This window comes from Coenobita brevimanus, chromosome 61 (genome assembly GCF_032717465.1).
Source record: "Coenobita brevimanus isolate Jiangsu-jjx chromosome 61, ASM3271746v2, whole genome shotgun sequence".
Classification (NCBI taxonomy): domain Eukaryota; kingdom Metazoa; phylum Arthropoda; class Malacostraca; order Decapoda; family Coenobitidae; genus Coenobita; species Coenobita brevimanus.
The window spans coordinates 6703795-6775883 of NC_137014.1; the positions used below are offsets into that span (position 1 = coordinate 6703795).

At 40.5% G+C, this 72089-nt stretch overlaps 1 protein-coding gene across 1 annotated transcript; it reads right to left on the bottom strand.

Annotated features, from left to right (window-relative positions):
- Positions 1-9849: 9849 nt before the first annotated feature.
- On the bottom strand, positions 9850-20400 carry LOC145403588 (uncharacterized). Its single transcript, XM_080275264.1, has 6 exons — positions 20311-20400; positions 19773-19834; positions 15054-15755; positions 14397-14909; positions 11319-11447; positions 9850-10330 (listed from the first exon to the last, which is right to left on the bottom strand). The coding sequence occupies exons 1-6, from the start codon at positions 20398-20400 to the stop codon at positions 9850-9852; spliced, it is 1977 nt and encodes a 658-aa protein (XP_080131390.1).
- Between the last annotated feature and the right edge of the window lie 51689 nt (positions 20401-72089).

A 72089-nucleotide genomic window follows, 5' to 3' on the forward strand; every position in this document is an offset into this window, starting at 1 on the left:
TGCTGTTGTCGATGGCTGTTGGGAAAGCATGTCTAGCTATCTATTGTATGGTTTTGACGTAGATTTTTCGGTCAGGAATTCATACTCTTTTGGGATTCATTTACACCCTCATAATTATACCCTCGTAACCACACATACAACCATTAGTGCTGAGTTAGGTAAAGGATGAATGATTGGAGTTTAAACACGAAGATAAACAACGATCTAAGAATGTTGTCTGGTGATCATGGTTGCAGCCACGGCGGGGGGGGGGGGTGTTATTGCCGCTCCCGCTCCCCTTTTCAACAGAAGAAACTGAACAGGAAGGTAGTTATTTAGTCATTTATATACATCTATAGATATTCATTCAGATATTAATTACTGTTTCCTAGGTTGCTTTTTCTATTACTTAACACTAGATATATTTATTGTTAATCTAGCTTACTTGTGTAGTGTTTCTTAGGTAACTGGTCTAAAAAATATGACAGGCTAAATTCCCCCTCCCCTCTGTAAGAAAATCTACCCCTTCCAGTGATGAATATCGTGGGATTAAGCTTATTTACTGTTTTCAATAACCCTTTGACCTACTCTTACCCTCCCTTCTCGTTTTAGGCCTCCATACATTCTCTCTCTCTCTCTCTCTCTCTCTCTCTCTCTCTCTCTCTCTCTCTCTCTTATATCAAGCGGGTATGCTCACGTGCCGGCATTTGTTTGATCTCTTCTTGTCGTTTATGGCAGAATCGAAGTATTTTTCCTCCCCAGTCTATAGATTTCAAGCAATATATATCGCATGGTGTTCAGACTTAAGCTATAGTTTAACCCATTAGGTCCCAGGATTCCTGTGTGGGGAATTGTCCTGGAAGGGTACTATGCGCACCGCCCTCTGTCTATCAGCTCAGTCGCGAAGCTCATAGGGTCTCATCCAGGGATTCTCCCGTTTATTATCTCTAGAAAATGCCCAGTTCCGTCCAAAGAATGAGGACACTGGGCGCAAATATGTTAATATTTTAAGTGAAGGCAAAGCAACAATGATACACGGAAGGAACGAGGAAACTTTTATTTACATTGATATGATCTATGTACAATATATCAGACCAAACTCTCAGTAAACTTCCACACCCAACCCTTATAACCCATATTCATCTGATAGTTTTAAAGCTGATTTGATCATGTATGTGTTAAACCCGAATATATGTAATAAAAATAACGTTTATTCATTTATTATTTGTGTGTGTGTGTGTGTGTGTGTGTGTGTGTGTGTGTGTGTGTGTGTGTGTGTGTGTGTGTGTGTGTGACGAAATTTAAAGCTGTTTTGATCGTGTATGATTTTCGCACTAGAACATATGATAAAAATAAAGGTTTCTAAAGTAATAAAACCCGTATTAATTAATTTTCTAACTGTAATATAGCTAAGTACAATGGAATATAGCTAATATTAACTCTCATGCCGGACAATGTTAAAGACATAGATAATTATCTGTGGTCCTTTTACTATAAAGATAATCCTGAGAGAGTCCATTTTTAATTTAATGTAAGATACTGCCGCAGACACCGTGTAATAACTGTCATTCACTAATGTAATATTATATGTTTGCCTAAATATGTTTGCTGAATAGTTGCTTTAATTAATATTGCCGCAGACTGTGGATAATTTGTATCATTCACTCATTCAACATTAATCAAGTTTGCCCACCTGTGTTTATTGAAGAGTTAATTCATTTACATCTTTGAAGTTTTTTTTTTTTTTTTGGCACTGTATTAAATATATTTCTTCCCATTCCAAATAGTTGACAGACATGACGTAAGAAATCGACCAAATGGTTACAGAGAGTAATGCCTGAACACGCTCATTCAAAAAGTTCCGTTACCTGTATTACCGTGACTGTAGCAGCACGATGCACGCCATCCTTCTTAATTGTACAATAGTTGTAAATCCCGCCTATCTATTTGTAGTCATCTAATTCCAGACTTTATTCAGGATGTCCAAGACACAAATGCCTCCCAGATTCTACTCATATATATATATATATATATATATATATATATATATATATATATATGCAAACTAACCACAGGAGAAATGAAAGGAGCGACAGTGAGTACTTTCGTATATTACATCTTCAGACAGGGTGAGACAGAAACGTAAGGGGTAGAGGTCTTTTATGCACACCCGCAGCAGGTAGTGGCACAGAACAATGGATGACCTGAATTTTCACCTGCGGCTTAACTTAGGGTCACCTGCAGTAGGGAGTGGAACACAACAAAGGATGACCTGAATCTAAGAAATGCATTTCTCCTGTGGTTAGTTTGCATACATATCTTCACGGTGAAGTGAAGTCTCTGCATATATATATATATATATATATATATATATATATATATATATATATATATATATATATATATATATATATCACGACTCTCCTTCGCAACCCGTTATTTCGCGCGGCTGTAACTGTGATAGGGTAGATGTTACCAGTTAGGCTTGAGTTTTTAGCATATATATATATATATATATATATATATATATATATATATATATATATATATATATATATATATATATATATATATATATATATTGTGTGTGTGTGTGTGTGTGGCTTTTATTACACGAGTGAAATTAAAGGAATCGCAAGGTCTAGGAAGCCTACTACAGCTCTCCATTTAAAGAATAATTGATAATTTTTCTCTCATATAGGGAAACGGAACACCGGTAATTCATTTTTAGACAAATTAGGGATAATTTATTGTCAGGGTGGGTAGGTTATGGATGAAAATCCATCAATGGACCCTTAAATTTCTGGTGGTATCATTATAGGTGTACAAATGCCGTCAAATACACCTATTTCTCATATCACTATTTTTTATGTAATACCAATGTATGCATATACCTACGTCGATTTGCTAAGCATATCAGTAAATTTTGTAGCCTGAACTTAGTATTTCATATATTTGGTGGGAAAGTACATAGACCATGAATTTACCACAAAATGAAGAGTTAATGACCAAGCAGATGTGAATACACTGCATTAAACTGCTTTTGCAGTTTGGTAGGCAACTTACATTATTCTTATGCTTCTTTCCTCGGATTCTAAGATGAACACGTGATGCATGACTCCACAACATATCATTCACCTCCTACAGTGTCTTGCATTCAGCTGCACCATAGGTTTACTTTTGGCATTATAGAAAAACATCAGTATTTCAGTTTCAGGTCTCCCATTTCAGTATATGGGACACACACCACAACTCATGTTTCCGAAGGAACGGACCTGGGCTCATAAGCCAACAGTCCATATGGGCTCAATAATAAGTTCCTGGGAAGGTTAACTGAGGTGCTTCTCACGCATGAGACAGTACGTTACTTGGGCTGACATGAAGCAACCAGCCCAAGGAGGCAGTGTTGAATTCAGTACCACAAGCTCTGCCCTAAGAACTTGCTGCAGTACTATTCTCGTGTTTACCTTGTTTCTAAATTTATTCCTTTGTAACGAAGTAAACGGCGAATCGTAACAGATGACCGTTGTTAAAAGGGTACACTAATTTCTAGTACAACATTTTCCATCTTAAAATACTGACGTTTCCAAGGCAGAATCTTGCGTCTTAGGGTTTGCTAAATTATTCAAGGGAAATCATTACAGTGAGAATCAAAAGCTTGCAATAATTCTGTCAGCATAACATTTACTGTGCAGGACTACTAGGACACTTGCATTAATATCTAGTTGTCAAAAACATAAAACAACAATTAAGTATTTAACTACCTGACACCTGAATTTTGCATCAGAGAGCCATTTGGCTGGTCTTTTCCACACACGCACAAGCCTCAGTAAGCACCAGTTAGGGAAGCCTTATGATTCACACAAGAAAGGAAGGTGGTGGTAGCAGAGCTTCTCCTCGAGTCTTACACCATAGTGGTTACCTGCCTTAATTACACTTGTGCACCCAATTTTCATAGGTATAATTTATATTAAAAGATAAAGTAAGAGATGGAGATGGAGCCTCCCTGTCTTTGCGTAAACTACCCATTGTGCTAATGATAACCAGGAATATATTTCAACTAGGTTGGCAAATATGATTTCGGTGTGTGTGTGTGTGTGTGTGTGTGTGTGTACCAAATACAATAAAATCTATTCAATATGAACTGTTGGTACTGTCTATCTATTTATTGCCAGACGCCACAATCCCGCAAGGGGTGGCCATTGTGATACACATTATTATTATGTTATCTTCTGGTTTGTATTAACAGAAATGGTCTGTCCACACCTGTTAGGGAAGTTAAATTGTTTTAAGCCTGTCGAGTTCCACAGAGGTCATTATGGCACATACAATATGGTTTTAAAGTGTGAGAAAAAGGAGTTTGGCTACTCCCACCTCCCTTCCTGTATACTTCTGACACGAAGTTTGTAATAATACTGACAGTTACTGGATATGTGTTTGTGGATCTAGTAGGATGGGAATGACGAGTAGGTGGTAATGATAGTGTGTTGCATCAGGGGATTTGTCCACTGAGCTCTGTAATATGGAGAGGCTATATCCGGAGCGAGCGTGTAACTTTGGCCGCCACATTGAAACACCACCACTCGTCGCCTCCGTCACTGTTCTTAGCCTGCTGTTTCTGTTTCGCTGTTGCTTACATAAGCTAAGCAGTGGGCCATGGCACTATATTTTCCGAATTCATCGGCTGATTTCAAAAGACGAGGACGTCGGTGGTGTAGATAAACAACATCAGCGCCTCTCTGGGCCCCTGGCGGCGCTTACGCAAACTATGTGGTGCAGAAAGCCTCTCCATACCATAGAGCTCAGTGGATTTGTCCCTAGTGGATGAAAAATTTAGAAGGAAGTCCGGAATATAGGATCTGTTGGTGGGTGTGGATGGGTAGATGTGTGTGTGTGTGTGTGTGTGTGTGTGTGTGTGTGTGTGTGAGAGAGAGAGAGGGGGGGAGAGAGAGCGAGAGATAGGTTGTTTAAAGAATTGTGTGTTTTCCTTTGTTGATTGAATTGTGTATGTTCGATTTTAGTGGATATGAAAGGTTTTGGTGAATCCAAGGGATATCGATTTGTATGTGTGCAGTTAAAATTATGTGTTCACAGTTCTCAGAGCATAAATCTCTCTAAACACATAATAGCACATGAGTATTTCAAAATCATTTCTACCATCGACTAAGTTACACTACGATATCGATTGCCAAAACGTGGACTTCTATATCTGACAAAGTGTATCATCGCTTTGAGTATCACAATATGAGACGAGCAAACACTGCAAACAATAGCGGCACAAATACTAGGGATAGCTTTGCAATTAAGATGAAATAGGTTGCGCGATATAGCACGGTCACTGGGAAAAAATTCCAATGCGTGGTTGATTCAGAATTAATACATTAATATTTTATTATTTTTTTATCAGTTCAATCATTCTTTTTTCAAATTCTGATGCACATATTACTTTTAGAAGATTGTCTTTTTCTTTTTTTACCTAGCTGTTGCTTGAAGCCAACCACTTCTGAAATTAAAGGAAGAAAACGTTGCCGTAGATTTATATATACATTTATTTATTTATTTACCTATTTATTTATTTATTCAACTATTTATTTATTTATTCATCGGTACTTGTTACAGGCCTTGAAAGTTCCTTCCTCAGTAGTTCGGTGGTATGGAAGTAAACATGACGAATGCTAATATCGCAGTGATTTGTATAACTATAGTCAGTGAAATTGCTGTAAAAGTACGTTTCTCCAAATATGATACATAATTCATTTTACATCCGTCTGTAGGCATGTCATTATTCTATAAACTTTGGTCTTTATTCGATCATTCCTACTTTATATTGTGATATTTACCTGATAGTTGAATTCGCCACACATTTTTTTAATGCCTCCCATGACAGTATTATATCAGGTTATACCCTCCAGATTTCAGTAAGTTTAATAATCTTGTCAGGAGCAGAAAAAGAGTATAAGGTGAAGCGGGATCCTTTTACCCGTGGAACAAAATAGATTTCAAGCATAACATCAGGACACAGAAGTGGATTGACATTGTAATGGCAACTGAGAAAGGACGGTGCACTAAAATAATACAGAGGCTGAAATTCGTCAACACTCACGTACAAATCACAATAATAAAGTTGATAAGCGTAGAAGCGTAGAGGAAGACTTGCTATCGCCTTATGATATGCCATCTATCTTAATCTAGAGATGCCAACGGTCGGGAGAGGAAAGAGAGAGAGAGAGAGAGAGAGAGAGCACTCAGAATGGAAATCAACAGTAATTTCTAGTACGAAGAAAAGGAATAAAACTGAATACAAAATATACTACATATAACGAATAAACTGGGGAAGAACGAATAACAAACACATTCGGAGCGACAGGAAAATTTCACATAGCAAATGAGAACAGTTGGCCTCCCATATAGCAGTTAAGATCATATTTTGATAACTATTATGTACGTAAACTAAGAATATACTCTCTATGAACTAAATGGATACGAATGTACTATTTCAGGTCTAATTTGGGCTACCGAATCTGTAAGTTAAGCTAACCCCATGAAAGTATCCCTATACCACTAAACATTTGGCACAATTTTAACTAAGATCCTCCAAGATATGCAGGAGATTGCGATTGAATACAGAAGTAAAGTCCGTTAGCTCTATAAATCATACCAAACTCAATGAAATCTGACCAACATGAACGGCTGGTATTGTGATGCACAGTATTTTAGTACAGTTTGCTATTGTAACTTACAAACAATTTAAGGCCAAAGTAGCTGGCACCTGTGAGATTTAACTAACTTTAAAATAATTCAGAACTTCAAAGTAAATTGTCCGTAACACCTAGCGCTGCTATGGACAAGCTTATCTGCAACGGTAGATATAAATAAGCATTTAAGCTGAAAATTAAGAGGGCTTCGAATAATTCAGGTCTTTGAATGCAAGTGACATCTGCCAACCGCGTGTTATTCTAGTGTTGATTTTATTTTCTTAACATAGAATTAAAATCATTATATTCTACTGTCGCAGAACTTCATCAAATTAGACTGGGTGATTATAAAAAACACAGAACATAAATTTCTAGTGCTTTAGATTTACTTTCTATAAGCATAATCTTTACGTCACTGCTATTTTTGCCATCTAAGTTGTTTGGCATTGCATCATATGAAAACGATTAGTGCTCGGTAAATCCTGAGACACTGTAAAATACATTGACTTATGTACTTGCACATGTATAATATATGACTTGCTATATATAACTGAAAGGCTCTGCTGATTATAATCTTTAAGTGATTAAAGGTAACACGCAATGAAACAAAACTAATGGCATCAAAAGGTGATCACTTTTCTGACAAAAGACCCATGGCAATGTCAAAAAAAAAAAAAAAAAAAAATACTCATATGAAAAAAAATGCATTACATGTTTTGATTTATGACTGAATGGCATAATAGCTTTCTGTGACAAACAGAGTATTCATTATACTTTTTGCATCATAAAACAATGTACCATAGAGTAAATATATTGTTAGACGCTATGTCTACTGCAGAACAGCAAACTGAGAAAAAGAAGTGCTGTATTAAAAGCATCAATCGCATGCGCCATGATAGGTGCACTGACAGAGGAAAGTTCCTCCCTATTTACACCCACCTTCATTAACAGACGTCCATTACAGCTCGAATCACGGTCTGTTTACTCACCAGAAACGAAAATGTGAGTTTGACCTCGACGAACTACTCAGGTATGAACAGGGAGGAAGTGTTGAGTGTGAGTGTAGAATAATAACGAATGTTCTAAGCAACAGCTTTATCAATAGTGCTGTGTTGTCTAGGCTGCTAAGAGATACTGTCTCATGTTATGAGCATTATCTACTCCCACTGAAAGCTGCAAGAACAGACCAAGCAATGAGAACAAACAGGAGGTTTCTACACGATAAAGGCGTCTGCATAAAGTAATGAAGTTTAGTGGAGGCTAGCAACCAATTATGGTTTAGAAATCTGGATTCGTAAGGCCATAACAAATGAACATCCAAGCTGATAGAGTTCAGTGTTATGAAAGGAGGAATTCTCCCAATCAGATAGTGAAAAAATGCAGAAACTACGAAACACTTTACTGAACGAGCGATTGCGTAGGCCTGGCTAGTTTACAGGATACAGTAATTTATGTTGATACTGACACCATTGATTTTCGTACGATGGAATGGTCAGAGAACAAGGATTTTTTTTTTTTTTCAAATTTACTTTTTAGGTATCCCGGAAAGATAAAAGTAGCCTAAGGTATCACAATCGCAACAACAGGTAACTACCAACAAGAAACTAAGTAATTATCAAAACTACAATTATGTAACACCACAGTTGTGACGCCTGACACACATGAGCATTATTCGGTACACCCTATAGGCTAAATGACTGATTACTGACTAGACTCCATAGCACATTTGTAACTTGACTGGACTTAGTCTACGGAAAAAATAGTAGAGAGCATAATAAGGTCATGTGATAAATTTATAAACTCTGGGATTTTATATAGCCTAGGTGACTGTAAGATAATATCCGATGACAGCAATCGAAACACTTAGCATTTAGCGCTACAGCTCGTGATATTTTCACATTTACAGCTAAGCGTTAACCCTTAAACTCACGCCAGCATTATAAATAGTCAAATTTCTCTGAAGAAAAAAAATATCCAACTTCATTGTGGAAGCACAGTTGTAAACGTTGTTAATACATATACTTTCGGACCTGTTAAGAATTCCTTTTAAAAAGATATATTGCAAATATATTGGATCCTAAGTTAACATCATTATATAAACTCTTGGTGGGGAAAAAAAAAATGGTAAAAGCCAGTCCCATACGATCCGCTTGGATTTGCAAGAGTCTGGTGTACACTTCTGGTGACACTGTATGGACGAAAATTGACATCCATCTCTTGGAAAATTTGTACCGGCGCGTATCATACGACCATCACCCCCGGCGTAAAGGTTAAGGGTTAAATGTGTTGTATAAGTTTCTTCGTGAACATAATGGCCAGAAGGACGGAAGTGAAGAAGACCTACGGCGTGAACAGCGAAGGTGGTGTGGGTGGCTTACAAGCTCTAGTGTATAAAATACGGTAGTGCTGAGTTGCTGTGTTTATCGAGCAAAGGTGAGAATAATAGCTTTAGTATGTTTTACTAAAGTAACTGTAGAAAATATGTTGCTATAATATATATATTGGACATACCTATATATAATGATTCTGGGATGGTGAATATTATAGAAGAATTGGAATGATGCAAAACTGTTACAGTGCTCATTTAAGCGTTATACAAAATGCTGAAAATATCAATTACAGTCTATGCCATCAAGCACTCAGTGAGATAAAAATTGAAATTTATAAGATTATAAACATTTAACCGTGTTTATTTAGTAACGATACCTCGTTTACCAAGTATTAAAATTATTTGACATCAGATTCCTTTATACTCTACGAAGTGTTTCCCGTGGCTTCAGAAAGAAAAACAAAATGTTTAAGTACAAGGGCGTAATTCTGAACTGCTTTTTTGCCAACATCAGAAGATTCAACTGAATTCATTAGAGTTTTCTGGTGATAAAGGGCCTAGAAGACTTCCTAAACCCCTTGACTACGAGAGATTCCCGTAAGTTTACAAAAATTGTCCTGCTGTGGCAAGACCAAACACAAAAGACATCTGCATACAGAGCGTTAACTTCAAAATAGCCTAAGCAATCCATCTAGTGAAGCCCTGCAACATAAGGAAGCGATAATGACTTTAGAGAAGTAAATTAAAAGCGATAAGATGCCACACGGGAAGGAAGACAATCAACATCAACTAAACTACATCACTGGCATTACATCCACCCGAGAGAAGAGGACGCTTTTTGACACATCATCTGTCATAACATGGATTCTCCACGCTCAGCCCCGCCCCGCCCCGCGCCGCTTCTTTACCCCGCCTCCCTCCCCGCCCCTTCTCTTGCCCCAGCACCGCCTTTACGATTCCCTTGGACGAGGAGACCGCCCTCAGACGCCTGGTTTGCTTTGAATCATTTAATTCCTCTTCCAATATAACCACCTCGTCATCTTGTAGGTTGACCTTCCTTTTCCGTCTTCTTTTCCTCGTCTCCTCTTCATTGTCCTCCTCCTCCTCCTCGTCATCCTCCTCCTCCTCCTCTTCTTCCTCGTCCTCCTCATCGATTTCTTCCTCCTCCTCCACCAGCTCCTCCTCAAGTATGACCTCCTGGCCTGGGATGTGCTGAACCCGTTTCCTTGAGGGTGCGACCAGACAGCGACGGTCATGGTAAATGTCATCGTGTACGTTTCCGTCTATCATCCCTCCAGCAACAGCCATCACCGCTTCGCTGTCGTACCTGGTCGAGCGGAAATAAAGCGAAGTGTAAGAAAAAGAAGAAAAAAAAGCGATTACACACACACACACACACACACACACACACACACACACACACGCACACACACACACACACACACACACACACACACACACGCACGCACGCACGCACGCGCGCGCGAGCAAGGTAATTAACTACTCTGAGGCCCCAGATTAACATCAATATATATCCATTATTAATCGACGGATTTAAATAAAACACCGTACCAGGTACTTTCAACTTCATTTTGTGTCAGTCATGCACTGCAAAGAGAAGATCATTAACATTTGAACTTAAAGAATTATATGCCGGAAATTAAATACTGCCCTCTGACACAGTGCGGTGCTGACTGGGCATCAGTTGGTCAACTACACTGATCCAGTGAACATACCCTGCCCGATACCTGACAGCGAATGCCTATATTATCTTAAATTACCTTAAGAATTTTTCCTACATGTAGGAACAGCTTCAGGAAAAAGAATCTGAAAACATGCCTCGCACACTGATTAGCTAAAAGGAAGACATTATGAGGGACAATGCAGTCTTCCTCGGTGAATAAAAATTGCACCGAATATCCGCTATTGTAGAACACAACATTTAATTATTCTTAATCACCGAATGAGACAGTTTCAAAAACTCGCTGCGAATGTTGATAAATAGTGGTATAATAAAATAAGTAGCAAATTCCATTTCAGTCGATTCATTAATAACGGAAACATTTTACTTACTCTGGAGCCTCAGAGTGGTGAATCACCAGGCAGTGAATCAGTACGATTATATATTTTTCTCAAATGAGGAATGTAAGTAATGTTGGTAATAAAGTAACATGAAACACGTTATGTCCCACGGCTATACATCACAAACATTGCCCTCGTCCTTTTCTCACCAAATAAATGCTCTAGGTAGAATCCAAAAAGAGAAAAAGAACATAAAAAAAAAAGTATGAACACAGTGTTCAGTAACTACCAACCTAAGGAATGTGCCACCACGTCCCCCACCGGTGACTGTCACCGCCGCCACCACGCCGTTGCTGCCACCACTCTCCTCGCCCCCGTTCCCTCGCCGCCCGCATTTACCAGGTGCCAGCGCCTGTGTGAACCTGGGACATAAAACAGATGGTTCATGAAGCGCCACCTAGTATACTGCTTCTATTCATGACAGTTTCCTTACTGTATTACAGTATAAGGATTGTCTGTAGATTAGACTAGTAATTGCAACTCTTGTACCACACTGAGAAAACAAACGAACTCCTCAAAAGAATATACATTTGATAGGAGAGGTGCTTCGGGCCTTTGTGCTAGGACCAGTTACATGACCTTGTCTTAAATTACCGGTACTTAAAACTGACGCCCAACCTAACTTCTCCTAACCCTACTCGATTTCAACTGAAATATTCTTCAATATGTTGTTGTGTTTCCAGCTCATCTAGACATGAACCCGGTGCAGAGCAGGCTACAACTGTCCTTCTGCAGCCCATCATTCTTCTTTTAAAAGATACGAAGAGACTTGACGAACTTTTATTCTGGTATAACTAGATAGTAGAGCCTCCCAGGTTTATCGGTACCATGACAAAAACGCGTCACTCGGGCACCTTGGATGTGTAAAGGGTAATAAATATAAACATAGGCAACGCTACGCTGTTGCAACCTTCCACATGACCAAGAACATAATCCTACTTCCCTGCTCACCTAACCAAGCGCATAACGCCCTCACTCCTCCCCCATCTTTTATTTTAAAGGTGGGCGTAAGGAGAACGCCTTGAAGACCTATAACACTTCAGATTCCTTGTGTAGGTCGCATTGAAATCTCTGGGAAAATTATTTTTTTTAATATTTCATTATTTTCAAAGACACTACTTAAGACACAGCATTCTACCTATAAAAGGCACCAGTTCACTGTAAAACACATAACTATGTTGAATTTCATTATTCTGTAGTGATTACTTTCTGAGTTCTGGCCCGGAAACGAAATCTCTTTGCCCGGCCAGCCGCCATGCCACCCTGACGCCCTGCCTTCCAGCTTTACAAACGGACACCTGTTGATCACAGTGATAACAACACCCTCCACTAACTTTGTCAAGTATAGGGTAAAAATGATAAATTTAATAACAGATTTTTTTTCTCTCTATGAAACTTCACCTAACTACTACGATAATTTGTTTAGTCTATTCTTGCACGCTTATCGGCTTAATGACTTCTCGAGTGGAGGGTGTAAAGCTTTTAATAATCTCAGTCCATACAAGATCCTACTCAAAGGTGAGTCAAACTTTCGGGATAAACAAAAAATAAAGTACGATATCACCATAGCGAAAGATTAAGTTATTATAATGTTGTTTGAAGGTAGGTATGGAGGAACGCGGTGATTAAAAGGGTAGGCAACTCCTGGTGTAGACTAATACAAACATTTACCCTGTATGTAATATATTCTTACCAATTTCTGTGTCCATAGTCCTGCTTTGTCACGGCCCTGCTTTATTCAGTAAAACAGAATAAGGCATATAGACAATAATGCATATACAAAGATAAGTCATTAAAACAGATCCACAATAGGAGCAGAGGTTCGGAGACTTCCTCCTAGCTTCCTTTGAATCATTTCGTTTCGTTTTGTTTCGTTTTTAAAGACTCCAACACACCTGCATGCATCGGCCTTGGTCACCTAATGGCGGCCCTCCATGCTACGCGATCTCTGGCTGCTTCCCTCTTCAGTCCCTTATCCTTGAGGTCACGCTCAATGACTTCATCAAAGGTCTTTTTCGGTCTACCTCTCGCAACCCTACCCCTAACGTTAACACTTCTCACTTTCTGTACCCAGTTATCATCGCCCATCCTCTCCACATACCCAAACCATCTCAATCTACCTCTTCTCATCACAACACCAAAACACTTCAGCCCCATCCTACCTTAACTCTTCCATCGTAAACCTAGTCCCCCAGGCCTCGCACTCAGGAACGCATTGCACATCCATTTAATCATTGACAGTTCTGAACGTTTGAGCCTGGGAATATCCTCTTCCTTTGCTGCCCAGGTCTCACTACCATACAGCATGACACTCCTAACACGTGCCACATACAAAGATCCTTCAGCGCGCGAGAGAGAGCCCTCTTAATGTCAGGAGAGGCAACAGCTCCCTGAACTTCTTCCAACAACTCCTCAGTCTAGCCACAGAGCTAGCTCCAGCCCCATCTCCAGCACATAACCACATAACATGTCTCCCAAATAACAAAACTCTTCCACTCACACAAGATAGGCCTACTCTCCAGCAATATCAATCCTTTTACGCCTGACAAAATCCACATGCTCGCCCCGACACATCGCACACATGAAATCAGCATAATCTCGCAGTCTACCTTTAATACCACTACATCTCTTATGCATCCACTTATCACAAACACTGCACAAGATGGAATTACTTCTCACGCCATTGTGGCAAACTGCACATGGCCACTCTCCCTCATCTTTGACAGTACCGCCACCAGCCCTAGATACGATCACTTTTGTTTTATCTGCCTTTACTCTTCAGTCCTTGTACTCCATACCATCTCCCCACTTCCTAAGTCTTTCCTCCACCTCCCTTTCATTCTCTGCAGTCAACACCAAAACATCAGCATACAACATCTCCCACAGGAGTCCATATCTGAATCCTCGTGAGAGGGCCTCAAGTACCACGACAAACAATAAGGGGCTCAAGGCTGACACTGATGCACACCAAAATTCACGGAAAACTCATCACTCAAATCTCCATTCACCTGTACCAGGGTACGAGTACCCACATACATAGCCATAACAACCTTAACCAGCCACTCCTCAATCCCAAGCTTTCTCATTGTCCACTTCACCCTCTCTCTAGGGACTTATGTGTCGCTGGCTCTAAAAATGTTACAGTAATAACAATATTACAATTGGAAACAGCGGTTAAAAAGTATAAATTTAAAAGTAGTACTGAAAAGGAAACTAGAGTTAACAGTTGCATCGAATACAATTTGGCATTGTTTCTCAGACTTGCTACCTATAAATTCTGAAGGATAGATGGGAAGGGACAAAAAAATCACCTGTGAGAGTAGATGACGCTGGGTCGCCTGGACGGGAGGTGGTGTGGGCGAGCATGGCGCAGAGGCGTTGGGTGTGCGTTGCGGCAGAGTCTGACCAGTAGCAGCAATAGCAGCGACAGAAGGATGAACACACACATGCACGCCACCCCTAAATACACTACTACACCCACGTCACCACCCCGTCCACCCATTGGACCCCTCGCATGCCCACTCCTCTGCGTCAGTACCTTCTCAAGGTAGAATATTTCCCGAGAGATCTCCAGTAACGTGGTGTTAGCTCGGGCTAGGGCCCGCAACCGTGATTCAGCTTGTGGGTTTCTAGCGACATCTAGGCTAACATTAACCATGAAAGCAGTGTCACAAAAGACAGCAGGCACCGATACATCTTCGTAACCAACTGACAGACGCGCTGACAGTGATGCCTTCAGGAAGGTGACGAAGGCTGCCATACGTTGTTTAATCACTGAACAATTGCCGTCCAGCACCAACACAAACCATCGGTATCGAGGGGGACTGAGAGGGGGCTCGATCCCTCCAGGTGTTGGACCCTCCCCATCATGTTCTTCACTTTCACTCACAATTTCCTCCTCCTGGTCTTCCCACTCTGTCCCCCCATCCTCCTCTTCCTCCCCTCCTTCAGCCTGGGCCGCCACATGCATAATTTCAACGGTGTAGCTGGGGCTGGGGGGTGGGGTGGGGACTGTAATAGTAGAGCTGTGGGGTGGCGTTGTGTGTGAATCAGCCTGGTGGTGCTGCAGGATGGAGATGGCCAGCAGTAGATCACCTGCTTCTTCGCCCCGCCTAGCCAGTTCCTCTTCTAAGGCTCCTAAATCCACCCCAGGCCCCCTCATAACCGAGCTGGAGGGCTTTTCATTCGGGTTGGTGCTTGGATCATGACTCCCCGTAATCTGTACATGTTCCCCAGTTCCCTGCCCCACTCCCTGCCATTCTCTAGGTGTGGTCAGAGATGGGTCCTGAGGCCAAAGGGAGAGGGACTCCGTAGTGGTCGCATGCATGATTTGCCCTGGAGGTCGTAGGGTTCCACCAGAGTCTCTTGGTGGTGTCCCTCGTAGCGCTAGATCCTTGTGATTGGTAGGTGGGACCTGAGTCGATGTCATGGCAGCTGGGGATGGATGGGCAAGGGGAGCCGATGTAGGAGCCGTGACGGGACTAAGGGGTACGGGTGGTGGCGAGGCCTGTAGGGGCGGAGCAGCAGAGGGGTGTGGGGGCACTGGACCACTGCTCTCCTCGCCACTATCTGGTACACGAGGGCCCCAGTATCGGACGGGGTGTGATGTGCGGTGTAACAGGCGAGGGGCCTCCATCAACATCGTAGTAACAGCTGCCGCTTCCACCCACCTGCCTGCAGGTCATAACAACTCGTCAATATCATATCACATTTTAGTAAGATTAATGCCCACTCTCTCTCTCTCTCTCTCTCTCTCTCTCTCTCTCTCTCCAATATCTCATGACAAAATATGAATTACCATCACGTGAGCAACGTTTATGCATGTTGACATAGTCGGACTTTTTTTTAAGTATACTGTACTGCGTTAACTTAAATCATACAGTTATGGAGTAACTTTAGAGACAATGTAACTCATCACTGAGATTCCCTTTTTACTCCAGTCTCTGATCGTAGCAATATACTGCTATGATATAGGCTACTCATAACTGACACTGAGAGAAGATTCATTCCGTCTTCAATAAAAGCGGAATATTGCATCACATACGGTGGCTGGCGTGTCTCATTCATCATATGTGAGCTGAATTAAAGGGAATAAATCGTCACCCGAGCCGCGTCTTCCATGGCCAAGCAGTTTTCCATCCGTCCCAAGATTTATTACGCCGTAAATTTTTACTTGAAAAGGAGATATTACTGAAAATCTTAAATCTGACACCATCCACTCCAATTTCCCACAGCTTGCTCTGGCTCAACCACTTCCGGCCGAATATCTTGCTGCAAATATTACTACCTGAGTAAAATAAGGGTTTGGATGTCAAAGGGATTAGGATTTAAAATGAGTATATTTTCAGACTGTGGGCTCGGCTAGCACGTCCTCAAAACTTACCTAAAACGAAAATGCAAATAGGAAGAATGGCGAAAAGGAAATATATGTAGATGAACTTATATAAATGAGGAGACGTGGTAGGGCAAGAGGTAATTGGACGGATGCGATACACAAGTGTGCGAGAAAGCAGAGTATGTAAATAAAGGAAGATGAAGAAAGGGAACTGGATCTAAGTAGATGGATGACATATACGTTGCACTGAGTACATGGCAAGGACTGGCATCTCTTCAACATTGCAATCGAGCGAAGGACTCGATCGTATTGGTGCGTTGTACAGGAAACAAATCTTTAGACAAACTTATAGACTGATTTGCTTTTGAAGTTGAGCTACGGTTTCGAAACCACGAATGAGTTGTGCATGATCCTGAGCCTGATTTAACTGGGTATACTGCATGGTAGTTCTTCTACTGTTGTGTTTTTGGTACCTAGTGGATCCTACGTAATTCCCATGTAGTGTGCGATGATGATGATGATGATGATATACTCGTAATAGCCTATACACAATTGTGTAAGTCCTCTTAACTAACAGGTTTTTAAAAGAATAGAGAAATAAATCAAGTAAGTACCACACAGTAGGCTACATGGACTCTTATTACTACCTGAGTAAAATAAGGGTTTGAATGTCAAAGGGATTAGGATTTAAAATGAGTATATTTTCAGACTGTGGGCTCGGCTAGCACGTCCTCAAAACTTACCTAAAACGAAAATGCAAATAGAAAGAATGGCGAAAAGGAAATATATGTAGATGAACTTATATAAATGAGGAGACGTGGTAGGGCAAGAGGTAATTGGACGGATGCGATACACAAGTGTGCGAGAAAGCAGAGTATGTAAATAAAGGAAGATGAAGAAAGGGAACTGGATCTAAGTAGATGGATGACATATACGTTGCACTGAGTACATGGCAAGGACTGGCATCTCTTCAACATTGCAATCGAGCGAAGGACTCGATCGTATTGGTGTGTTGTACAGGAAACAAATCTTTAGACAAACTTATAGACTGATTTGCTTTTGAAGTTGAGCTACGGTTTCGAAACCACGAATGAGTTGTGCATGATCCTGAGCCTGATTTAACTGGGTATACTGCATGGTAGTTCTTCTACTGTTGTGTTTTTGGTACCTAGTGGATCCTACGTAATTCCCATGTAGTGTGCGATGATGATGATGATGATGATATACTCGTAATAGCCTATACACAATTGTGTAAGTCCTCTTAACTAACAGGTTTTTAAAAGAATAGAGAAATAAATCAAGTAAGTACCACACAGTAGGCTACATGGACTCTTATCTCTTTCTGAGAAAATACAAGTATTATATGACACCTGAAACATCTGCCACTGAAACGAGTGTCAAAGGTCATGTGGTATTTATATATTGTCAGAGCAGTAGCGTAGCTAATGCAGGGAGGGAGAATTTAGTGGACCAATTTTACAGTAAGCAGTGAATTCAGGTGTAGTCAGACCGTCGGGTTAAGCCATGTTTATGATGACAGGTCATGTCAGGAATGAGATGAGGCAGAAGATTGTAGTGAGGTGTGATCACTAATGTGTTGTGACGTTCTGTATGGCAGAAATCATTGGCTACATCACAGAGTGAGGAGGGAGTTCGTTTAATGAGACACTTGTAATGCAGCAGCGATCATCATTAAGAAATATGACCTCTCCATATCAAGTGACGTTGTAAACAAAGAAATGACTAGGATAATTGTGATATATATATATATATATATATATATATATATATATATATATATATATATATATTCTTTCCTTGTCCTTCTGCCTATGGGTAACTTTACACTCCCTCTTCCGCCTTTCTTTCCTTCATTCTTTCCTCTTCCTTCTGCCTGTGGATGACTCTACACTTGAGTGACAAGCCAAATGGTTTCCTGTACACCAGGAAACCATTTACTACGCTGGGTGGTGACTATATAACCAAATTTTGGCGCCTGGTGGTTTAGTGGGTAATTATTGCGCTCCAATCGGATTGAGCCGGTGAAGGTTTATATCCAAAGGGTGGTTGGGGTTGATTGCTCATATAATGCCACTCAGGGATGAATGAGGCTGGTCACTCTCATCTTAAATGTGAGGACCAAATGCCTAGCCCCGGGCTCCTACGCTCCTCATGGGGCAATGTAGGACTGGATGATGGATGGATATATATATACATATATATATATATATATATATATATATATATATATATATATATATATATATATATATATATATATATATATATATATAAGCTAGCTAGAAAAATGAAAAGGGGAATACCAAGGGTTCATCTGTTTTTCAAGACATCTTCCGGTATTCTCTTAAAATGTCTTAAAAGAAAATCGGTATTCCACTTTTCCTTTTTCGTAGCAGCTTATGCTCCATATTTTATAGCACACAAGTTTGTGATTTATTCTTCATGCATATATATGACCTTCTCTTTAAAAAAAATTCTGGCTGCGCCCCTGATTAAGACTGACAGAGAAACAATAACAGCTTCTAATATTCAAAGGACACAAAAACTGTTACATAATTAAAATTCTTCTTCTTCTTCCACAACTTTGCCAATATTTTAATGGGATTGCTGTTTCTGACTAGTCGTCACCGTTCTCTGTGTCACAGTGCATCCCCCGCTATATTCTCCCTTATATCTCGCTGTATACAGTCCACCACCGTCTCCTCGGCCGACCCCTTCTCCGTCTACCCTCCACTTCCGTGCCCATCATAGTCCTCATTCCTTCTCATTATATGTTACATAATAAAAGAACAGATTTAATTATACCATATAGATCAACAGGGCGACAATACGGGTAAGAGCTAAAGTAGTGTTTGGATGTAAAAAAATGAATGACTGAGGAGCCAGTACTGGTAATGTGCTGAACCAACTTTGCTCATTTAGGGGCATGACTTTTTTCTGTATCTATCAAAACCTTCAGCAAGGGGAATCTAGTTTTTATTTTAGTCATACTAAGATCAAGCGACCTTATTCGGCTTTGGACAGTCTTTTCATGTTGGCGAAGACAGATAGAACCTTACTTAGCCCCTTTAATACAGAGGCCTTTCCCACCTTTGGTTCCTTCTTCCTCACATAAAAAAAAATAAAAAAAAAATAAAGATATCTCTAAGAAATAAGAAAACCCAAAAATATGGTATTTAATTCATGTGTTAAAATAAATTTAAATTACATAGGCATGCCAGACACTTATTTCCGCCAGAATGTAGTGGTGGTTGTGATAAACTGAGGAGAAATTATTTTATTGCGAGGAAAGGACTTTCTGGTGACCTAGATGCTAAATGGCTGGGCTTACCAAGGGACACAGTGGAGGCAGCAACTAGGAGGACGGCAGGCAGGGTTGGCATACTCGCTTTTCTGCAAGAGAAATAGGCATCATTAATATCAGAAAATACTCTTCATAGATAACAAAATACGGAAGGAAAGAGTTCATTTGCTTGTTCCACAATTCTATGTTGTCTTGTAATGAACGTTCCTTTGCATGATTTCGGTAAACAGAAGAGCACATACTAATAACCAGAACTTTCTGCAAATTTACTGTACATGCATAGGTTATCCTGTGAGAATTATTCCCCCATGACTTGTAATAACGATGATGCACACCCACACACACCCACACCCACACCCACACCCACACACACACACACTCACACACACACACACACACACACACACACACACACACACACACACACACACACACACACACACACACACACACACACACACACACACGCACACCATAAAGTTATGAAACAAGAACATCATCCACCACTAGTGCACTGAATCAGCATAACTCAACCATCATAACCAACGGCAAACAAAACCTTCACCTGACACATCTCTAAGAAGGAATGGGTCTTGACATAGCCTAGGAGATTCTCATTCAGGCCATTCATGTCTTTCAGATCGTTGGCATCCATTTAGGCTCAGCCAGGTAATCATAGTTCTCTTCAGCACCATTCAGATCCAGTTAGATTAATTCAGGTCCAGTGTTGTCCAATCCGGCCCATTGAGTTAGTTGGGTTCAATCAGTTCATTCTTAATCATTCAAACTGTTGGATCAGTTACCGTCTGTTCATATTCAGTCAGGTTCATTTAGGTCTGTTCAGGTTCAGTTAGGTGCACTGAGTTGGAGCTAGACCATTTCATGTCATTCAGAATCATCAGAACTATTCAGGTTGCTTAAATCCATAAGGGTTCTGTCAGGTTTTTCAGGTCTCAGGTATATTCGGTGCTTTTATATCCATTCAGGCCCCACAAAGAGAATTCATATTGTTTTTTTTTTCCAAGCCTGGAAAATCCATCCAAGTTCAGTCACTTCAGGTTAGGACCACGCATTTGCTGTTTGGTCATCTGAAGTCCAGTCACATCAACACAGGTCAGCTTTGAGTCAGTCTATTCACTCCGTCAAATTTCAATAATGGCCCGACCAAAGTAGATTAACGGAGGACGATTTCTGACATGTTAGATCTTTCAAGTCGATCCATATTTATCAACCCTAGTAAAGATTAATTCAAGTCATGCTTTTCTTATAACTGCGCGTGCAGATAATCCTACTTGATGCAATCATTTTGAGACATGACCCTTGAGGTTTTTTGGTACTGGGTGAGACGAGCGAATGGATTGGATTAGTAGTAAATGATGAAGGTATCTGGGGAAGTATATGATGTGGAGATGGTTATTATAAGATGGCCGGTAGGTACAAATCAGAGATGTGCTAGGAAAGAAAGAATAGAGGCATAATTATGGTGAGCGGAAAGGACTAGCGTGGATGGGTTGAGTTAAATTTATGATGATTGGTGGGACAAGGCTGTATGACGAAGATGGGCGTTGTATGGGTGGCGGAATTGGAAAATAAAAGAGATTTCTCTTAAAACTTCAAAGAGAGTAACGTAGAAAAAAGGCAGGGTCGATGGTTAGGGATGGGCGCTAACTGTAGTGGGTGGTGGGGTGCGGTGGGATAAGCACTAGAGGCTATCACTGTATGAATATGTTGGTAATGGAAACAGATTCTAAGTGTGTGTGTGTGTGTGTGTGTGTGTGTGTGTGTGTGTGTGTGTGTGTGTGTGTGTGTGTTGTAAAAGGGTTAGGGGTATAAAATGGTTAAGAGAACAGTAAGAGGAATAAGAGGCGATGTTGGTGACAGGTAAGCTTCCTATAAAACTGGGCATTATTGGTTTACCAGTTTGCTAAGGGACAGAATAATTATCTTTTTTTTTCTAAGTAGGGGAACAAGACTAACAAGAAATAAGTATGCACGCGCTGTTCTTAATATACATTGAGCCTCACGACGCAGGTAATACACTGCTCACTGAATTATAGTAGCAATAATACGATGGGATAATAAAACTAAGGATTAAAGTAGTTTATATCCTTCACAATCAGAGTTTTCACCATGACATTTTTTTTATACATTTTTTTTTGGGGGGTGGGGTGGGGGTGAGAGAGGTAATAAGTTACGTTTAACCGTGTTTTGCAAGGTAATCTGTGTTGCGAATCCAGTGAATATCTAAAACCAAGGAATCCAAAATAAATTCAAGGTATTCGCAGACATTTTAACTTAACCGAACCATAAACAGACGAAAGCTTTTACGAGTCCTTTGTGTTTATGACGTATGGTGCAGATATTCGAGGATTTGTATAATTTCTTGGCACATTTGATTGTTTGCGAAAATGATATTCTGGAGATGATTAATGAGTGAAAAGATAAAATTGCATTAGAATTTTATCGCACGGTAACTGTACCTATCCTATTTACTTCAGGTATTGACTTGAGCGATGAAAATAGTTTTTTTAATTAGAAACTATATAAACAAGAGAGGGTATGAGGTTTAGTTGTCCGATGGATGACACCGAACAGCCCTAAGCATCACAAATGACAAGATGGTAAATAGAAAGATGCCAAAAAGAGGGATGGTTCATTATTATGCGTACATTAAGGGAGATAGTGGTGAAGTAAAAGCAACGTTGGACTTGGAACTGGGTGATCAAGGATCTGATCTCGGCTGTTGCAAGGAAGAGTTTCAGGAAATGAATCTGACACCACATGTTCCCTGTTCTTCCACAACAACCTGCAATACCTCTCTAGAGTTTCTGAAGCTAATATACTGTCCACATTAAATTAATGGTGCGGACTGTGGAAATAACTGCCAAAGCAAATTCTTAGAGGTCATTTATCAGCTGGTGTGAATTAGGTTAACTTGTTAACTAGTTTCCGGTGTCGGATGAGTAAAAAAAAAAAAAAAGTATCAGTAATCGGTAAAGTTGGTAAGGCCCTATCATGTCCAAGTTCTTACAGAAGATTATACTGTGAACTAGTGTAAGTACTGTACGCTGACTGCTCATCTCTTACACTAGAGATCGTCTGTTATTATGCTCTTAGCTTTATTGTTTATAATTATTGTTACCTAAACTAAACAAGGCAGTTAATCGCTATGGACGTGCTGGAGGAGCACACCTTTACTTGGTGGCACCGATATAACCGGGTGACTCTGCTCCCTGGTTATGCAAACCTCCCTCAAATATTTTCCTCTCCCCCGAAAAGAGGATGATGGACGGTATGAGGAGGGTAATTTAAAGCTGCAGTCCACTGGATTCACAGTTAGTTGAGCCTGGGGTTATAATTACTACTGTAACTGCCACAATTAGGACGGTTGCAAAACAGACACCTCCTTTTCAAAACTATGTTTATTAAATTAAAATAGATTATTGTTTACCGACAGTTACAAGGGGTGTTAAGGCCAATATAGATTAAGATCTGAGAAATAAAGTTCTATAACCTCCACCTTCCTGCTTCTTCCTTCTACCGCGCACATTTGATCCTGTGACAGCTGACCACAGCAAAAGACGTCCAAACATTTATCAAGATAATTTGGTAACACTCCGTCTGGCTCTCCCATATTCCTATTCTCTTAATCAGCTTTGCATACCACTTTACGTTTCCCTGTATGACTGAACAACCTAAAGGATTAATGCTTCGCTTGAAATATGCGCTGTATTGGAGGGAAATTAAACACAATACACGAGTAAGATTATCGAATATTGCGGACTAACGCTAAGAGACAAGGTGTTGTTGTTGTTGATCAAACCTTGTCTGTTCAGCCGAAAAGACCCATCAACCACAGGCAAGCAACCCCCCCTTTCAGGATTATCCCGTGCAGTAAACCCATGTTCCCTTGCGCGGTGGGAAACTGTGGAGGTTTGGTTCCTGGGTAAATGCCGCATTAGCGTTTCCACTCAGTTAACAGGGGCACCATAAAAGGCTCCACTTCTCCCCGTGATCTGGTTATATGGTTATCACCCAGCGCTGAAAACAGTTTTCCTGGATTACAGGAAACGATTAGAATCGTTGTTCAGTGTCGAGCCAACTCAGATGGAAAGCAGATTATTAAAAAGTTACAGGAAGGTAATGGAGAAATGGGAAGAGAGGAGGGTAGACACAGAATGATAAAGGTGAAGGAAGAAGTAGGCAGCACTACATTAATTGTGTGAATGATGGTTCGCTACACTTACCAACAAAGAAGGGGTGTACATGAAGGGAGGCAAACTTGGGAAATGGGATGGGTAAAAGATATGAATAAAATTACACAAGTAGTATCAAGATAATGATAATAATAATAATAATAATAATAATAGCCGACGTATATTATAAAAGAAGGAAGCTACTGAGATTCAAGGAGACACCTGGATGCAAATAATGGAGGCAAAGAAATACTGAAATAGACAGGAGCACATCACATTTATATAAAGATTAACAACAAAACAAAGCGCAGAAATACGAAGAGGAAAAATTGGGGAAAAGGGAGAAGAAAACTGCAAGAATTCTAAGAGCAACGAAGAGAGAGAGAGAGAGAGAGAGAGAGAGAGAGGGGGGGGGGGAAGCCACATCCCAGGACACGAGTGAGATCATTTCCTTCCCATTGTGTGCCGCTCACAGACGGGAAATTAAAACCGCCCCGCCTCACGTTTCATTTTACCAGCTTTATTGAGACAGCTTTCTTCCCCCATTATGATGATAATAATAATTATAATAATAATAATAATAATATAATAATAATAGTAGTAGTAGTAGTAGCAGTAGTAGTAGTAATAGTAGTAGTAGTAGCAACAGTTAGTAGTTAGTAATAGTAGTAGTAGTAGTAGTGGTAGTAGTAGTAGTCATAATAATAATAATTATTATTATTATTATTATTATTATAAAAGTACTCTTGTGGTAGGTGGGGGCGCTCACCATCCACTCACTCAATGTAGTGCTGCTCTCGGGTGTCTGCCCTGTCATCTCCTCCATCCTTCTTTCCTTCCATCTTCTTCTATCTTTCTTTCCTTCATTCATTCCTTGTCCTTCTGCCTACGGGTGACTTTACACTCCCTCTTCTGTCTTTCATTCCTTCATTCTTTCCTCTTTCTTCTGCCTATGGGTGACTCTACACTGAGTGACAAGCCAAATGGTTTCCTGTACACCAGGAAACTATTTACTATGCTGGGTGGTAACCATATAACCAAATTTTGGCGCCTGGTGGTTTAGTGGGTAATTATTGTGTTCCAATCGGATTGAGCCGGTGAAGGTTTATATCCAAGGGATGGTTGGGGTTTATTGCTCACGTAATGCCACTCAGGGATGAGTGAGGCTGGTCACTCTCATCTTAAATGTCAGGACCAACTGCCTAGCCCCGGGCTCCTACGCTCCTCATGGGGCAACGTAGGATTGGATAATGGATGGATGGATGGATGGATGGATAAAAGTACTAATAATAACGAAAGAAATGCTGTTGAAAACATGTTAAAGCTTCTCTGGGCAGTATTAGCAAACATAATAAAATAATAATAATAATAATAATAATAATAATCCATCCATCCATCCATCATCCAATTCTAAGTTGCCCCATGAGGAGCGTAGAAGCCCGGGGCTAGACAATTTGGTCCTGACATTTAAGATGAGAGTGCCCAGCCTCACTCATCCCTGAGTGGCATTACATGAGCAATAACCCCAAGCATCCCTTGGATATAAACCTTCACAGGCTCAATCCGACTGGAACACAATAATTACCCACTAAACCACCAGGTGCCATAATTTGGTTATATGGTTACCACCCAGCGTAGTAAATGGTTTCCTGGTGCACAGGAAACCATTAGGCTTGTCACTCAGTGTAGAATCACCCACAGGCAGAAGGAAGAGGAAAGAATGAAGGAAAGAAAGACAAAAGAGGGAGTGTAAAGTCACCCGTAGGCAGAAGGAAGAGGAAAGAATGAAGTAAAGAAAGACAAAAGAGGAAGGAAGGAATGGAGAGGGGAGAGGAAAGGGCAGACACCCGAGAGCAGCACTACATCGAGTGAATGGATGGTGAGCGCCCCCACCTACCACAAATAATAATAATAATAATAATAAAGTAGGAAATGTATCTGAAAGCAGACGGTTTTTAAAGCTAATTTGGAAAGAAAAGATCACGTTAGTTATAATATGTTTACCCTTATCGATTTCCTAAGGATCACTGAGCCAGAAAAATTTTATGAGTTTAAAGATAGAGGCGAGGAAGTTGTGTGACCTCCGACTCCCTTCCCCAGCTGGAGGAAGAGAAATAAGTTGTAACACAATAAGAAAAATGATAAATATTGCTTTCAACGTGCATCATTAGTCTTCAAAGTTTGCTGCATTAAAACAAAAAAGTATGGTAAATCATCCTTATTTCTCATAATAATGCCAACATAAAGCTTTTTTTTACGTAACCTGGTATAAATCCGAAAAAAATGGTACCGGTGTGTCGTCTGATTGTCTGATTGCCTTCCATTGATATATCGGGAGGGGCAAGGTGCACTGAGGAATATTTTAAGATTTTAGGAAACTTATATCGAAAATTAGGAATGTTCGGGGGGCGTTTTCTTATTAGTACTGGAAAAAATGGCGGATTCTGAGGTAATTAGTAGCAAGATTCTTAACCTCCAATATACATATGCTACCGTATGATATTTGCCTGGAAAGGGCCAGAAATGTCCTAAATATGGTATGGGACAGAAATATAAGAGATTGAACAATGTGATGAAGCAGGTAAAAGGCGGGTTTTTTTAGTTAAAATGAAATCCGTCCATGCAGCACGATAACGTGGTGGACTGAAGAGGTGAAACAGGCTGTGGCACAAAAGAAGAAAGCATACAATGAATGGATGAGAAATAGGGGCGTGGAAGAAGTTGAGAGGCTGAAGAGAGAGTTATATGTAGAAAGAAAGAGAGAGGTGAAAAGATTAGTAAGAGAGAGTAAGAAGAGAGTGGATGAGGAATTTGGTAGGAATTTGAGTGTAAAGTGGAGGGACTGTAAGAAAATGTTCTGGAAAGAGGTGAAAAGAGTAAGACAGGGTGGAAGTGAAGTTAGCAGGGGAGTGACAGATAAAAATGGTAGATTACTAGTGGAGAAGGGAGAAATAGTGAGCAGATAGAGAGAACACTTTAAGGAATTGTTGAACGTAGAGGATGGAAGTAATGCGAGTATAAGTGGCCGGGGAATGGCTGGGAGAAGGAGGGAGGTGAGAAGACAGGAAGAAATCAGTAGGATAGAAGTTGTGGAAGCAATGAAGAAAGTTAAATCTGGGAAAGCCCCAGGAATTGATGGAGTGTGTGGTGAAATGCAGAAGCATGGGGGAGAGATAGTAGTAGAATGGTTGTGGAAGATGTGCAGATTAGCCTGGGAGGAAGGTAGAGTCCCGGAGGATTGGAAGTCAGGTATAATTATTCCCTTGTACAAAGGAAAAGGGGGAAAAGAAGTGTGTGGTAATCATAGGGGCATTTGTCTTCTTAGTATAACAGGAAAAGTGTATGGTAGGATACTTATTGACAGAGTTAGAGAAAGAACAGAGAAATTAGTTGGAGAAGAACAGGGAGGCTTTAGGAAGGGAAGAGGTTGTGTAGATCAGATATTCATTCTTAGATCTTTAGTGGAAAAGTTTCTAGAGAAGGGAAAGAAGTTGTATGCGGCTTTCATGGATTTGGAGAAAGCATATGACAGGGTGGATAGACAAGGATTGTGGAAAGTGTTAAGAATATGGAGTAGATGGGAAGTTGTTGAATGCTGTGAAGAGTATGTACGATGGTGCGAAGGCTGCAGTGCGTGTGGATGGTGAACTAAGTGAATTTTTCTCTTTGAAAGTTGGTTTGAAACAGGGATGTGTCATGTCTCCATGGTTGTTCAATCTGTACATGGATGGGGTAATAAAAGAGGTACAAGGTAGGGCAGTGGATGTTGGAGTGGCCCTGGTGAGAGAGGATAGTGTTTGGAAACTCCCTGTACTGTTGTTTGCAGATGATACTGTGTTGTTGAGTGAAGACGAAGGGGAGCTGCAAGGCTTGGTGGATGAGTTTGGGAGAGTGTGTAAGAAACGGAATCTGAAGGTGAATGTAGGGAAGAGTAAAGTGATGGTCTTTGAGAGAGGTGAAGTCAGTGAATGTACAGCGAGGTTGGATGGTGAGGAATTGGAAAATGTGAGTACGTTTAAGTACTTGGGTAGTGTGATGAGTAAGGATTGAGGTTTGGAGGGTGAAGTGCTTGAAAGGGTACAGCAGGGAAGAAAGGTTGCTGGTTCTTTGAAAGCAGTGATAAGAAACAGGGAAGTGAGCATGGAAGTGAAAAAGTTACTACATGACAGTATTGTGATACCAACTCTAACGTACGGAAGTGAAGCTTGGACGTTGTTGGAAGGACACAAGTCAAGAGTGAGAGCAGTGGAAATGAGTTATTTAAGAGGAGCCTGTGGAGTCACATGGAGAGATAGGCTGACGAATGAGGATATAAAGGAACGTTGTGGTGTTGATGTGGATGTGATAGGGAGCGTTATGAGGAACACACTGAGGTGGTTTGGCCATGTGGAGAGGATGGAGGGTGAAAGACTGATGAAGAGAGTGTATGTGAGTGAGGTGGAGGGGGGAAGAGGGAGGGGGAGGCCGAGGATGAGATGGAGGGATGGGGTGGAGAGGTATATGAGAGAGGGGGGTGTGAGTTGGGAGCAGGGTAGTGAAATGGCGGGGGACAGGGCGACTTGGAGGCGATTTGTTTGTGGCCACCCCAAACGGGATTGAGGCGTCTGGCAATAGATAGATAGATAGATAGATTTTTTTCTTCCAACTACTAATATTTTTGCTCAGAGGAAACTTTTCTTTCTCGTAAATGAAAGGAGAAAAAGGCAACTGTTGCCTCCTTTAGTGAAACAACTATTTTGGCCAGCTCCATGCTGCCCTTATTGTTCGTTGAGCTTTCTTTCTTTCTTGTTCAATTGTGGCAGGCATTTTTACCCTTCAGAATTAGCCGATTTCTATCAAACTTGGAGACAATGACCAGCCTATGACTTAGTTGTGTTCGGAAGGTTTTGGTTGCTAGGCAACTCTTCTCTGCCTATCAACGGCCGAAAGCCCTTTTTATTTGTACTTTTACGTTTTGAGCTGTAGAAGCATTACTAATGAGCGTCGTAAGCTCTGACTTCTTTAGGTGTAATCTTAAAGTCATTCCATATCGGAAGTGTGCCAACCCTTTTTCACCTTCCTCCTCTGGTTTTCGAGTGGCAACCCTGCGAAGATTGGCCTTAGTGTCCCTCCCATGCTTGTTTAATTGTGGCAGGCACTTTTACCCTTCAGAATTAACCTGTTCCGACCAAACTTGGACACAATGACCAGCCTATGACCTAGTTGTGTCTGCAAGGTTATGGCTGCTAGGCAACTACTCGTTGCCTAGCAAAGGCCGAAAACCCACTTTTTTCGTACTTTTACGTTTTGAGCTGTAGAAGCATTACAAATGTATAGAGGAAACTCTGACTTCTTTAGGCATAATCCTGAGGTAATTTCCTATCCGAAGCATGTCATCCATTTTTTCCTTTCTCCTCTAGTTTTCAAGAGCCAACCCTGCGATGATTGGTCTCAGCGTCCATAGCAGCCAGTACCGGTTTTCAAAAATGTCCCCCTAGTTCTCCAGTGACTAGATGGAATTGACTAGTACTATAACTTTCTATTGTACACCTATGTCCTATATTGGTCAGGTCATGGGTCAAAGGTCATCAAATGCAAAAACGATGAAAGTGGCTAAAATCATGACTATGCTCGCGTGAAATGCTAAGGCTCCGATAATTATTAAATCAGGGCCATGATTCTAAGGTGGAATGTTGAACAGGAGTACCTCCATACAAGAATGACATTTAATGTCGAAACTCACTTCCAGTCGCTGGCAGCACCACCTAGAAGTTGTACCTCTGGTGGGCCATTCTGCAAATATCAAGTTCCCTAGCTCCACAGTGGGTTGATGGAATCGAATGAAACTTTGCATGCTTGTAGACATTAATGAGTACTACAAGTTGTGCTCCGTACATGCATGACCTATATCCTCCAGGTCAGGAGTCAAAGGTCATAAAGTGCAGAAAATATGAAAAGCGCTAAAATTATGACCTTCCTCGCGCGAAATGCTAAGGCTCTGAAGATTAATAAGCCAGGGCCATGATTCTTGGGTGGCATGTTGCACTCGAGCACCTCCATACAGAAATGCCTTTTAGTGTCGAAACTCACTTCCGGTCACAGACAAGGCTTGGTGCGCTTAGAGCTTGTCATCGTCGCCCTCCACTTTGTTTTTTTTTAATTTTTGGAAGACATGGGAAGACATTAATTAAAGCTGAGAAGAGACTTCTCACAGCGAAGGAGTGTAGAGGCTGAATTGTGAGAGCCTGAGCATTGTGCAGTGAAAGTGGTGAGAAGTTTTTAATAGATGAATGGAATACTCAAACAGGCGATACAATATCCCCACCTTACTGATGTAAGGTGGGGGTACACGCCATGAGGCGCTTAGCAAGGGGGATCTCCCCTGCAGCTTACTCTAATGAGCCGCTGGCGGGTTATTCACTATTTTTTCTCAGATGCAAGACCAGAGCACATTACAGGTTACCCCGGTTACCTTCATTATTCATGGTACTCATGTCATCTACCAACCCAAGAAAACTGGATAGGCACACGAGTCCAATGGAGGCAGCTGTCCTCGCAAGGATTCGAACTCCAGTGTTATCGAGTAGGCACTTCTCATCAAGCAACACTAAATACTCGTCTACCGCGGCAATACAGTAGATGAAGTTTTGTTACCTATGACAGAATAATAGCATACTCCTCACAGACCACTACAGAATTATGTTGATAGGTGTGCACGTCCCTTAACGACTAATCTAAAGGATATAACTGGGAGGGACTCAAGGAAGGGAAGTGGAGATTCCAGAACCTCCTCTCGTTCATCATTGAACCCATAGCCTTTATTGATCTCAGTGACGACTGTGCTGTTAACAGGTATAAATATATTTTAAGAGAGAGAGAGAGAGAGGAATTGACATAATTTTCTGCAAAGCTTTCTTTTTCTGTATAGTGGTGAGAAAAAGATGCATCGCACTCTAAAAGTTCTTTCTTTCTTCCCTTGCTTTATTCCCTCCACATTTTCATATATTCATTCCCCTGTTCGTTTACATCTCTCTTTCAACGTTCTCTTCTCCAGTAGCATCGCCTTACACTCCTTCATCATCATGACTGTCACTAATATTGCTCCTGCTAGATCATAAATGGATATGGAAATTATTCACAAATGTCCCTTTCATACCATGCCTAATTTTTACAACCGGTGTTTCGCCTAAATACCTGCCATAATTTCCTTCAGTAACATTATTTATATATTGTTTTCTTCTTCGGGGTCATATGTGGCAGCAGAGGGTAATCACGAATTTCTCGTTCGTGAGCAAGCTTACCATTAAAGCCTTGATGCTTTGCACTAAAGTATCTGTTTTGGTGCTCCTCCTCATCTTCCTCCTCGTCATCACACCCATCATCATCATTATATTTTTTCCTCATCAGGAACTATAAATGGCTCTGGGCAGTATTCACGTGCCAGCCTAGTTTTCATAATTGACTTTTTTCACAAATTAGCTTCAGGAATAGTGTAATTAGGTCGAGTGGACGAGAATTCCAGGGAAGCCCTTTCTGCTGTTGAGGCTAACGATGGATAATTACCATATTCAAACTCCTCCACTGTCTGCCGTCACAAAGAGGGGAGGAAGGAAGAGCGCGTTCAGGAAGGGGAAATGAGGAGGTAACAGCGGCAAGGCAGAATGGACAAGGAAAATAGGAAAGAGAAGAGGAAAAAGGTTTGGGTGAAGGGAAAATAAAGACACGGGGCACATGGAGAAGAAAAGGGGCAGATGGGACATGGGAAAGAAGAAAAAAAAGGTAAAGAGGGGATTAGGTGAGGATAAAAGAGTTTAAAAAAAAAAAAGGAAGAAAGAGAAAAGGAGTGAGGGAGAAGGGACGTGGGGATGCAGAATAAGGCAAAGAAGATTAGAAAGAGTTAGAACAGAGAAGATCATGAGACACAGAGAAGAGGAGAAGGATAAGAAGCACAGAATTTCAGAAAAGACACTCTACTGAGGGGGGGGGGGAAGGAAGAAGGGCAAAAGATGAGTGAAGGAGAGAAGACATCGGGATATATTAAAAGTGGAAGAAAAATGTTTGGGTGAGACTTAAGGGAGGTAAAAACCGGGGTAAGGGAAAAAAAGAAAGAGGGAGAAGAGACATGGGTAATTTGGAAAGCGAAGAGGCAACGAGTCTTTGCTAGGGAAAAAGGAGAAAAGAGAAGGGATGAGGGAGAAGAGACATGGGAAAATGAAAAGCAAGGAAGCAGAAGACAAGAGAAAAGAGCAGAAGTAGGAGAAGAAAAGGGATTTTTGTTAGGAGAAAACGATAAAAGACAAAATCTAATGGGCAAGGGAACGTGACAAGGGGAAGAGAGAGGAGGCAAGGGAAAGAATGGAGAAGGGAAGAGACAAGACAATAAATGAAGAAGCAGAAAAAGGGGCGAAGCAACAAGAAAACGGGTGAGTAAAAGAGAAAACGGACATAAAATGTAAAAAACAAAATATTATTGGAAAACTGAAAAAAAAGTGAAGCCAAATAAACAAGGGAAGGGTTATTTAATAATATACACATGAATAAATATCTATTAATGGATAATAGAAAGCAAAAGAAAAAGAAAGAAGTAACAGTAAGTTGGCAGGTAAAAGAAGGATAGAGAAGATGATAAAACGAAGGTATAAAAAGAAAATATATTTCGAATCAGGAGAGCAGTTAAAGGAAGGGTAGGAAACGGAAGAAAATGGTGGAGGGAGACTAAAAAAAAAATGAGGCTAGGTCAAAGAGAAGGAAAAACTTAGTGATATGACGAAATAAAAAAAAAAGACAGGAAGTGTAGATGAAATGGGAACATAAAAATAAAAGTAAACGAGTTGAGGAAAGGGAAGAAGCGAGTGTAGAATGGAAAATTTGGAATCATGGGAGGGTTGAAGACAGGTACGAAATGTGAGTAGAAATTAAGAGAAAAACAAATCTGAACATGGAAAGGGAAGACAAAAAAAGAAAATGGCCATAAACATTAAATAGTTGCAAGAACGAAACACATTCAAACAGAAAAAGGAAAACTAGAGCGGCACTCAGTGGAGCGCATCTCTCCAACAAAGGCAACGTAATTTCCAAACCAGTCTTCATAATGGGTTAGGTTTTCTCATCACTGATTAGGGTTTTGCAAAAAGTATTTTCCGGATCCAGAATCTGTAACACAATCCGGATCTGTCCCAAAATTAATCGATTGCTCCCTGGGACATGGGCTATCTAACCACCAAAATCCGTCTAAATCTCTCCTTTAGTCTCTGAGTAATCCGGCTAACAGGCAAACAAACTAACAAACAAATCAACAAACCGGGGTGAAAACATACTCTCCTTGTCAGAGAAAATGATAGGCCTCTGGTGGGCATGACAAGAATCTGTTAATCAGGTACACCCAGGAAACGGCTACACTGTCAAAAGACCATGAGGATAAACAAGGAAGCAAAGGAGAAAAGCAAAACACTTGGAAAGCACTATAACCCTAAACGTAAAATGAGACTGTCAGTTGGCGAATATATATATATATATATATATATATATATATATATATATATATATATATATATATATATATATATATATATATATATATATATATATATATATATATACTGTATATAGATAGATAGATGGATAGATAGATATAGATATAGAGATATATATATTAACACAAAATCACTGAAAATGAAAGTAGCATATAAAACGATTTTTTTTTTTTCTACGAAAAGAAAACCGAACCCAGCAATAGATAAGAAATCCGCGAAAATGCAAGGGTAAAAAGAGGGACCGAACACACGCATAAAGAAAGAAACGACAGGTCAGCAAAGTTTGAGGAGGAAGGGGAAGAGGAAAGGGAAGAGGAAGAAGAGAAGGAGGGAGAGGCCACAGAGGCCGGAAGGGGAAGGAATTCTTGTTCTTTTCTTTACCCGGGTCAATGGTTCCCTGAGGGTCTGAGGGACGGAGGGGAGGGAGTGTGTTAATTGCTAGAGAGAATAGGAGTATGAGAGGGATGGGAGGAGGGGAGAGAGAGAAAGAGGGAGTAAGTCGATAGTGCGAAGAGAGAGGAGGAAAAAGACTGTGGAGGAAGAAAGAGCAGAGAACAGGAGAGGAAAATCTTTGGCAGGAGATAGCAAACAAAGAAGGCATGGATGGCGACTGAAATATAACCGTAAGGGGGGAGAAAGTCGATAGAGCAAAAAGAGGTGACTGTGGAAGAAGGTGAGCGAAGTGAAGAAGGCTAGGATGTGAGAGTAGGTAAAGGAAGAGGGCAGTATAGACGAGTGATGTGGGAGGGGAGGAGAGAAAAGGAAAAATAATGTATGGGACGAAGGAAGTCAACAGGATGAGGAGATGAGAAGAGAATGCAAGAGTGTTCGAGAGAAGAAAGAATTGTGACATGACATGGTAAAAGGAAAGAGGGTAGTATTATCGAGTACGATAATGGAAGGAATAAGGAATGAATGGAGGAAAAGGAAAGGAACAGGACGAGGGAAGGAGGGGCTGGATACTGAAGAGGGTATGAAAGGAGAGGAAGGAGTTGTGGTGCAGGAGATGGCAAGGAAAGGAAGAAGGAAGGGAAGGAGGAAGTCGATAGTGCAAGGAGAGGAAGAGGAAACGGTGAGAGAGGAGGAGAAAGAGTTGTGGCAAGAGAAGGCGAGTGAAGTGAGGGAATCTGTGCTATGAAAGGAGTCTGGGGGAGATTGAGCGGAAAGAGAGAGGAAAGAGCTGAGTGGGGAGGAGACGATTAAGAGAATTCAGTGAAGAAAAAAATGAAAAAGAAAGGAAAATGAATGAAAGAAAAGACAGAAGGACGCGCTGCTTCAAGAGAAAGTGATCAGAATGTATTCGTCATGTAAAGCATGAGGATAACTGAAGTAGGTCTTTTGGTTCACATTAGGTAGCTCCTGTCTACCAGTATGATGAGTGATACGATGACAACAGCAGAGAAGAAATCTAACCCTCTTCTGCCAAACCCTCTTTTTTTATTATTATTATTTTATTTGCGTGTCCGACTCTGGGCAAAGGCTCAGGGCCTATTTCTTGGGGATAGTGGCCTATCCCAAGGCCCAGTAGTCCTCCTATATCTCCACATGTCACCACTTCGGCGCTAACACCCACCATCCATAATGAATACAAGCTAGGGCTGTCTCATACAGGACTGGTGTACTGGTATTAGCGGGGGTACTTTTACATGTCGGCGGGTCATCTGGTAGATCAGGAAAGTCTGTTTTTTAGGAAATTCAGATCCTAAAACCGTTCCCTGCCCCAGCCGGGATTCGATCCTGGCTCCATTAGGACTGCAAGCCGCCTCTCTACCGATTCAACCACCGCCTCCGACCGAAAATGTCAGGAATAATTTGGAACACCGTACAGAATGAAAAACTATACCCCTTTTTCCTTAATTTGGCTAGGAACTTCGTCCATTTACATTTTTTTTTTTTTCACGTACATGGCTGGCAGATAAAAGCAATCCTACGGCTCTACATTCTTTCTATAGCACTGCTTCGTAACTACCATCATTATAGAGTCCTAATCTATTGCCACAACTAAGCATTCAAGATGGAGATGGCAGTACTGGGCCAAGTTAGAGTAACCGAGCACACCATAAAAGTTTTGTAGGGAAGCAACGAAAGGGAAAAGTCTGACCGAATCGTATCCAGCAGCAGTTCTGCTCTTGATGTTTGGGAACGAATTTTATACCCAAACATACCTATTTGTATGCCTCTTGATCTTCATCCTAAAATTTACCATCGAACTAGGAGATACCATGGTTTCTGGCCTGTCTCTCTCAATCTGGAGGTGAAACCAAAGCTCCATTTTTCATGAAGACCCACAGAGTTGGTCACGAAACAACGTACGCTGGAACACCCGGCTTGCGAGATTTCAGTTTCACAGTCAACAACTAGGGAAATTCTCTTAAACTTAACACATTCCCTACCATTCATGTAATTATGAATTTTCTGAAAGCAATGTAGACTATTTTCTAAAATGTGTGGCAGCTCAGTGTCTGAGATTATAGGTAGAGGTTTGGTATTCAGGTTAACCAGGGAAACATGCATGAACGAGGAATATTATATATATATATATATAACATCGTACGGTACCATGACCTCACTTCTGCTGACAACTGATCTCTTCCGCAGTGCGAACTTACCATTATCTCCCTCTACAGTAACCACATGGCATATAAAAGCCGGTATTACCAGGCCATCATATTCCTTCGCACTGATTTGGGATGAGAGTAATTTGGAGAAATAAATGACGAAAAGTCGGCTGAGAGAACGTAGAATAGAATGAAAGGATGTAGGGGCACACAATGGACTCTGTGTAGTGTTGGCTTCGCATGACTATGAACTGAGTAGCAAGGCAAAAGTAAACCTGAAAACAAATTATTGCGTTGACTGATAACCATGTAACCAAATGAGCCCTGGTAGATTAGTGGATCAGGGCACTAGAGTCTGACTTAGGTGACGGATTTATTGCTCCCATAAAGTTACTCAGGGACAAGTGAACCTTATAATCTTTGCCTTAAACGTCGGGAGTGGGTAGCCTACAGTTGCTTTGGACTCCTACGCTCCTCAACTGGGGCAAATGGATTGGATGCTAGATTGTTAGAATAGGAAACGATTAAATAAGGCATCAGTAGCTTGGTGATAAGAGACAGTCTAAAGTTATGAGAAAAGAATGAGTTAGCCAGGAAATGCCTGAAAGAAGTAATTAAGAAGAGAATATTAGAGGGCAAATGGGAAATTCCCGGAAGAAAGTAATTAAGAAGAGAATTAGAGAGTTAATAAATAATCCCTGGAAGAATGTAATTAAGAACAAGAAATTAGAGAGTAAATAGAAAGGTCAACCGAAAGATAAAGAGAGACTGAACTACGAGTGGCAGGAGAGGGGATAGAGGGAGGAAATTCTATCTATCTATCTAACTATTACTAGACTCCCTCATCCCGTAAGGCGTGGCCATAAACAAATCGCCTCCATGTCGCCCTGTCCCCTGCCATTTCTCTGCCCTGCTCCCAGCTCACACCCCCCTCTCTCATATACCTATCCACTTCATCCCTCCATCTCATCCTCGGCCTCCCCCTCCCTCTCCACCCTTCTGTCTCACTCACATACAGTACACTTTCCTTGTTTGTCTCTCGGTCTCCTTCCTCTTCACATGGCCAAACCACCTCAGTGAATTACTCCTAACCCGTTCTATCACATTCACACCACAACGCTCCTTCACTTCCTCATTTGTCAGTCTATCTCTCCATGTAACTCCACATGCTCTTCTCAAATAACTCATTTCCACTGCTCTCACTATTGGCTTGAGTCCTTCCAACAAATTCCAAGCTCTGTTCTATACGTTAGAGTTGGTATCACAATACTATCACGCAGAAACATTTTTACTTCCATGCTCACTTCCTTATTTCTTATCACTGCTTTCAAAGAACCAGCAACGTTTCTTCCCTGTCGTTCCTGTTCTAGCACTTCATCATCCTAACTTCCATCTTTACTCATCACACAACCCAAGTACTTAAATGCATTCACATTTTCCATTTCATCATCATCCAACTTCACTGTACATTTAGTGATTTCATTTCTCTCGAAGACCATAACATTTCCATACATTCTCCTTTAGATTCCGTTTCTTACACACTTCCAAACTCATTCACCAGACCTTACAGATCCCCTTCGTCTTCACTTAACAATGCAATATCATCTGCAAAAAACAATACAGAGTTTCCAAACGCTACCCTCTCTCCAGCATCAACTGCCCTACCTTGAATCTCTTCTATAACTCCACCATATACAGACTGAACATCGATGGAGACATGAAACATCTCTGTTTCAATCCAACCTTCAGATGCAAAAATCCACCCAGTTCACCATCTCCATGCGCTGCAGCCTTAGCCCCCTCATACATGCTTTTCACAGCATTCAACAACTTCCCATTTATTCCATATATTCTTAATCTTTTCCACATTCCTTGTCTATCCTCCCTTTTCTATGCTCTCTCCAAATCCATGAAGGCCTCATACAGCTTCTTTCCCTTCTCTAGAAACTTTTCTACTAAAGACCTAAGAATGAATATCTGATCAGCGCAAACTTTTCCCTTCCTAAAACCTTTCTGTTCTTCTCCAGCTAATTCCTCTAAATTTCTTCTCCAACTAATTCCTCTGTTATTCTTCTCCTACTAATTCCTCTGTTATTTCCCTAACTCTGTCAGTATGTATCCTACCATATACTTTTCATATTATACTAAGAAGACAAATGCCATTTCATTACCAAACAGCATTTTTCGTCTTTTCTTTTGTACAGGGAAGTAATCATACCTGACTTCCAATCTCCTGGGACTCTACCTTGCTCCCAGGCCAATCTGTGCATCTTCCATATCCGCTTTACTACTATCTTTCCCTCATGCTTCGTCATTTCACCACACACTCCATCAATTCCTGGGCCTTCTTTCTTCATTTCTTCCACTACTTCCATCCTACTGATCTCTTCTTCCCTTTTCAACTCTCTTCTTCTCCCAGCCATTTCCCAGCCACTTATACTCGCATTTCTTTCATTCTCTATGTTTAACAGTTCCTTAGAGTGTTCCTTCTATCTGCTCACTTTTTCTCCCTTCTACATAATCAGTCTACAATAGTTATCTTTTACTCCTCTACTAACTTCTTTATCGCCCAGTCTAACCTTCCTTACTACTTACCAGAAAATTTTCTTACATAACCTCCACTTTACACTCAGATTCCTTCCAAATTCCTTATCCACTCTCTTCTTACTCTATCCTAGTAATCTTTTCATATCTCTCTTTCTCTCTGCATGTAACTCTCTCTTTCGTCCGTCAACTTCCTTCATGCTTCTGCTTCCCATTCACTCACTACATGCTTTCTGTTTTGCGCCACAGCTTGTCTCACCTCTTCATTCCACCATGCTGTTCCTTGCACCCCCTTTCGCTTTCTCTTCACCCCACACACCACATCACATACTGCACAGATTTCTCCTGTGAATGTCTTGCATACACCTTCCACCTCCTCCATCTGCTCCAGATCATTTTTACGCAATCGCTCCTTCATTCCTTTCGTATACTCTACCTTTTTCTGTCCTCATGCAACCTTTCCACCCTTCTTGTATGGACTACTTCCTCCTGTCCTTGTCTTTTTCAATTCACCCATCGCTGTTGTACCTTGACTTTCACCACCACCAAGCGGTGGCCAGAAGTCCACTCCCCCAACCTCGGTATGCTCTTGCATCCATTACATACCTTCTTATTCTGTCATCCACACACACATAATCAGTCATTGCCTTCCGTTCATTCAGTTCACCACCCATCCTTCTCAACACTCGCCACGTATACCTGTGGATCATATTGTGTCTAAAGAGGATATTGGCTATCACCAACCCCTCCCTGAACAAATGTCCACTAGAGCACAGCCATTCTCATCCACTTCTGCAGGCACACCCCACTCACCAACTGCTCCACCCACCTTCACATTTCCTACTTTTCCTTCTTATCTCCAATCAAAGACACTCTCATTTGTCTCAAACTTTTCCAAGCACACTTCCACATTTGCCCAGAACTCTTCTTTCACTCTGCTTACACGGACTTCCATTATTGCATATATACACACAATCGCCCATGTTTCTATTCCTACTTTCAATCTTACCCACACAGTCTTGAACCAACTGATGCATATACCCCATCCATACTCCCACTCTCTCTCTCTCTCTCTGTCTCCATATTTTTTGTCAATCCACATACGTCCAATTTTTCACCCTCAAGCACCTGGACAATCTCTCTCTCTTTCACCTCATCGTTTGCACTCCTTACATTCCACGTTGCAATCCATACCATGTCCTTTGTCTAGGCCTTGGTCGTCACCTGTTGGTCTGTCCTGGTCCGAGGCATTTTGTCTTTTAGTTAGTTCATTTCTGGGGAGGAGCACTAACCCTCCGCCAAACGAGAGCGTGACACTTGGGGAGCACGTACGAGTACTGGTTGGTTATAAGGTTACCACCAAGCGTATCAAATAATTTCCTGGTTTACAAGAAATAATTTGGGCTGTCACTCAGTGTAGAGTTACCCTGAAATAGAGTATCACTACACTGAGGAAAGGTTAAACACTAAAAATTGGGGAAGAATAAAAGAATGACGCTACAGATTTTAATCGAAGAGGGTGCAAAGGAAAGTTGCTAAGAATGTGATAATGCGAAGGGTTGAGAGAGAGAGAGAGAGAGAGAGAGAGAGAGAGAGAGAGAGAGAGAGTACAGACTCAAACAGAGTCATCTTTGGATCAAAATAAGGTACCGGGTAGGTTTTGCGCAGGACATACATGACCGGTCGTCATGACCCATGACTTCACCAGGGGACCTGCCACCGCTAGGACAACAGTGTGTTTTTAGCAGGCCCAGTGTGACACTGTGCAGTGTTTGGGTGTTCTGGGAAAACATCTTACGGTAATTATCTGAGACGGATTCGTATGCCGAATGATGAAATCATCTGACTAAAGTGGATAAATTTGTGTGGATGGAGGGACAAGTTCTCTTCCCACTGCCTTGTCTGTGAATGGCGGGTCAGCATGGAACATTACGCAGGATATTTGCAAAACAAGCTGCTAAGGATGCCGCCGCCAATAAAAAATAGGGTGCTAAAGCCTGGAGTTGTTCCGGATCAAAATCTGCCAACAAAACAACGTACTGTACGTAGTGAATAAATAGTCTTAGAGTGAGATATGATCGACTGCAATAAGATTAATTATTAGGTGATTTATGTTCATTTATGAACATCATATGTTCACGTAACATTTCTATGGGATTGTCTTGTCTCTGGAGAAAGCATTATCACCAAGAAACCATAGGGTGTTTGTGACAGGTTAAACAAAAAACAGTGAAAATAATAATTTCAAGCGTAGTTATAAAGCAGTTTCATAATACCATGCCTATATTCTCATTTTCCTTAAAACTCTTTACATAATCTCATTAAATATTGATAGATTATTTGAAATATGCGTTACGCGATTAAATAGGAAGAAAAAAAATGGGTTCATACGACATAATAGTATTGCTACCGTCCTACATTCATGACAGTAATTCTTGTAATAACTTAAAATCAATAGCTACACACTTTGAAAATGCCAATAAACGAAACTGAAATGTTGGGAAGAACGAGAGAGAGAGAGAGAGAGAGAGAGAGAGAGAGAGAGAGAGAGAGAATGGGGGGTATGAGGCGGTAAAGGTCACGTGAGAGAGAGAGAGAGAGAGAGAGAGAGAGAGAGAGAGCTTGTCCAGGTGATGGAGACAGAATGGAAAGTAGAAGCTATATTCTAGGGGCAGAGTAAGCTGCACATGAGCTCATTGTTCGAGTTTCTACACTGTGTGTGTGTGTGTGTGTGTGTGTGTGTGTGTGTGTGTGTGTGTGTTGTAAAATGGACCTGGATATTCAGAGCAACCACTGCATAGTCTCATGGTAACCCGGTGGAGGCAGTATAAATTTCCATCCAAAACTTCTTTTCCTCTGGTCCACGAGATACAGTCACCATTAAATCGATCAAACTCTGACTGGCATCAATGAGGTTGAAGTTTCCAGGGAAAAAATAAAAAAAGTGGTTTCCAGACTTAGCACGGATATATCACTTCCATAGCGATTTTACGTCTCTCAACACCTTCACTGAGAGAGGTCTTCCAAAATTTAGCGGTAACATGAATGAAACTAGAAAACAGATTTGGATATTGGAGTTGTTTCGAGTATAGTCCAAAGTGTATTGAATTCATAAACAGAGAACACACACACACACACACACACACTGGAAAGACTTTTTACGAATATTCCACGTTCTTTGCCATTAATCATATTCTTATACGGTCCTGATTCAATATATTAACCATATAACAATAACAGTAGTAGAAGAGCAAGAGTTTTCAAATATGAGCAAGAATTTTCAAGTTACGTTTATTCTAAATATCATAATATTAACAAGAAATGGCCCCAAGGCACAGCAAACCCACCCCCGGCAGTCATTTTAGTGATGACGTATAAACACATCAGGATTTCTAGTCAAAATGTCACGTATCAACTTTTGAGTAAATCGGGTGAAAAATTACGATTTTATGACCATTTGAAATTTTAGGCCCGACCCACCTGACATTGACCTCCCTACCGCTAACTTGGGGGTGACCCCCTGATGTAATGAGGCATGTTATAGGATGCAAATATGAAAGATGCACGTTTAGGCTTTGGTTTCATGTAGATATGACGAATTTGAAAGGAGTTATGGCAAAAAAACGATTTTTACCCGTCCCCCCCCCTTTTTTTTTTTTTTTACATTTTTGGGGCCTACAGCCTGGGCCTTGGCCCAGTTTGGCCCAAAACGTAATCAGGTGATCAGAAAGTCATAGCCCATCATCCCTGTAATTTTAGTCACAATCGCACTAGTAGTTTTCGCGTAAAGTTGTTAACAGAGACAGACAGACAAACATACAAACCGAGTGAAAACAATACCCGTCCCCGAGCCATTCCGGGGCGGGGATGGATAATAAGTGCCTAAAGTTACGAATGAATCGGGGAAAGAGTATAACACAGTAATTACGTAACTTACGAACTGTGTTTAGTAACGAACTGCGTATCTTTTTAGTAGCTGCTTGAGATTTTTTTTTTTTAACCGAGTTTCTAAACTGTTCAAAAATTACCTTATAGGATAACCTAAGATGAAATTTATATAAAAAGTCGTCATAAGAACAGTTTCCACGTTATGGCAAGGGCATATTTCGATTTTCTTGTCTAGTGTAATGCTTTATGTACATGTACATCTGAGTTGGCCTTATTCCAGTGGCCATTAATCAAACTGTTCTGTGTGTTTGTGAGGTGCCAGAGTTGCTATATGCAGTCCCTTACATTTTTGATCCTCATCATCACAATTATAATCATCATCACCTTCATAATCATCATCTTCATCATTATGATGAACATCAGCATCATGCAGTAATTTTTTACCTTACATGGTGAATATTTCGTATGATCCTGTGTTCAAACATACTTCCCTACAGGTCTGAACTAGACCTGTGATAAAACTCCTTGGATAATTTAAGGGGCTAAGTGCTCCACTGATGCGATTCTAGCATCTGTCTGTCTGTCTGTCTCTCTCTCTCTCTCTCTCTCTCTCTCTCTCTCTCTCTATATATATATATATATATATATATATATATATATATATATATATCTATAGATATACAGAGATAGCTAGATATATAGATATATATATATAGATATATATAGATAGATATAGATAGATAGATATATATATATATATATATATATATATCTATATATATATATATATATATATATATATATATATATATACTAAATAGTTTGAGAGAGGAATTTCGAGAGAGCTGAAAAATATCACTAAGAATATGAAGTACTCGTGGTTAGAATAGTAACCAAAGACATGCCTTCGGGTAAATGACTGTGGGTGTCATTCAGCGCAGCGACCATTTCCTTTCACTTGCCCTCTTTCAATATATATCTATTCCTCGCCGTTGCCTCGCCTCTTTCACCTCCCCTCCATCCAGTCTCTCTCGTGCACCTCCCTCTTTCAAAACCTTCTTTCCAGTTTTCTCCATTTTCTAAAACCTTAACTAGCTGCTCTATCATCTCATTTCTCTGCTGAATACTCGGCACATTTCCTCATCTCCCTTAGATAAGCATTTCAGAAATAAACTGTTTCTTTCCTTCTAGGACCTTAACAATGATGAATTAAGTACTGAGTAATATAACTGTATTTTTCTAATATATACATCCCCCAACCAGTAAAAAAAATCGCCCACCAGTACTGGATGGATTATTTGTGATAGTTCCTAATCTCTTCGCCTAAAATGATCTCTCTTAACATGAAGGGAATCATCCATTGTCAGTATTAATAGGATATGAATATCCTCCGACGTCTGAGCATTATCCTACCTCTAATCTCCTTCTATCTCACTATTGTATAGTTAACAAGAAATTCACCTTTACTTAAACAGTCATTGAACAATGTTTTGTCGTTTCCTGAAGAAGAAGGCTAGCATGTTTCTGGTAACTAAGAATTCAGCCAAGATGCATCTTATAATATTAACTTTACTGAATGCCATGAAAGATTATGATTTTATGGGCAATGAAATAGATCCTACAGTGCTGAGTCCCTGATACTGAATTCCTTGATATTTTATGTTTTGTGTTTCAGAATGAAATATGAATACGATGACCATTTACATGCTCTCCCTGACTTTCACTACCTTGTGTTATTGTTCACTATAAGATATACTGTTTGATTTATTAGAATTTAGTACATCATTTTTTAATCATTCATAAACTAGGAAAACTGGAGACATAAAAAGAGCATTTTCATTCTAGCCATGGAGTGATGGGGATCCAGAGAAAGGAGAACAGAGAAACAGAACTACAATCTGAGTTCTAAATAAAATGGACCATATTTCCGTTCATTCACCATGAAAACTAGCTAAATTCTCAGTTCCACCTCACCTGACTACATTAATGATTTGCACACTAAACGTTCTTCATAATGCGCATAGAAATGAGACATTCCCTCGGAAGATCAAAGCTTCAGCCTCCCGACATAGCAGTGTGCATGTGTGGAAGCCAAACTGGGGGAGGGAGAGGGAGCCACAAAAAAAAGTTACTGAGGGACCTCACCCCGCAGGCCCCACAACGTTTATAATTCACTCTACACAGTTCTGCCTTGGTCATGGCTGGCGAAAACTGAACTTGAAATTCAAAATTTTCCCAAAGCCAAGTTTTTGGCATATGCGCATTTCAGTATTTCAGGATCTGGCAGCTATGACTATGGTTTTTCACTTCATCGGCTGCCAAATTAAAAAGGAGTGCAGTCCTTGTCATCTGCGTCTCAATATAAATATCTCGTCCATCTATTTCTGTCAATCATCACCTTTTCTTCTATCCTAGTTTCTTTATCTCCTTTATTCACACATTCTCTTGTCATATTTATCCACTTTCCTCACCTCCTACTCATAAATTCAGACACTCCTCACTACAGGATTCATATCCCTTCCTCATAGAGACCATGTCTGTACACTTTTCTTCTCATCCATATTTCTTGTACTGCCAAGATATCCACGCTACAAACATCCCTTAACTATTTTTTCTCCTCTTATCTTTGACTTTTGAATTTCATGGTATTCCAGAATATTTTGTCTACGGGTTATTGTGATCACTAAGACAATTTCTTATATATATATATATATATATATATATATATATATATATATATATATATATATATATATATATATATATATATATATATATATATATATATATATATATATATATACGGGGTGGGGCAAAAGTTACTTTAACATAATATTAACACAGTTATATTTAAACTAAAGTAAGTGAACACCAATCTTATTTCAATTAAATGAAGTGTACATCAAGTAAATTAAAAAGTAAGCTGAATCAAATGTTCCAAATGGCCTTCTTCCCTTAAAAAGAATTGGCACCTCAGACACAGAGTGGCAAATTCTTCTCAGTTCATGATCATTTTTCAAGTTGTCAGATTCTGATATTATTCTTTCAGTTCTTGAAGACTTCTAGGTTTTGTCTTGTAAACTTCCTTCTTGATCATTCCCCAAACTACCAAGTCACATGGCATTAGGTTAGGTGACCTTGGAGGCCACTCAACATTACCCCTTCTTCCAACCTATGTGTCGAAAGTGTTACGAGAAATTCTCGCACATTCCTACCATAGTGAGGAAGTGCACCATCTTGCACCCAAATTAATTTGGAGGCCGAAATATAACTGTGTTTTAGTTGTAATATAGGTGTGTTAATAAAATACAGTAATATTACGGTAAAGTAACTTTTGGTCCACCCTGCAGAGTATGCTGTATATATATATATATATATATATATATATATATATATATATATATATATATATATATATATATAAAGATGGCCTGCAGTCCTACCGGACCCAGGTTCAAATCCCCGCTGGGGCAGGGAACAGTTTAGGCTAAGGATTTGAGTTTCATAAAATCAGACTTTATTGATCTACCAGAAGACCCTCCGACATGCCGTAAAAGCACCCCAGCTAATACCAGTACATCAGTCCTGTATGACACAGCCCTAGCATGTATTCAATATGAACGGTGGGTGTTAGCGCCGAAGTGGTGACATGTGGAGGTGTATGGTATGTGGGAGGACTACTGGGCCTTGGGAGCAGGCTGTGAAGCCTATGCTCAGTGTCGGACACATAATATATATAGATAGATAGATAGATATCCTCTTCACTCAACTCTCCATTCTGAATTGTCTTTGTATCAACACCCACATTAACTTTTTGGGCCACTCTGTTGATCATCCCGTCTTATTTACTTTTCTATTAACGCGCTTAGGTACTTAAAACTCCTTTACTATTTCCCTCTTTATCTCCCAACAACCATTATTTTACTCAATAGTGATTTCCCATTTAGACCCTGTGGCTCACATGTATTCATAATATTACCAACCAGAGTAGAAAAAAACAAATTTATCATCACAAAATAACGCATCCCCACCTGTACTCATTAGATTTTATAAACAGTATATACTAAATCAGCGGTTCTTAATTTCTTTGCCGCTATTACCCCTTGGCACACCAGTATAAGCTGTTACTACCTCATCTTACTTAAAACCGAGAGGAAGCAGAAAAACAGTGGTACTGGCGATGTATTTTCCAGGTGATTATACAAACTACAGAAAGAAGTCAGTATATGGTTTTCATCTACATCAAATTGTCTTCAATAGAACATACACTTGGTTAGACTACTGGTGTGATGGATGAAACAGTTTTTTCTTCGATCGATTTTTCGCTGTGTGGCTCCGAGGCAATACTGATCGCATGTCATAGTCAATATGCATCCTGGTTTTGGTCTTTCTTTCTTTTTTATTTTGTTTAGCATAGCAGAAAAGCCCACATTACAGCGGTACGCACTTGCAAAAGGCATCAGGATATTGTGTAATCATTATGAAAGAATGGTGTATTCTTTACCATGCTTTATCCAGAAAGTAGCCAGATTCTTCTCATGATATTTTTTGTCTAAAAAAAAAAAAATCGTCGAGCAATGTTTTACCAATATTACCCCGTTGACAAGGCAAAATTACACTTTGGGGGTAATTACCTCCACCTTAAGAACCAGTTCTAAATGAACCAGAATCAGAACAGTTTATTCCATTATACATTTTCATCTTAAATTAACAATGACCTCAATTGTCATTATATAAATATCTCCTAAATACGCACAATAAAGTACCAGAATATTCTGGAATAGGCGTTAACCTACAATACATGATGGTTTTATTTTTATTATTTTTTAGTATTTATTGTCAGACTCGCTGTCATCTCAGCAACCCTTATTTTGATTTTGTATACGGTGAAGGCCTACTGAAAAACTATGATGACTCACATTTGCCTCACTTAACTGTTTATGTTAAACCAGTTAGAAAACCACCCAGAGTAAAAGTAGTAGTAGTAGCAGTAGCAGCAGTAGTAGTAGTAGTAGTAATAGTACGGTAGTAGTAGGAGATGTTGTTGCTTTTGTTGTTGTTGTTGTCGTGTAGCCCAAGGTTCATCTGAAACGTGAACCAAGTGAACCACCCTGCTACTGCATTGCATCTTCCTTGTGGGAGGAAAGGGAAGCAGTTGGGGGACGTTTGTATAACAAGGTAGTTGGGCCACCAGGCTACATCGGTGCCACCACATGAAGGCGCCCCTCTTCAGCCCCATCCACAATATAAACTCGTTAATGCATTTGTTCTGATAAACCGTATGCTCTTCATATTAATAGATGCCATATATATTTTGCACTCATTCTCTCAATCTTTTTTCTGTGCCTCATTTACGGCATATATCTGATCTGCAAACTCCCCTGTTCATCATTTGCCATATATTTTGACATTTGTCTTACTGGTCTCTAGGATATCACAATTTTTCTGTATAGACTACATTACCCACAGTACTCAGCAAATTTATTATGCCATACGCTTTGCTCTCACATATCATTTTTTTCATCTTCTTTTTTAACTTATATTCGAGGACAAATTCTTAGTCTTCTTCCACTTAGCTGGCACTGCTCCGCTTACTCAGTCTTTCTAACATACCTTGACAAATAACTCATAGTGCGCTCTCCACTAATCTTTATCATTTATGCATATAAGCCGTCCACATTTGCTACACCACGGCCCTACGGATCAGTTTCCCTTCAGGACTAATAAAGCATAGTTTTAACATGGTCACCTTTGTAGTGAGTTTGTACGAGTGTCATCTTGATACATAGATATACCTGCTGCCTTCCCGTTCACCTAGTTCTCCATAGACTTCTTCACTTCTACACTTGTGATAATCTTGAGTGTCGCATTTCCCTGTACAACACCTATCCCCTATTATGGTCACAACGTCTCTGCTGTTGCCACTCCCATTCATCAATTATTTAGAACAACCTTTCCATATGATCGTTAGTATGCTTTAATATGATGTAATTATTCATTATTCACACCTTTCAGTTCTCCACACAAGCTGCAAACACTCCTGGAATTACTATCCCTTCAGTATGATGATCGATCCGAATTATTTTTTTAATTAGCCTATCTCCGCTTCAGATCAAGGTCTTCATTGGCAGAAGGGTAACAGTCTTCTTCATCCTCTTTACTAGGATGATGATATACTTAAGAATGTACAGTATTATACTTGCTACCACCAGACAATTTTACGAAGCTCAGGCAGGATCTCTAGTAGTAAGAAAAACTGAACGTGATGGAATCTGTCTTTACCACCTTTAGTAGGAGTTACATTTTCTTGGCAACAAATGACGTCTGAGGTAAGGCGACCCTATCCCTTTGAACGCAGAGCTGAAACAAGTACCTGACCTGCAAATGAACGGATGCATGTCGTAGTCTGTGAGAATGGTGGAGTTTTCTTCTTGTCTGTTATGGGCCCGATTATAAGGCCTGTGGACGAGAGTATATATATATTATTTACCCAGTCTGTTTATCACCTCGACCTGATGATGGGAACCTAGATATAAAGCAAGAGTTATTTCGTATTTGGGGGGGATTGTGCGGGTGCTCTCCTCGCCAGTAATGCCTCATAATTATATTCAGTCAAGAGGAGACCACTCGTAGCTTAAGGCTAATCAGAAAAAATGATATGACATTAAAGTATCTTCCCATTATAAAAATGCCTGGTACGGGTATCGAAGTATTTATTATATTTTCATCAACCTCACCAAATGTGTAATACGTTTCATATGTTAGTGTACCTTAGCTAATGAACTGAACACTCGACCAGGGACCGATATTAAAATGTGGTGCTCTGTCAATCTCTTATGGCCCATTTCCACTTGGCGAGGACTGTTTACGTGTGATGGGTTGCTAATGGTCCCACTTTGTTTGCCTGGCACTCCTCGTTGATTGGGTGTATGTAGTGACATCCCCGTGACGACAGAACCAGAGTAGAGAACCTGATTGATTCCTCTTAACTGCGGACACAGAATCTTTCGTCTTTCCTTGGCTGTTTACATTAATTAGCTTTGCGACAGGCAGGAGGCATTAACCATGTTTGTATGATGACTATTTATCATATTCATCCCGCCTCCAAGTGATTTTGATATAGCTGAGTGAATGCCTCTTGTACTGAAATGTTTAATGAAGGCTACAACTATTCCCTTCATCCGAAAAATCTCTCATAAGCAAAATATAATCGCATGTTAGTATAAACAATGCGAAATGGTGTTACCCCTGCTTTCATTTATTGGACTACAGTTAGAGGTAAGCATTGTTCCTTTAAATACTGACACACATCTCAAGAAGTTGTCACGGACTGTCCGTTAACTATGTGTTTAAGTAAGGAATTAAGTGTCTTACTGTAATGTAACCTACTACCATAGTTTTCTTAAACAGACTGGCTTATTGTCTTTGAGGTAAAATTAATCATGTACTTTTTTAGTTATCTTAAATAGGCTGTCCTGTTGTTTTTGAGGTAAAATGTCAAGATTACATGGCAAGGCCAGCTTAAACAGCTTTCATTTACTTTAGATCAAACTTGATGGAAGGACTGACGGCAAGGCTAGAACGAAGGGAGTCGATTTTGAGAACGATCAGTCGAAGTTCGTCACAGGACAACGTTAAAGTTCGACTCCTGTGTGTCTGTGTGTGAACAAAATAAAACATATTTGCTCTGATTAGAGCCAAGCTTGATGGAAGTGTTGAGGGTCAACCAAGAGGTTGGTCCATTGTTTTAAGAATCTTAGGTCAAAGACCAAGGTCACATGGCAAGGTCAATTTAAACAGTTATCATCCGGCTTCGACCAACGATGGTTGCTGTTCTTAATATGAGCCAAGAATAAAGGAATTCGATTTTGAAAACAACCAGTCCAAGGTCACTGTCAAAGGGTAAACTTTGTAGTGTCGCTAGTATGTACCTAGTGTGTGTCAGCCTGCATTTTGCTTGACTGGACTATTTTACATTTTACCTAATCATTACCACTATCATCCAGTCACAGTCAAGTATGTGGTGTATGGAGTGGATGAGTGTCGCTTTCCCACAGCATTTTATGAGGCCGAGGAATGACAACCTGACAGGTGTGTGTGTGTGTGTGTGTGTGTGTGTGTGTGTGTGTGTGTGTGTGTGTGTGTGTGTGTGTGTTTTACTTGTGGGTAGCCTGGATCATCTGTGACTCAGAGGTTGTGGTGTTCACATGTCGATCTCCGGTGCGTTGAGTTAATAATGGAATCCATCATTAGTGGACATTTATACTCATAGTAGGGGCAACATGCTCTCGATAAGCACCCCTTCCTTATTCTTGCTTGGCCAGCATGTAGACGGGTATATTATTATTGCTCTCATTTCGAGGGGGAAAGGTCTGGTTTAACAGTGGACCTCGTAATGGTTAATACAAATAGAGAGCTGGTAGCATTATGGAAAATAACTGAAAGTTAATAACACAAATCCCAAAGGTATTTCCTCTTCATCAACATTACTGAAAAACGCCTATGGCCATTCAGCACTGAAAGCTACTAATTATAATGCACGCTCTTATCTAGTTCACGTACTCTTGGCTATGGTGGCCAATGAACGGTAGTATTAGTATTTGCTTCTGTTGCCCCACGTTGGTTTGAATGTGCATGAGTGGACTATGGGCTGGTTGCCCCTCATCTTCGGTCGACATCCTCCTTTGGGGGGATAGAGAGTGAGATCAGAGACGTATGTATAACCGGCCAGCGAAGGAAGCCGGCTATATCGGTGTCTGCACTGGACGACGCTCTTTTCACGCACCGTCCTATCTATAACAGTACGGTACTGTATTACAGTATATACCACCATAAAATAAAGTATAGCAAAAATGGGATTAAACAGTTACGACTGCTCTGCAAAATATACATCTGACTACAGTAGGTGCTGCTCAGGCTGATGTGAAGTTCCCATCTCCTCTTCCCCATCCTCTACAGGTGTCCGTGGTCACCTCTTAAGCTCTCAAAGACTGGTATTCCCATTCAACACAAAGTATACAAAAAGGAAATGGGGTGAAGAAGAGGGTCAGTTTCATTTACTAGCCAAGTAGCCTATAATTCTTGGGTAGGAGGAAAACACCAGGTACAATAAGTCTTGGTCATATCTTGTCACTGCTAAGTTATATTCGTATGCTCATAGTCTCCTTCATAGTCAAAACAACAGTCACTGTCAGATTAACATCGCCCTGATACAATATCCAGTGTTTTTTTAAGCTTACCATCATCCTAATCCAATATCTTATACTTACATGGGGTAAAGAGATCAAGAGCAAATCTCTTTGATCTCTGAGGGGGCCTATCATAGAAGATGGGCAGCCTCAGCTCTCCACTCCTGCAACTTTTACCTCTCCGTACCACACTCGAGAAACACGAAGGTAAATTCTTTCCCTCTTTGCCAGGTTTGTCAGGAACGCATTTGTCTCTAATCCAGTAAGTACTATGCTTATAATTAAAAGCATGAAATACGTCAGTGAAATGGAACAAAAATTTATAGTGCTCATCGGTGAGGTAGCCAACACCAGCCAATCAACGCGAAGTGCAGGTCAAATAGCCTTTTCGCATCGGGAACCGGTGCTGTTCAAACAACTGTCCCTCTATAAATATCAGTTCTTCTAGTTCATTGCACATATACACACACGCTGCCATCGTCAGTTGTGCGCCTGGCTCGTTGAACAGTGAAATATATCGCAGTTTATCGATACTATTGCCAATAAACGCAGGGAAACTGGAGAAATAACTAATAAGAAAGGAAAGTGGAAGTAATGATAGAGAAACGCAAAAATTCTGAAGATAAAACGAAATGCTACAGATCTGTTACCACAATCCACAAATTAAAATATTTCACGAAGTAGTGGTTTAACTCCTTGGTTGGAAAATTAACTACTTTACATTTTATTTCGGTTAACTTTAGACGACTTTACCAAGCTCATGGGAAGCCAAAGTCGCGAAAAAAGCATAAATAAATAAATACAAAAGTAAATAAGCTATCACAATTAAAGGGATGGCTGAGGCATAAGGAACATAATAAGGGTTTCAATTTTATAACTGATACACCATTAAGAAAAGCACTACAGTAATTTCGGAAGAGGTAGCAGAAACGAGACAATTTATTTCATGTTTAGGCTCCTCTGCATTATAAAGGTAGTATGTAAAGTACAAACGGTCATTTCCCTCGCAGTGCTTTATTTTCTGCAGTGAAGGACGATGAACTTTTTTCTTTACTGAGTTCCCTTTTGAAAAAGGCTTTTTTTATTCTCTGTTAAGCTTCCCGGAAACGATTTGAGAAAAAATGTAGTGTTCCGGGTATCTCAGGCTACAATGAAGCAGAGACCACATGTTCGCCATATGATAAGAGAAGAAGCAAACTGACTTCAGTTATTAAGAGACGTGTGGAGCGAAATATCGTGTCAGTTCAGACGAAGATACGTAAGTACACAGGCATGGTGATGTCGGCTGTGGTGTACGCATGACAAGCATGGGTTATTTTAGGCCAAGTAAGGCCTAAATTTTACATGCCATATTACATAATATCAGCTTCCAACAAACACTGTCGCTTATAGGGCATACCCATGGTTTGAACCCTCGTTGCCCGCCACCCCCCTCGCCATCGAAGGATGTAGTCGAAAGCCCATCCACGGAATGCAACAAACTATGGATTACAGAACATGAAAATGTGACTGCAGGTAAAAAAAAAAAAACGTTTAGTGCTTCCAAGCGCTTATTCGCTAACGTAGTTCAGAAGCCATAACTACCTACCCGAGGGGCGGGGACGGGTAGATATTACTGTTAACTAAGCAGTAACGTTACTACCTTTGGTGAATAAATAAACGTGGCATTAAAGCGAAACTATTCACTTTACGTACTTTGGAGCATATAGTCATCGAAAGTTGTTTTTTAATTTGGTATCATGCTGCAAGAACCATACTTTTTTTTTTTTTTTTTTTTTAACTCCCGCCAGGTAATCAAGACATTTCAGAGGGTAGGTTACTTCAGGACTAGCCCTACTTACCAAGACAGGGTGTCCAAACAGTATTAAGAGAGAATTGTAGGAATAATTATGAATAACCAGTGATTAAAATTTTCAAAATTTCCGAAGGCTGAGCGTCAAAGTGCAAGACAATCAACTAGAGAGTAAGCGGTGAGCAGCGGCGGTAAGTCACATGGGTTATATTTAGTTTATGGGCACTGGGCACTAAGAGAAATTCCAACATTAAACATCAGGTCCATTTAAGCTCTCAGTGAGGATATTCCAGCTTTTCATTACGTGTAGTACGGTACGAAATGGCTGCTAGTTTGGGCGAAATTCACGTAGCTACATAACACTGAGATTCCCTTGCGTCATGCATATTTCTTTACCAACACTACCTCAGCTTGGATTTACGCTCCCTAGATAGGAAAAATAATTCAGCCATCTTCATCAGTAAATCTCACGGCACACCAGCGAATTGTGGGAAACTTCTTTTTAAGACTTGGGACACTGCCCGAAAACAGGACAGTTTACACAAAGGCTCGGCTTGGAGGAAGCTCAGACAAATATTTATTATTCTCTTATTCTTTCCAGTTTCTTGTTTACCCTTCCTAAGACCTCACACACACACACACACACACACACACACACACACACGCACACGATTAAACCTGTGGAGTCCTAATTTCATCATACCTCATTTCATTTCCGATGCAGTCCTTCGTCCACATTGAATCATCATGCATTCCCCTGCTCTCTCTCTCTCTCTCTCTCTCTCTCTCTCTCTCTCTCTCTCTCTCTCTCTCTCTCTCTCTCTCTCTCTCTCTCTCTCTCTCAGTGTTTTTTTAGCAATTTCGGGGTGGCCTTGGCAACTATCCATTTCTCTTAACTCCATGTCTTCGTCTGAGTCTATCCCATCCCTTTTAATGTGATGGATGTGTTTGGTATTTCTTCCCCGCAGCCTCTCCCGTCTCCATCCATCACTCCGACGCGCGTCTCCCTCTTCCCCAATTTATCATGTATAAAGTGAGCAGTAGTCTTATTTCCATCGCTCCTACTACACCGCTGTTCGCAAGGCCCATTTGCATATACGCGATATTATACAATGAAGTCATTTTTCTTCTAGGTAGGTCTTGTCTACCCTTGTTCTTGTACTTCATCATCATCTTATAATCTATTCTTGTCTCATCAGCAACATGGGCCACGGAACCAGACATTTTAGGCACAAGTAAAGGCTCGTTCGCTCGTGACTTTCGATGAAAAAAAAAAAATCCCAACCAACCCTTGAATCAAGACTCTTATGTTCCACACCCAACTGGAGTGTCCCACTAGACTACCAGGCTTCTGTGTGTTGGTTGTAGTTTTACCTCCCAGTGATTTACCTGAATCGTTTTTCTGGGATACAGAAAACCATTTGTTTTGTCATCCACTGCAGTCAGCAGAAGAAAACACCACATCTACACCTTTCACCAGCAAATATTCTTATAAATCTTAGTTCAGTAGTCAACGATTATGTTCTGAGAGAGAGAAAGAGAGAGAAAGAGGGGGGGGGGACCAGGGACTTGCAAGAATGGAAAAGGAAACAGCAAGGACAGGGCAAACTATCCTTACAAACTAAACGGTGCATGGCATGCCAGGTTCATAACGAAATGTATCTGAAAAATGAATCACCAAAGCATTCTTCTTGTCTTGGCCAGGAACAAAGGAACGTTGTTGGCTTCGCTACCTCACTACATTAATTAGTTTTTTTTTTTTTTTTTTTCATATAAAGCTTATCATTGTTTAAGGAGACTGTCTCCATATTTTTCGCAGCCCAGTTCTTTGCCTTTTAAAACTGTCACCAAAACAAATCTCCTTTAGGCTGAACAAAATGATCTGGGAGTACCAAAACTAAGAGAACGTCGTACTAAAAGACTTCAGAAGTTTCCTCATTTTAAGTTCTATGGCAATGGTTATGTTACCTCACAAAACTACGTTTCTCCCTGCTGATCTCGTTCAACACAAGGTTGATTTGTACTCCCCGTTGGTCGAGTGGTTAGCGCTGCGCTGATAGCATCGAAATTGTTGGCTCATTAGTGCCAGGGTCAACTCCTGATGCAGGCAGCTGGTGCTACTCGACTCAAAAGTCAATGAACCCTCTATGGACCAATAGATAAAATGAATACCTAGGGTAACACCTAGAGAGATAGCTTTGGCAACCTGTCGGATGCAGTGCCCTAGTTCACTGGCGGTGAAATGTTGTGCCTTCCTTCCAACCGTAGTATGAATCCATACCAAATGAGGACCAGGAATTCATCTCTCTCTCTCTCTCTCTCTCTCTCTCTCTCTCTCTCTCTGATTCACCTTCCTGAGACACTAATACCTTGCATCCCCCTCCTCCCAGAGCTCCGCTGCTCATTTTTTACAGATCCTTTTTACGTCTGGGAGAGAGAAACACAATCTGACTGCCTATGTACCCTAGAATGGTGAATGAACTACCCATCAAATGCCGAAGGTGAATGTTACGGTGATGAGTATCAGTGATAAGCTCCTCATGGATCTTTACCTTTTTATTGTGCATGGATGTCATTTCGGTTGTTTTGGAAACCTCGAAATTTAAGCCATTTGTTTCCACCTGTAATCAGTTGGCCTTGGACTGACTGGAGTTTCATATAATGTCTTATCCAAGTTTCTTTAAAGAAATGACAACTTTTTCAGAAATATCCATTATTAAAATAAACAGTTTATCATACTATGCTGTTGATTAAATTTAGGCTATAAAATAATTCCTATAGTTGAATAAAATCGCCCGCCGCTAGGTAGATCAGAATACTAAATTACCCCGACCAGCTGAAAAGGTCATTTCAGACTATGAGAAGCAGACTACTGTTATTTAGGGCTTACAATCGTTTGAGAGAGAAAAAAAAATCATAATAAAAATGTTCAAGCCATGCACCGCGTCAATCTGTTGTTTGTGCGTTTGTATTCGAACTGAAAAGGATAAGGAACACCGGTATTGGCATTGTGTGGGGTGGTTCATAGCACACCCAATTATACTGGACGGTTGCGTCAATTAAGTTCGCCAAAGCAGCGATAATTCGGCGCTTCCAGCTGCATACATTCACAATTGGTTTGGCTTAGAACAAATTTTCTCAGGTTATCTTTTCGCCAAGGTAGGTAAGCTAGGTGGTCTAGTGGTAGAGAATTCAAGCCCAGGGTGAAGACCATGCCAAATGGGCAATGGGTCGAACCTTCAAAATTTCGCTGATGGAATTCCTGTCATCTAAAATGTTGCCAGGGAAGTAAGTCAGTCTCCCATTTTTAACAACACTAAAAGAAGACGGTCTACGAGTGCGACCCCCTACACACAGAAAGGAAAATTACATTGATCCAGCCGTTATTGTTTTTAGCGCAGTATTATCTTTTGTTTCTGCAGCCAGATGCACTCTAAAATCTATCATTTTGATGATGATGATGATGATGGTTGTTATTATTATTATTATTATTATTATTATTATTATTATTATTATTTTCATTTTGATTTTGATTTTTATTACCCGTATTATTATTATTATTATTATTATTATTATTATTATTTTATTACCGTATTATTATTTTTGCTGTTATTATTATTATTATTATTAATGTTATTATTATTATTATTATTATTATTATTATCATTATTATAAAGGAGCTGTCTATCAGACTGGCAGAGCGATAATCACAGAACTACTCCTCAAATCTTAAACCTATAGCGATAACTAGCAATCATGATCCTTAAGCAGTCGATTTTATATATTCATGGCTCTCAACTACACCACCGCTATGGGTTTAACATTTGAAGAGGGGAGGTTAGGCGACCCTCACCTCGCATCTACAGGAAACATCTGAGTGAAGGTAGTACGGAGAAAGTAGGAGTTCTGCGCAGTCCTAGATTATAACTGAGTGGCGTAGTCCCAAGTACTGAGGCCCATACTCCCCTAGGATAAGGTTTTCTAACACTTCTCCCTTAGTTATTCATTTTGGTTATGGCTGTTAAACATACTTTTTGTAAGTTATATATGCAGAGTATGGAGAAGGACTTATGTAACACAGAAGAGGACAATGTGTAATAAGCTAAAGAAGTTGCTTAGGAGAAGGTGCCAGGGAGCTTCCTTGGCCGACGAGAATTCCGTCCTAGGTCTTTAGTTACAGAAAATGTGAGAAATGGGAAACAATGAAGGACGGTATATTTCAGTCGACTTTAATCCTTCACCGACTGTTGTTCCCACATTCTCTCCTCTATTTCCTGTTAAAAATATTGATTCACGTATAGGTCATCCAATTGTTGGCAACTCATCTGGATAGTAGGGGTCCGGGGCTAGGCTGTCTGTCAAGATTAAAGTTATAATGACCAGTCGCCCTTCCTGAGTAGTATTATGAGAGCAATAAACCCCAATCACCCCATGGACTTAAACCAGTACGGGTCACATAACGTTAGGATGCCAAACTAGTCTAGGCATTACAGTAATATGGCTATAGAGTTGTCGCACAACGCAGTTTATGATTACAAGCATTGAGAGAAAAGATCTGGCTTGGACTTAAATGTCACCTAATGTAATATATGGTACCACAGCATCCAGTGAGTGGATACGGGTGTTCCCTCCTATCACATCTTACTACTACTTCCACTACTACTACTACTACTACTACTACTACTACTATAATAATAATAATTATTATTATTATTAATATTATTATTATTATTACTATTATTATCGTTATGGTGTTAGGTGGTGGCGACCATCATCCACCCACTTGATGAAGTGCTGCCTACTTCATCCTTCTCCTTTATAATTCTTTTTCTATGGCTGCTCTCCTCTCTTCGTATTCTCCCATCTTTCATTTCACGTTTTATTACACTTCTTCCCTTTTCAGATGGCCTTGCATTGAGTGACAAGCGTATTTGTTTCCTGTAAGCCTGAAAACCATTTCAACACTGGGTGGTCACCATATATCAACCAATATGTGTTCCCTGAGTCTCAACAAGTTCGATGGCTGAGAGTTAGTTCCCCTCCCCGTAAAACAACTAGCTCAATGACAAACGCCAACCCTTACAGGATTATAGCGCCTAGTTATTGCTAGACGGATTATTATTATTATTATTATTATTATTATTATTATTATTACCATATTATTACTCTTATTATAACTCACTGCACAAGTGGCTGTTCTTGTCAATGTTGTCATTATTATTATTATTATTATTATTATTATTATTATTATTATTATCATTATTATTATTATTTTACGAAGAAGTAAATTGCTCGTATTCGCTCAGTTTCAAAGTTGCGACCATCATACTTGGGCCATCTCAGTCTCCCAGTTGGCGGCTTCATATGACCCAGTATCATCCAGTTTCCATTACTGGTGTTCCAGTTACAGCCAAAAATCCATAAAAATAGTCTATTCTCGGATTCTCAGAAACCGCTACAGATAAAAACTTGAAACTTTTGTGGGACATAGCCAAGGTCGGGGAGCAAGTCTGAAATGACTATGGGCCCATTTGGGCCAGTAGTTTCTGAGATCGCCCAGAGGTCAATGGAAAGTAGTTTGAAGTCACTGAGTGCACAGCTTGAAAAACCAAGATCATACTGAGCTACAATCACCGAACTTGGTACAATTATAGAACTTGATGTGCTATGCATGGCTACGAAGTATGAATGACCTTGACCCAAAACTCATGGCCACAGCCAAGATCAAAGTTCAAAATTTGCTTATTTTTTATGGAACACTGCATGAAGCCTGTTGAAATCACCAGGTCTAGCGATAGTCATTGGGGAATAAATCGGCCCCTGCAGTCGAACTGAGGTAGAAATTGGATGACCTTGTCTTGAGATGTTACTGAAACTGCTAATGGCAAATACCGTTTCTTCTTCTTCTTCTTCTTCTTCTTCCTCTTATTATTATTATTATTATTATTATTATTATTATTATTATGTGAGTGCATTCAAGTACTTGGGTAGTGTGATGAGTAAGGATGGAACTTTGGGGGATGAAGTACGTGAAAGGGTACAGCAGGGAAGGAAGGTTGTTGGCACACTGAAAGCAGTGATGAGAAATAGGGAGGTGAGTATGGAAGTTAAGAAGTCACTGCATGATAGTATTGTGATCCCTACCCTGACGTATGGAAGCGAGGCATGGACCTTGCAAGAGGGGAACAAGTCAAGAGTGAGAGCAGTGGAAATGAGTTACTTGAGAGGAGCATGTGGAGTGACGTGGAGGGACAGGTTGACGAATGAAGAAGTGAAGGAACGATGTGGGGTGGATGTGAATGTGGTTGAGAAGATTAGGAGAAATACACTGAGGTGTTTGGACATGTGAAGAGAATGGAGAATGAAAGACTGACTAAGAGGGTGTATGTAGGTGAGGTGGAGGGAGGGAGAGGGAGAGGTAGACCGAGGATGAGGTGGAGGGATGGAGTTGAGAGGTATAAGAGGGAGGGGGGGGTGCGTTGGGGGGAGGGTAGTCAAATGGTGGGTGACAGAGCGACTTGGAGGCGTTTTGTTTGAGGCCACCCTTTGCGGGATTAGGGCGTCGGGCTATAGATAGATAGATAGATAGATTATCATGTTCGAGTGTCCCTGGTGAAAGAGGGTAGTATTTGGAAACTCCCTGTACTGTTGTTTGCAGATGATACTGTGTTGTTGAGTGAAGACGAAGGGGAGCTGCAAGGCTTTGTGGATGAGTTTGGGAGAGTGTGTAAGAAACGAATTCTAAAGGTGAATGTAGGGAAGAGCAAAGTGATGGTCTTTGAGACAGGTGAGGTCAGTGAATGTACAGCGAGGTTGGATGGTGAGGAATTGGAAAATGCGAGTACGTTTATGTACTTGAGTAGTCTGATGAGTAAGGATGGAGGTTTGGAGGGTGAAGTACTTGAAAGGGTACAGCAGGGAAGAAAGGTTGCTGGTTCCTTGAAAGCAGTGATAAGAAACAGGGAAATGAGCATGGAAGTGAAAAAGTTACTACATGACAGTATTGTGATACCAACTCTAACGTATGGAAATAAAGCTTGGACGTTGCTGGAAGGGCACAAGTCAAGAGTGAGAGCAGTGGAAATGAGTTATTTAAGAGGAGCCTGTGGAGTCACATGGAGAGACAGACTGACAAATGAAGATATAAAGGAGCGTTGTGGTGTGGATGTGGATGTGATAGGAAGCGTTAGAAGGAATACACTGAGATGGTTTGGACATGTGGAGAGGATGGAGGGTGAAAGGCTGACGAAGAGAGTGTATGTGAGTGAGGTGGAGGGGGGGAGAGGGAGGGGGAGGCCGAGGACGAGATGGAGGGATGGGGTGGAGAGGTACCGTATATGAGAGAGGGGGGTGTAAGTTGGGAGCGGGGCAGTGAAATGGTGGGGGACAGGGCGACGTGGAGGCGATTTGTTTGTGGCCACCCCGAACGGAATTGAGGCGTCTGGCAATAGATAGATAGATAGATTATTATTATGTCTCATTAAAATCTGACCCGCCAACAACGTTGGACGGATTTTCACAAACTGCAGCTCAGATTAGTCTTCAGGTAAAACTACTGAGGAAATACTCAACAAAGAATTCCAGCACAGGCATTTGAATTATTATGTCCCATCTATCACAAAAGAACTCAACTCCATACCAGATACGGCTAGTTAATGTTTAATAGAAGATAGGTAGAGGACATTTGATTCACAAACGGATCACGCAAGCAAAAGCTCACTACTAGTAACCGAGCAAAATGACACGGTAGACAGCACATATGACATAGAGGTATACCTGATAAGAAGAAATACACTGGTAATACTATCGTACTACTATTTATCTAGTATATACTAGTACTTATCGTCCTACAATCAACGCACATCTGACAGAGCAACATAACATTGCCTAGACTCCTACAAACACCTCACATGACACAGCGCATTAACTAAACATACCACTACTAAAAACAACAAACATCGACGCAGCGACATACCATACTACAAAAATACTATTTCTGAAAAATAAAGTAAACCATAAACAACACACCACATCTAACACACAAATATAAAACATCACAGGGCATCGGACACAAAGTAACGAAATACAAACAACACAAATCCGGTGCAACAAAACAGTGCATGCAACTCAAGTAACACACCAGCATAACACACGGCAAATAATACATTTAACCATCAATATAGTCCATCTGGCGCAACATAACAGTCCAAGCAGCAAACTAAATCTGACACGGTAACGTAACAGCTGGGACAAGAGCATATTTACTGCAGCAACACACTTCAAGGAACACATCAGTTGACAACAAGAGAATTTATACAAACCGTGAATAATTAAAGACAAAACATTCAGGCCCTTCAAGCAACACAAAACAGTGACAGTAACGTAAGACCCACCAAAAGTATTACACAACACCTCGCACATTACAACACAATACATACACTAACAAGTTACAAACGACACTTTATAACTATCACAGAAACAGAACACATTTGATTCAGTAACACGGCACAACTAATGCAATAACAACATATTATCTGCCACGACAACACAACACATCGGAAAAACACGGCGGCTAACCACATCGAACACAGAAATACGTCATATCTGACATGGTCGCATTACACATGGGTCTCTGAACACACATTTTGCAGAACACAATGCACCAGACACGCATGACATTCGAAAGAACACTTCTGACAGAACCATCGGAAGCGACAACACGACAACAAACACACGACATCGGACAACAACACAGTTCATTACAAACAGCACACGCCATCGGGCACAGCAACACGGACTAGCCTACTATTAAAGGAAACATACTTGAAGTAACGAATATTAACTCGGTGGAAAATTACTTAAGTATGTTCGGTTGGCATTTCATTGACCCATTTTAACCCTTTCACTATGATGGCCCTTATTAGGTTGTGCATATTTATTTATTTATTTTTTTTTTTACTTCGAAGAAACCTCCAACATGAAGGCGTTAAAAATAAAACCATGGTGTCAGTATTTCAAAAATATTTATATACCGGACGAATTCTCTTTAGTAAAATTATTAAATCAATAACAAATAACTGAAACAGAACAGTTTGTCAACTCACCAAATGAAACATCAAAGAATTTCAGTTACACAAGCCAAGTGGCGTAGGTGTACTCACTTGTGTGATTTTTATACAGGCTGTCAATAAAGCGATCAATGGAGTCTGCACTACTACATATCCTTGTAAGTTCCTTTTTTGCTTTACTTCTCAGTCATGATAATCCAGTGTCAGTCAAGTATAATTTCACATAAAGAATTTCTTGATATACAGTATATGCCAATGTTGGTTGACTTAAGCTTATCCTCTGTTTAAGGGATGATCTGATCCTTACTAGGTCAGTGGTGAGGGTTTTGGGTACCCATGTTTATTCAGTTTTTTTTTTTTTTTTTCTAATCACAGGGCAGTGAATGTTTCTTGTTTAAATATGGTTGTTAAAATTAGTTTAAGAAAAATTTAATTATCACGACCAACACTGATGATTTTGAACGCCGCATATCACTGACAATACAATAGCCAAATGTGGTCCACGCTGCGATTCATCTATTAGAAGTTGCACACTCCCGATTATATATAAATTGTACTTGTTCTCACCACGTTCGCTGGCTGTCATATAAAACTTGTCAGTTTGGGTATCGTGCGCTCAGTTGATATTTCTTCAAGTCAATAATTTCTTCATATTACCATACCCAAAGCTTAAAAGTTAAATGCACCTGTAGAAACAGCGATAGTACAGATAGAACATACCAAACTTCACGTGATGAATTTCAGTTGAGAAGTCTAGAAAGGGTATACATTTTTCATAAATAGCATTTTTGTTTTACATATTCGTGTGCTGACGACTGAAAACTACGAAATTTAGCTTTTTATTAATACATAAAATAAAATGTTTGTTAAACACCGGGAAACCGCTATAAAGTCACTGGCAGTTTTTAATACATTTTTATCTATACCGCTAACAGCAATGATTAAATAATATACACAACTTCAAACAGTACATGAACTCCTGTGTACTATGCCTCTAAATAACGTGTATTATTAATATAAGCCAGATTCTTCAACACTTTCAAACGGACCACTGAAATAAAAAATCTCTGGTTTGGTACAGCCTTTGTCGCCCCACTTTCCGGGTCCTGCTGTGCAGCACGACCCTGTTTGACCTTTGTTCCCACACAGTGTCGGGTTTTCTCTCACGCTGCACCATCAATAAGCTTCCACTCTCTTTGGTCTCACAGGAGCGGGGTGCAAAAACTACACTTTTACACTTCACGGTACAGGCCACAAAGGAGACGCAGCTGCCTTATTGACCAACGCCCTCTCTTTTGCTGTAATTTAGGGTCCTAGTGCAGGAAGCAGAAGTAAATGTAGCGAAACGTGAGGTTTGACTATAGATCCAGTTGGGAGTGGCTAACCTTCCCCCTCCAGCATCGCAGCCTCACTGCATCCTTAGCCCAGCCCAACCCCGTTCTTGCACCGCGCAAGCGTTGTGTCTCCCTTCCTCTCTCTCTCTCTCCTCTCTCCCTCCTCTCTCTTTCCCCGGTCTTCTCTATCATACATTCATTTTATTTATGGCTGCATCCTATTACTGCTCCTTTGAGGCCTTATCTTGCCTTTAGTCCCAACTGTCACTAGCCGGCTGCTGGCTTTATAAGCTGAATATGTACGAGCCCTGGTTGTGTTCAGACCTTGCCTTGCTGTGTATATTTTCTCCTTCTCCTCCTCTCTTTCTCTCTCTCTCTCTCTCTCTCTCTCTCTCTCTCTCTACGAGCCCTCTCTTACCCTCTCTTTACCTCCTCCCACTTCCAGCGCCTGCCATTCATCACATCGCGCCAATATTACCAACTTCCCCGCACACAACACCCTCGGGATAAGCGGTGGGGAGCGTAAACTTCAAAGCATCGCTGCGATATTTTGGCAATCTTCCTAATAACGGTCGTAATACGTGATTTACTCGTAGCCATTGTCGTTCGCGATGCATTTACGCATCGGAGTACAATGGTTTGCTTAAATTTAGTCAACACACGACCTGTCGAGTGCTGGAGGGTCATTATGGTTCACAGCACAAGGGCATTAATGCCATGGTGGACGAAATACCATTACATTAATGTGCCCTGCGCTTTTGTCTTATAGAAAATGCATTTATTTACCGTCAAAATAAACATTACCTAATGTCGTTTCTTGGTAAAAAGTAATTTCAATAGTATTCCTGTTACTTTCCTGTCTCACAAGGTTAACTAACATAAATTATTTTTAACCTTAAGAAACCTATCCAAACGGGACTTGACTGGCTTTGATACAACATTCTTTACCTTAAGAAGAGTGAGGGAAAGTGGAAATCGCAGAACCTCCCCTCCTTTAATCTCAAGCACTTAGTTACTGATAGCTTTATTGTCTACTGAACAGTCATGAAACATAACTCTGATTTTTATTTAATAAATATGTGAAATGGAGGTGGAGGTCACAGAACTTCCGCCGACAGAAGTTTAACTGCGATGGGGCTATCTGCCTTGATGACCCTTATATAGTAGATTGGCATTTACCTAATTTAACTGGCTGACATAGGAGCATTAGGAATAGCAAGCAGACAATGTCAGTAATTAAGAACCGTGAGAACAAGAGAAATTACCAGTATACCGGAGAGAGAGAGAGAGAGAGAGAGAGAGAGAGAGAGAGAGAGAGAGAGAGATTTTGAACCCCAGACCATAAACGCACCCTAAGTCTATGAAGGAAACGAATCGGATGTCAAAATTAGCCATAAACGAGACTTTTGCATTTTTTAAATCTCTGTCGTTTCAGATTTATTATTTGCATGACGTGTCCTGAAGGGCATGGGTATTTTAAAGATGACTACCACTGAGACAAATTCAGCTCATGAAAACAGCACCTGCGCCCCCTCTTCTGGCTTGATTAGCACCAATGGAAGTTGTTTAAACACAGTTCTCGCCACAACCACCATCGTTCCTCCCCACCGCCAGCATCCCCTCCTTCACAAAGCCGCGCCACAAACTGACCTGATAAACAAAGCCTAAAATCCTTCTTTTGTTGCCAGACTTAATCCCAGGACGCTGTTGTTGTGGCGGCTTCCGCTGCCACTGAGCCTCACCTGCCTGGTTCTCTAGTTTTAAACAAACCTTCAATATTGTTCTCTCTCTCTCTCTCTCTCTCTCTCTCTCTCTCTCTCTCTCTCTCTCTCTCTCTCTCTCTCTCTCTCTCTCTCTCTCTCTCTCTCTCTCTCTCTCTCTCTCTCTCTCTCTCTCTGTGTTTGTTTGTGTGTGTGTGTGTGTGTGTGTGTGTGTGTGTGTTTTATGTAGGGTGTGCCTTGTGGTCTGCTAAAATCTAGTTGAGATTTTGCCTTTAGACTGCCATTAACATCAATAAGGCAAGGAGGTACGAGGTATGGATGCAAGTCAGCACCAGATGATTTCGTTTGCTAAGAGGAATTCTAGCAGTCAGTGGTCTAAGATTTCACTTCAATAATCTCTTAGCTTACATGGAAATACTAAGCCAGGTTGTTTATCATTATACTGTTTTATTCCTTTGCGAGTAGTCTTTGCTGTAAAATGGTTATGGCAGTTAACAAGACTAAGCAAGAATTGTTATCACATGAACGATAAAAATAAAAATAAAAAAAACTTTCATTTCCTTCCTTCAGGGCGACTATTTCGCTAAGTAATGAAATGTAGCACCTGTCCGAATTTGTTCTATCTATCTATTGCCAGACGCCTCAATCCCGTTTGGGGTGGCCACAAACAAATCGCCTCCAAGTCGCCCTGTTCCCCGCCATTTCACTGCCCTGCTCCCAACTCACACCCCCCTCTCTCATATACCTCTCCACCCCATCCCTCCATCTCATCCTCGGTCTCCCCCTCCCTCTTCCACCCTCCACCTCACTCACATACACTCTCTTCGTCAGTCTTTCACCCTCCATCCTCTCCACATGGCCAAACCACCTCAGTGTGTTCCTCACAACGCTTCCTATCACATCCACATCCACACCACAACGCTCCTTTATATCCTCATTCGTCAGCCTGTCTCTCCACGTGACTCCACAGGCTCCTCTTAAATAACTCATTTCCACTGCTCTCACTCTTGACTTGTGTCCTTCCAACAATGTCCAAGCTTCACTTCCGTACGTTAGAGTTGGTATCACAATACTGTCATGTAGTAACTTTTTTACTTCCATGCTCACTTCCCTGTTTCTTATCACTGCTTTCAAGGAACCAGCAACCTCTCTTCCCTGCTGTACCCTTTCAAGCACTTCACCCTCCAAACCTCCATCCTTACTCATCACACTACCCAAATACTTAAACGTACTCACATTTTCCAATTCCTCACCATCCAACCTAGCTATACATTCACTGACTTCACCTCTCTCAAAGACCATCACTTTACTCTTCCCTACATTCACCTTTAGGTTCCGTTTCTTACACACTCTCTCAAACTCATCCACCAAGCCTTGCAGCTCCCCTTCGTCTTCACTCAACAACACAGTATCGTCTGCAAACAACAGTACAGGGAGTTTCCAAAAAATATCCTCTCTCATCAGGGCCACTCCAACATCCACTACCCTACCGAATCTTTTAGATGTTGTAGAATCTTATTTAGGTTCACCCTTACTTGGCGAAATGACGAGTCATCTTCTCTCTCTCTCTTTATATATATATATATATATATATATATATATATATATATATATATATATATATATATATATATATATATATATATATATATATATATATATATATATATATATATATATATATATATATATATATATATATATATATATATATATATATATATATATATATATTTATTACTGGTTCTGCGAGAACTCTCTTCCTCCTTGGTGGATATTTATGCATGCAAACCAGAGATTCAAGACATCAGTCGCAGAAACCACTTCATACAGGCACTCCATGGAGCACTGCAAGTTTGCATAACCGACAAAGAGCTGAACGATACATTTACATCACAGTCGTATCCAGTAAAACGGAACAACAGATTGATGACCCTTCATGTTCCTCATACTTCGATTTTCTTGCAGATATAAATAACTAGCCTCTTTCCCCGGAGCTTGTCATGGAAAGGTCACACTACCTCCCTTGTAAATCCCGCATCTAAGAGATTCGGTGTGCTAACCGACTCCGTGTTTTCTTTACCATTGCACAGTTGTCGACTTTGTACAAGGGTGTTTTTCACCCCTGTGTTGAGTACAACAAGCATATGTGTGTGAGTGTGTGTGTGTGTGTGTGTGTGTGTGTGTGTGTGTGTGTGTGTGTGTGTGTGTGTGTGTGGCGGGGGGTGGGGAGAGAGGCTCCTCACCCACTGCTCTTGTAAACAGGAGGAAACCAAACTTTTTCTTCTCATTAACTTGCCTCTTCTTATTGGCTCCCCTCAACATCTCTTTCAAGCCCGCACTGTTGCATCTTTATCACTTTAGTCTCGCTGTTACAATAACAACTTCACTCCTGTTTGTTTGCACACCTCCATTACTACAGCCGCGTAACGCCTACCTGGCAGAACAACTTCACTTCTTTTGTGTCCATCTCTCTAATGCAGGAGTGTGCCGATACTTTCAGTCATTCATGTACGCTACAAGAAATTTCGTATTGTCTCCAGTCTGTATTTTCCCCTGCCTATAACTCCCAGTCTTTTAAGGGCAGTATCTCCAGGTATCTTGAAATGAACGGATCTTGACTCTGGCCATTGTCTTCCAGTTCTGGTAAAGAACAGCTTTCTTTTAGCTGCTGTGATGTGGTTCTTTTTACTTTGCCTCAACAGAATTAAAAAACAAAATGGAATGTGCAACAGCATGGCCAGAATTACATATTGGACAACTGTTGAAGGAAGAGATGTGGAGGAATCAGAACCTAATCTCCTTAAATCTTCAATTGTTAGTGAATGGCTGCCCTCATGACCCTTATCCAGTCGGCAGAAGTCTGCCTATCAACCACGCAAGGGCCAGTGAAGCAGAAAAAAAAAAAAACGCTAAGCAGTAGTCGTCCTAAGAACATGACCTACAACAGTTGATGTAATTATTCAGGTCGCCAAACACTGTGCTGGGTGAACGAGGACATGGGAAAGCTAACTGCGTGCGTCGTTCTGTCCGGCCCCGGAGGAACCAGGGTTCTATCTATAAGATGATTGCTTCCCCGCACAGTCGATAGGCATATATTTATTTTCCCTTACTACTGTTTACCATTCCCTTTTCATTGTTCAAGGGGAAGGTAAGAGGAGGTCACAGAACATCATCCATGGGATGGTTTTTCTGAACCACCGCTGTGAAGTTGGTTGGTTTAAATCTATGTTATACAGAAAATAGAAAAAACACTTGAAGTCTTTATTTTGTACTTCTTTTCCTTTGGTGTTATATAAAAATAAATAAATAAATATATGTATATTTACATACACACGGAGATATAGATAGATAGATAGATAGATAGACAGATAGGTAGACAGATAGATAGATACAGGTATAGATCGATAGATAGATAGAAAATGTTCATGTGCAGTTTCTTTTCGCGATATGTATGTTGATTTGAAAAAATTACAAAATAATATTACTGCGTCATAAAAGAAGCAAGTATGCCGATGTACTCGTAAAAGCCACATGATTGCAGTGGTGGCATGTATGAAGAGGTGATATCCCCGGATACACTCAGTGAGCAGTAGTAGTAGTAGTAGTAATAGTAGTAGTAGTAGTTGTAGTGGTGGTAGTAGTAGTAGTTAGCGAATGGGAATCCATTCTGCATTTAAGATATCAAAGCGATATCTGCCCTCCCTCCCCTATTGTGTATCCTTTATAAGATTTGGAGGGGTCTGACTCCCATAAAGTTAATGGCAGAAATTTTTTGTTTAGTTGAAGGTATTATTAAAGAACTGGACGAACTGACCCGATGAAACCCTTTTGCTCAGTTTCCCCTATTTCCAACATTTTCTATATTTGGGAGGGGGGCTGACCCCGCAAAAGCACTGAAAGATGAGTCACACTCCCCACATATGACACTGGGGCTGAGTCCATTGATTACATGTAAAATGATATCAAAGCCATATCTATCCTCCCCTCACCGTTTCTGAGAAATTCAAATTTAGTAAGGGGGGATGACGCCCTAAAAATCACTGCTGTAAAACAGTATATAGTGGAAGACCTTAAGAGTAACCAGACAATATTAGCCGAGGACTAGTTAAGGCGTAGATACACAAACAAACAGGTACACGCACAGATTCAATCTCGCCCTACGGCATAGAGCGAGTAATTCCGTTCCTTCTTTACCCCTGCACAATTGTTGTCTCTGCACAGGGGTTTTATCCGCCCCTGTGTGGAGTACAACTCTCATGTGTGGGGAGGCTCCCCACATAGGCCTACAGCTCTTCTCAATAGGATGGAGTCAAAGGTTTTTCGTCTCATTAACTCTCCTCCTCTTACTGACTCCCTTCAACCTCTGTCTCTTCGTCGCACTGTTGTATCTTTATCTCTTTTCTATCGCTACTTCAATGGTCACTGCTCCTCTGAACCGTCTGCATGCATTTCCCCACCTCTACAACGGGCGCGTAGCACCCGTCTAACAGCAAATTTTCATCCTTTTTCTGTCCAGCTCTCTAATGCAAAAGTTAACCGTTACTCCCAGTCCTTCTTTTATGCAACACGTCAACTCTGGAACTGTCTCCCTCTGTCTGTATTTCCTGCTTCCGATGATCTCGTCTTTCAAACGCAGTGTGTCCAGGCATCTCGAAATGATCGGATCTTGAATTTGGTTCTTTCTTGTATTTTGTTTTTCTCTTGGAAGGAACAATTATTGCCGGCTCGCGGCCTTTGGTTCCTTCTTTCTCGCATAAAAAAAAAAAAAACGAAGATGATCCCATTCTGCGTCCCAGATTGATAAGAGATGTCTCCTCGATACACTCTTTCACAAGACTACAAAGCTCGAGGTAAATCACAGTGAGGCTTCACAGAGCTTGTCACAGAAGTGAAAGTGCCAAAGTTTCGACAAAGGAAAAAGTTGGAGGCTGCTGCCTGAGAAGCACCGCAGGGAAATACTGGTATTCAAGACTAGTTGCGCCATTATACGCCAGTGAGTGATGGGGAAACAAATTTTCGCTTTAAACTCAGTCCCTTTAACACCTGGGTTTACACATCACTCTGCTGATAGGTAATGGAAACCACAAGAAAGACCTCGTTGAACGTAATCAAACATTGGTTCTCTCATTTGCTAACAGCTTCTCATCTGCTGTCATACAGCCAGCCTTCTACAATGATATCAAAATATTCCTAACTGAATAAATAATGAGTGATCAGTTGTGTGTGCTGCATTCAAATTATAATGCAGAGTACAACTAAGAGGAGCTTTAACATACTCCAGAAAAATGAAATTTTGACATCCTTTTGGTACTAAATATTAAGTGACGCTTATTGTCAGTTTTGCAATGAAGACGGTTCATTAATTAACTTGCATATGCTACCGCATCATATGTATTTTCTTTGACAAATTCTTTTTCCGTAAAAGAAATTTGCCGAAAGGCACACTGGCAAGCAATGCCAAGCACAAATTAGCCCTACTCGTACCTGTTTGGTCAGTAACTGATATTTGAATCTAATTTTGTAGTTAGTAACTCAGTTGCGTATCAAATCTATGCTCCAGATTCTATAGAATTTAACTGTAGGCTATTTTGTTTGGCCCTCAGTGAAAGGCTAGTCTAAGTTGTTTAAAAAATGGTGTTGTCTACACCCCCTATAAGAAATCTGGCATATTATATCCCCTCCAAAAACGATTATATTTTTATAAATCTCTTAGCCTTAATATAAAGCCTAATTTTATAAAACTATTTATATTATTTTCCAAAACTGTGTAGCGCTGCATTCAGCTTGCGAAAGAATGGCCTCCAAAGTAAAAAAAAAAAATTATTACCTGTCCTCATATAGCAGACAGGCAGTTATACCGAGTCTGCCCATTTACTGAAAATCGGAAGAAGGGACTGAAACGCTGCCAGTCCTCTTCTCACATATTAAATAAGTAGTAGTGTTCCTTAGCCCTTTCAGCCAGGGAAGGGGGGGGGGTGATTTTGTTTTTCTTTCTTCTTGTTAAAGTCGGACAACTTTCATCAACATAACTGTGACCTTTGGAACTGGGGAGATCAAGGTTTAGCCTACATTTACGTCGACACTTAAACAGACATCCTTTAAACTCAGTAAACAGAAGGACAGCATTGGAGAGCTACTGTAATTGGAAGCCGTCCAGTCGAAAAGATTAAATTTACCTTAACAAAAACAAAGAGTTGAAATAAAAAGGGCTGTAGATGCCACGGTACCATCTTCCTCAAATCTTACAACTTTGGTAGCTTTGTGCCATAATGACCAGTGTGCGATCGGTAAATCTGCTTTACCTGACAAGCTGATTCCATTACAAAGGAGGTGGAGACTGCAGAACCTGCTCTCCTCAAATAATAAATCCACAGAAGTTATCAGCCTTAATATCACTTTTGCAGTCCCCATAATTCTTTATATTTATTCTAACTGGTCTGTCTTCGTAACTAGCAGTCGATGTGCATTAATCTAAGCCTGTTTCAATTTTTTGCGTATTCAAATCAAAACAAATACATCCCCAGAAGTATCTCATGAAAC

Excerpts from the sequence above, each read along its gene's own strand:
- LOC145403588 (XM_080275264.1), bottom strand. The coding sequence starts at position 20,400 with ATGGATGCCAACGATCTGAAAGACATGAATGGCCTGAATGAGAATCTC. Across the intron at positions 11,448-14,396 it reads AGCGTCATCTACTCTCACAG|GTTCACACAGGCGCTGGCAC; the intron begins GTGATTTTTTTG and ends TTTATGTCCCAG. Across the intron at positions 10,331-11,318 it reads CGTGGTGGCACATTCCTTAG|GTACGACAGCGAAGCGGTGA; the intron begins GTTGGTAGTTAC and ends CCGCTCGACCAG.